Here is a 72089-nt window from a genome sequence, read left to right on the forward strand (position 1 = left end):
ATAGTGGTAGCACAGGTGCAGAGTAAACATTACCGCCAAGAAAAGAGAAGATGTTTTAGACCTGGCTTGGGTTCATATTTGGCTTCAAACCTCATTTGGCTTGAATCCTTATTAGTGATATCATATCTGTTTTTATTTTTGCGGATATGACGTCACCAATACGTTGTATCAATGACGTCATATCCAAAAAAAATAAAAACGGATATGACGCCACTAATACAATGTATTAGTGACGTCATATCTGCAAAAAATAAAAACGGATATGACGTCATCGACGCAATGTGTTAGTGACGTCATATCCGAAAAAAACCGAAAATGACGTCACTGATACAATGTATCAATGACGTCATATCCGGAAAAATAAAATTGGATATGACGTCATTGATACATTGTATCAATGACGTCATATCCGTTTCTAATTTTTGCGGAGTCATTGATACGATGCACTAGTGACGTCATATCCGTTTTTATTTTTGCGGAGTCACTAATACATTGTATCAATGACGTTATATCCGCAAAAAACGGATATGACATCACTGATACAATATAAGGCTTGTCAAGTTTTAAGAACGATTTCCGGCCGAATTAATCTGTCTATGTATAATCCGATTAGATGGGTAGGTTTTAGAATATTGTCGACAATTTTCAAAGACTTGGTAACATATTTAAATAGGTTTATGTGTTTTTTATCGTTATTATACTTAAACGACTCCATTGAAAAATGGTTAAACTTGTTGATGAGATTTCGGTACAAGGGTTTGCGACAGTGTTGATGAATAATTTTCATGAGTTGTGTGCACATGCATTTATCATAAATCTCTCAAACAATCGCTCCGCTCGTGTTTGGTCGTGGGAATACCATTTTTGCCAGAAATGGGTATTAAGTTAGTACGTCTTGAGACTCATCTCACGGATGAGCCTTAAAGCTTATTCGAGCGAGCATTCGTTTTCTCTTAATGAAGGAATAATAGTATACAGTGCACCCTCAGCCTGGTACAGTGCACCCTCAGGATACGATTATAATCCATTCCTGGGTTGGCATCGTATGGTAAAAAAATCGTATGAAGGGAGTATAGAAACCATAGTAATTACATGTATATAATGCAAACAACCTTGTAAAAAACGCCAAATTTTTATATAACTGCTGTACATATTAAAACTTATTATTTTTAATATGTATTTAATGTATAATATTAAATACAAATTTAAATATAAACTATATAAAAATATATATAGTATATAGCGTAGTATATATAGTATATACTATTTATTTGAATATAAAATATTAACAAATATAAATTTAATATATATATGTAAATTTTTAATATTAATCTATTGTATTGATATCCTTGGACCATTGAATGCCTGCATAAAAGGTAACCTACTAGGAGTACGGGTTCTGATACAATTGAATAGTTTCTAAATCTCTTATATATACATATGTATATTATTTTATCTCAATATTTATTTTGAAACTTATCTGTGACATCATAAATTATAGAAATATCAGAGAATTAATTATTAATTATTTTAAAAAATGACGTCACAAACTATATCATTATTTTTATTTGTGATATCACATTGTGGGAAAAATGACAATACATTTCACGGAGTCATTTTCAAGGTTCCAATTTATTCATGACGAGATTAACTCTAACTCTTTTCACAATACCTTATACTGAAATCATGATATACATATGGCAAATAATAAACAACTAACATAACTAAGCTAACGGAATAAAAGTAAAATTAATCAACTGATAGCTTGTGTACAAAATTAAAAACAGTCAACCTGTTAAAGGTTTCATTATATAAATTATGTAAGAAGCTGCAACAATGTGTAGTAGTTGATGCATGGGTGTATCATAGTATTACGGTCACCGTATTCCAATATTTGAGTCTGCTGCATTTGTGATATACATAATTCCGATGTATGGTGTACAATTCCTCCTTAATCGAATGTACAATGTACATATGCTATGTTATATGCTATATTTATTATTATTTGGATTTTAAAATTCTGACATTATCCCAAATATATTTGACATTTAGAAATCCATCTTAGATGGTGTACTACCTTGAAATATACTCTGAATCAGGTATACACTCTCACTTTTTCCTACTCTCTAATTGAATGAACAGTGTGTTAAAAAGCATGTTTGCCACTGAAAGAATTTGCCAATTGCATTTGGGGGGCAATCAAACAATCATGGAGCAGACAGTGTGTATAATCTATGATGGTCTATTTTTGGGAACAACATTCTTAGGCTATTTAAAGATAAGAACTCCAGCTATAGCATTTGGTGTCAACTCAGTAATCAAGCAGTGAAAATTCAGACTATGGTATCTAATGGCCATTTGCTCTAGTAGACCTCAGTTTTGTCATGTTAATAGGCTATCATAGCAGAAATAACCCTACAGCATGTAGTGAGCTGAGACAAAGAATTTGCTTGTTCGGTGCTGTAACACTGAAATACCGAGGCCAGACGGGCTAAACAAAGCTTTTATATACATCATGAGATAAACACTTGCCCAGTTGTAAGATTGTGATAATTGTTTTTCATGCCTCATACTCTTCCGTAAAACATTGAGTGTTAGTTTTTGTGTTATTGTTATGTATGGTTGTGGAGAAATTATGTTATGCATAACTAATCCGAATTCACAGTCTTCAGCTGGTGCACGTGATGTCAGCGCGTAGGGTGGAGCTCGTGACTTACTCCTGGTGTCTAGGTCATGTTTGACAGGAGTGGCAGATTTATATGTGTGCACTCATTTGATTCGTCTCTATTGTTTCTCTGGTGGTTTTCTGATGATGGTGGTTGGTAGCTTTAATTGCTTCGACTTCCCTTTGGTGGTTTCCACAGGCGGTGCTGATGCAGTTTCCATGACTGATTTCTTCCACTTCGGAAGTTTCTAATTTTCTTTTGACATTTTTCAATTACTGGATCTTTTGACATATTTTAGGCGTCTTGCTGCTTGTACGCATTATATGCTTTCCCTGTGGTCTAACTGCATTCCCTGTTGGTATCTTGTTTTCACAGTATCTCCATACAACATTATGATCACCACTTTTTAGAATATATGAGGGAAACTTTGGACTACAGTAAACTGAGTAAAGGGTTTATTATATCTTATCACTTCACAATCTTGTTGAAGTGAAGGATATAATAATATAAATTTGTTGGTGTTCCTTGAAAGTTATTTGGATGTGATTGTTATCATAAGTGTCTATGAATGAATCTACTATATAAACGGCAATCGTTGTCTGTCTGTCCGCGTGTGTATGTGACCGCCTTATAGAGTACCGTACTTCTCGGAATATTAGCCGCTACTAGGTATCTAGGGCGTATTAACGGGAATCTCCGGTTAGTACGCTCCTCTATACATAACCTATTCATCATTTGCCGTTTTCACACAAAATGACGTAATAATTTCAACTCTATGGCTTTTTTTAGCTTCATGACATGTGATGCTTTTTTGTCCTCGACGTATTAGGGCCAATTTGTTTTCGGCAAAACGATATCGACAATAGACTCTCTCAATATTAGAATTTAGTGATTAAATTTTATTAACTCTATGAAATACAATGCCGTTTTTGTGAACCTCTATTTCTGGCTTTTCTTAAGGTTCAATTGCTAAATCACTGTTAAGGTCACTACTTTTTACGCGGACAATTGTACTATCTCGAGCAGGAATAGCATCTAGATTCTCTCACCTTCGATCAGACAAAGACACTACAATGTTTTATTTTTACATAACATATCGTTGTACCAGTATCGTCGTTTTCAGAGTTTTGATGGATAGCTGTTGGTGGAACAGTAACTTTTTTATACACACACTTCTATGCAAGAATTGTTGATATTAATTCAACATATTCACAAATTTTATTTTGTTTTCTCAGTTCGTATTAATTGTATCATTACCGAATCATTTCATATTGTAATCGTAGCAAAACAGACTCAATTTCGCTATTACTTGCTAATTATTTCACTGTTACATCTAAACCCTTTTATAGTCGTTTTATTTTTAAAATTTATTTGACCTGCACGAAACATTTTTCTCATGATATGAAGTTTAAAAGTTGATTGACAAAGTAAGTTTGAAAACCTTTACTACCCGGATAGCACAGCTAGGCTTGGGGCCGTGGCGTAACTCAAGGATGCGCGGGAGACCTTTTTCGCCCCGAGTGCAGCGAGAGTCTCCAGGCGCGGCTTTTCGGATGAATGAGTTGGCGAGTGCGAGGAGATTGAGTAGTAGGCGATTGATCGCGAGGTGATTGATTGCCAGTGCGAGACTATTGGTTGCGAGACGATTGATTGTGAGGCGATTGGTTGCGAGGCGATTGAGTGCGAGGCGAGTGGGAGGTGATTGCAAGGCGAGTGCGAGGAGATTAATTGCGAGGCGAGTGCAAGGCGATTGATTGCGAGGCGGGTGCGGGCCGATTGATTGCGAAGCGATTGATTGCCAGCGCGAGGTGATTGGTTGCGAGACGATTGATTGTGAGGCGATTGAGTGCGAGGCGAGTGGGAGGTGATTTCAAAGCGAGTGCAAGGAGATTAATTGCGAGGCGAGTGCAAGGCGATTGATTGCGAGGCGGGTGCGGGCTGATTGATTGCGAGTGCGAAGCGATTGATTGCGAGGCGAGTGAAAGAGCGCGATTGTCAACTGCAAGGCGGGTAAAGACTGGTCAGCCAAGGCCGGGGTTCGGCGGCAGAAGTGCGCGATCGTCAACTGCAAATATAGACGGGTATGAACGGATGCATGAATCTAGACACATAAATCTAAAATATTTACTAGAATTTACACGCATCTAGCTGTAAAACACATTGCAGATTTCTATTGTTCTCCCCAACATTATTGACATGTATATGTGTATGCATATTCAGGGCAACAATTTCAGTAGACAATTTACATAATAATACATCAGGGCAACAATTTCAGTAGACTGCATATTTGGAGTTGGTGTACAGTATGAAAGACAACTCTCAATAAACCTTATGCTGCACGTGAATCTGTTTCTGTAGGCGGGTAATACAGCTAGTATAATATAATTGGATTACAATCTTGTGTTACGGCGCTATAATTTAAAAGGATAATAGGAACATATACGTATAAGGTAAGATACTCTCTCGTACCTATTAGCATTAATAAACTCCCTCATACCTAGTAGCTGTAGATAACTCACTATTTCTGACTTTTACTGTCTGACTAACCAGAGTCACTCCTCCGGTTAGTTATCAGTAGTAAAAACTCAGTCATCCCATGTTACACATCTTGGTGTACAGTTACGTACACGGGTTGTTTCCTTTAATTACATGTGTATAAGGTGCTGGTTGACCAGCTGACAACCATCTAAGCTTTTTCTTTATTTGTTTGCACCTTAACTACTGTGAATACAATTATATCAAATATCCTTGACGGCATGTCAATGTACGTAGAGGTTATTAGAGATTGCAGCTAGTTTATTGCCAGCAACAGTCAAAGCACAAGCATCACAAACTGTCTCACACAGTCTGGTTTTCTGTTCTCCAGATAATCAACTAGATCCACTAACGTAGCAGCAACTCGGGTCCCAAAAAAGCGAGCGTATACCACTGTAATGTAAAACTCGAGCTCTTGTGGTAGCAGATTGGTGCAGCTAAATTGTAGCTTGTCAAGCCTGGAGTTGCGCCCTTTTGACACTAAGGGCGGATGACTATGTCTATAATACATAGAACTGGTAATGTAATTGATTGAACATCAGAAAAAGTAACATGAAAATTTGGTAACTTAACAAATGATAAACACCGTATCATTGATCAGCCTCATAGGCTGATCAAACAGCCTATTCACGACCACATCTATAAAAAGTTAAATTCAACCTAACTGAGTGCCATATGGGATTCCAAGTAATTGACAAGTCTGAGGAACTTGCTAGAGTGGTAGGTTTTGTAGATAACAGCTGCAACAGTTCTTTACTTTGAGTCCATAACTGAACATGTAGACTGTGTATATCAAGTTATTACTCTTTGTTCATCAACACTTAGCTCAATATTTCGTATGACAAATCACTGTTGAAAATGGTGATGACGAATGAAGCGATTGTTTTAACAGTTAACGATACAATATATTTAGTAACTAACTACTACCTTAGTATACAAGGAATAAATATTGAACACGTAATACACATAGGAATATAGAACATATTACACACGGATATTATCAAATAGATCTCCTGTGCATGTACACTCTATGTATCAACTGTTAAACTCAGGTCCCTATAAAGAGTGACTCATTATCTTGCTATGATTCGACCATGTCTTCCATGTAAAAAGGAGATGACAGACAACTCCAACTAAACTGCTGTCACTTGAACCATTCACTCTAGTTATGCAATCGATATTATGACTTTCCCTCAGCATCTTTTCAGTTGACGCTTTGTGTTTCAGCCGTGTGAGAATTGCTGAAGAGGTTTAATCATGATCCATCCCTTCCACCTGTATTCAACAAGGACAGAAGCTGAATAACCAAAACACTGGCTACACGTTTGACGAAATAAAATGTTTCAGGATTTCCATGTTCACAATAGCATCTCAAGTTTTGGATTTTTCCCACAAGTACAAACAAAGATTAAGTTAACTGAAGACAGCAATGCTAACTAATTAAGGGCATTATTGTACACCTCTTTTAGTTAAAATACTAACATACCAGCCAGCGTCATGATTCTGCTACGCTTAACGTCTCCATCACTAACAGGTGAGCACGACTTCCTTTTTCTCCTAGCAACTATAAAATGAACACAAATTATAATTGAACTAGTATCTACCTCCACATATTAATGAGACAGAGATTACTAGATTTTCTCATGAATTTATAATTATACAGAATAATCTTGCTGAAAGTGCAAAGAATTTTGCTGTTTATACTGGGGTTTTACAGCCCCAGTTCCGGGTAACGCTGGCATCTCCAATCTGTTAGATTTTACTCACCAGTAGAAATATAACTTAAAGTCAACTTTAGACAGCAATGCTATCTAGAGTTGACCCTTGTTTGTTCAGACTAATACAGACCTGGCCATGTCCAGATATCCAAAAGCCAAAACATAAAAACTTCAGTACTGTACAGTACCACATTGTATGTTAAACAGCCTATATATTGTCTCATACATATACTCCTAGGCCACAATATGGTACAATATGCATATAAAGTATACATGAGAGAGTAAAATATGGTTACACCAGCAATATGTTACAACAACTATAATATTAACCCTTTGACAGGTGCAGCAACATTTATGTCGCCTATACTTTGCATTTTCCCATGGGCAAAGTGACATTGATGTTGGAGGGGCAAGCATTTCTTTAAACAGGTTTCCACATACGTAGAAGTAGCAGACCTGTGTCAAACAAGCGTTTAACAATATTTTACTCTGAGTAAAATATATTCAGCTGATAGAATTACTACTTATTTAACTTTAAGCTTTAAGAAAAAACTAATAACTTTGGAGCTATAAAACGGACTACGATACGCCATAGCAATGGCGGCTCCTTATGCTAGTACAGTAGACGCTACTATGATGTAAATCTCATATAACATAAAAATTTATATAAAGATTTTGCTTCGTACCATGTAAAAAATTCTCTATAAGATAAATTGTCAAGTAGGTGCAAGCTCTCAAATTGGATTTGAATAACGAAAACATTGTAGTTAGCTTTAAAAATGTTGCTTTATCTTTCGTTGCCCTTAGCAGAAAACTGACGCGCGTATCTTGTATCTCTGTTGTATATACAGAGTTCCATGACAGTCTAGTTCATTGTGATAGATCGTCAGCTGTTTCGACAAAGCTCAGAGGATATGTAACTGTACAACTTTTCATAAATTCTTGAAAGACAATTGATTGGTGCAGGTATTACATTGTCAACCTATCAATTTGAATGTCATGAATTTGAGCATCGTCGAATGTTATTTTTTATCATAACCCTGAAACCCTGAATACGTGACTATGAACATGTAGACAACGTGGTTGTCATGGTAAAATATATCATTGGTTTACATGATCGCAGTCGTACAGCGTATTTGTTATTAATTTTTCTTTTCAGATTAGCTCTCGCTGTTTAGTAAAAATAAACAAGTTATTGTTGATTGACATCGGAGATGAGTGCTTCCCTCAAGTTAAGTGATAAGAAAAAGGAGAAATGCTGTCAATACAAACCAATAATACTGCAGTTATGATACAGCCAATAAACAAAAGTTAAGTCTAGTTTTTTTCCTTTCCGACAAGAACAAAGAAATGAGTTTGGGAAGATCTTGGAACAGATTAGGCGATTTACATTTATTTTAAAGTTCCTATAACATAAAATCCCTACAACGTAAACAATCCTCAAATGGATTATTTATGTTGCAGGAGTGTCTACTGTATGATGTATCTAAAGAGTATGTTAACACTTGCAAGTCTGGGCCTGAAATAACTCGAAAATATGAACTTCACCTGATCCTATGCCCAGCAAACTCGAATTCATAGGTTCACTGCGTTTTTATGTACTTCCTATTTACGGAAGATTATGAAACTTTGGTGGCTTTGTGTCGTATAGGACTTTAGTAAAATTCTAAAGTATCAAGTTGACAGGACTACCGGGTTCTTGAGATATAGTACAAATACCGATGACACTTCTATCCGAATGAGAAATAAAAAAAATGGCTGCTGACAGAACACTAGTTCTTTCAAGACTTCCGGTTTAATTAGAATAACAAGATTTTGATCACGTTATGCGATATATATATTTTAGCGCAGTTAAAAAAAACTTCCAGTTGATAGGATTATTGCCGTATGTTTCGAACTATCAGCCGCTACTTTTTTCAGACGTTTCAAGTCATGCGGCTTATTTAGAGGTTGCGGCTATTCTGTGGTCTTTTCTTTCACCGCTAGGGTCGCACTTTATGCGGTAAATATTTTCAGTATAATGCAAAAGTTTCAAGTCGTTTAGAATATTAGTTATGGAAACTGACCGACTGAGAAATGATAAATGGCTGCTGTCAGAACATTAATCTCTAATGTAACCCTGACTGAAATACTTTGTATTGAAGATCAAACACAGGCAAGCTAATTAAAAACTAAAACTAAAAAGCCTCTCCTCAGCAACAAGAACTTAATACTAAACAAGTTGTTTTTCTATTCTTAAAAGTAGACAGATTTTATCAGACTCGGTTTACACCTACCATTATGTTTCTTCAGTTACCTCTATAACATCACATCTCTCAACGAGTGTGAAACAAAAATTACTATATTTACATTCGCAGTGGGATTACATTCACAAAGGATTTGTGTTACTGTAAGTACTTTTACAGTCGATTGAAAGTTATTAATTTAGATCTTTGTGACTTCAAATCACTGTGTAGTTATAAATATTATGGCTACCGAGCTTCCCAGACACACGCATCACTGAAACCACGGTAACTACGACGACAACGGAAAGTTTATTTTGTGGATATTGCTGTCATCAAGTCACTATTAATACCATTTTGTGGAGAATGTTTTGCTGATCACTTTTTTTTCGAGTACGTAAAGATCAAACAAACCGTTTTATAAGTTATGATCAAAAATAGTGAACGTAAAACATATCGATGAATTTTTTCGGAATTAATTTGCAAGGAGTGGCGGAACACTAAAAATAAATTTGCTGTCCCCTGAAGGTTTAATAGCAGCAGCAACAACAAACAAAACAACAGTACAACACTCTTCGAAGAGACACAGCCGCATCGGATAATCATTCGTTCCAAGATGTTGTCAGGGCGTTTGAAAGTACGGACAAGTAGTCTGAAGAAGTGGGGATCGACTGTCTATCATGATCATTATATCATAACTCTGTTTGTTAAAATACAAACATACCAGAGAGTGTCAAGATTCTTCTGCGCTTGGCTTCGTCATCACTAACAGGTGAACACGACTTCCTCTTTCTCCCAGCAACTATGAAATGAACAGAAATTATAAGGGAACTATACGTAGTAATGAGACAGAGAGATTACTAGACTCTCTCTCAAGACTCAGTAGTTATACAGAATATATTACAGAGTAAGGTGTGTCATAATACCTAGTACGATTCTATAAGTAGAAGCAATAAGCATATTCAGCTGCTAACTACATGTACAAGATAAAACAACAAATTCTTCCATGTACAAAAGTATCTTTCTACTTCGAAGTAGTCTACATATATAAAAAACGGCTTCAATCTACGATGGCAGATGAACTTTCAAAACAAAGCTATAGAAATAATTACTGTTTCAGGCGAATAATGGTTCCTTGTTTAATGCGGTCTTGAAACTTCGAAGTACTTGTACATATAGAAAAAACAGTTTAAATTTACGAAGGTAGATGGAACTTTGAAAAAACGCCATAGAAATAACTACTGTCTCAGGCTACTTTTAGTGCGCAAAATGAAGCGCGCAAAAGTTTTGCTCGGCCAAAAAATGTTTGGATGCTAATATCGACTAGTTTAGCAGTGCAGAAAAAAATTTCAGGCCAGAAAATATTGTCAAATGTATTGGACAACTAGAACATGTGCGTTCCATCGAAGGCAACAATCAAAACGCAGCTTTCTGAGCAAACAAGGAAATATTTTTGTTTTAAAAACGTCAATTTTTGTTTCTGCATGTAATATAAGTAGGATTCGTTTATGTCACTTGTTCATGAATATGTATTTGTATCATTTAATAGATTTATTATCGTGCGGGCTTATAAATAGACTTAGAAATATGCAGATTTATAGCAGGTTATTTAATGGATCGATGCTCATAACTTCATTTCTATTGCACATTAAAAGCTAGTTTTGGCAGTAAACTGTAGCAAACTTATCGGTGAGTGCAATGAGCCTTTACTCAACAATGTTAAATATAGATATAAAATAAACATATGTCTTCAAATTTAGAATGAAATAAAAATAGAAAATGCCAACAAATTGCGAAGGACACAGGCTATAATATCAACGCAGGTCAATTGCAAGCAATAGATATTAACGGGTAGAGATATTTCTCAGTTTCTCCATGCACATTCATTCAGAGATCTTCGTCAAGTTAGAGGTAAGTTTGCAGATTTATTGCATCCAAAAGGTTTAACATCGCTTGACCGAAGAAAGCGCGCAAAATATAGGCGACATTCGCTTTGCAATTAATAGGGCTTAATTTATCTTCCCAAAATTCCAACTAGCCATTTGAAAAATAGACTGCCAACCTCTATTTAAACGCCGCCTCCAATTGATCCCACTATAGAAGGTTAAAAAATAGAGCGCCATGGCGTTCAATTAGAAGTTTTACAGTAATAGTAAAATACTAAGACTAGAGGAGTATGTGTTGTGCTTAACCAATCACAGAGCGCATGACATTCAACCAATCACAAACAGTGTGCGCTGCGTTTAGACAATTAAAATTAAAATGAACCTTATGTGAAAATAACATTAAACAAATGGTTAGCTGCTCAGAATAAAATAACAACTAACTGAAACCCACAAAACAAAACAATGAAAAACACTGCAACACACACCAGGGGGAATGCGATCCTCAGAGGATGAATGAGTGATGGTGAGACCAGAATCAGAGGAAATCGATGAGCTGTCAGAATGAGGATTATAGAAGGAAAGGATTGAACCACTAGACTCATTGTCAGAAACACGAGGAAAACGTCTTCGTAGTTTCCTACGAGGAAAGACTGGAAGTGTCCTGGTCACGACTCTAAACAAATACACACCTTTTGAGAATATGAACACTGCCTGGATAGTTGTAACTTTGTACGCATGAAACAAAGAGAACTTCGTATTAAATTTTAACTTGTATCTCTCATTAACTGACACATGAAAGGAATGAAACTGAAAGTTTTCCTTTCACGATGAAAGCAACACGTTTGAAAAGTTCTAATGGCATTGTATCTAACAGTAAATTATCTATATAAATATACAAAATGGTGGAGTTGTCTTCCACCAGCCCTCAATTGTGATTGTTAACATTATGATTATATGTAAACCAGCTTTTTCATATATGACAGTTTTTAGTTACAATAATTACAATATTGTATATTAATTCCATAAAAAATTGTTGATACTTATAAATAACTCAAGGTGAAAATTTAGCTGAATCACAGCTCATACTTCATGCATGTCTGTACACTTTTTGGTTTGGTGGAAATATCAGTGAGCTACCATGGCACATCTAACATACCTGGATCTAACCAGCACCGTCAGAGCCAGCCACTGTTTCCTAGACATCTCACTAATGGTCGCATGTACGTGTTGATTGAATTTGTTTCTGGCCTTTCTTTCAACCATCCTATCCAGTACTAGTCTTGTTGTGATGTTCATTAGACGAATAAAGCCCCTATCAGATATCTTAGCCCTCTTACATCTTAAAGCAGCCTGTAACAAAAAAAATACATTAAGAAATAGGAGTTAATCTGACTGCTATGCAAGAGAGAGTCAAATCTGTTCGAAGATTGTTTAGAGAGATCTGGAAGAGAGATATTACACACTATCCCATATGTACAAAACAGAGAACTACAAAAACTATCTTCATGACAGCACATCAGTGAGAGTTAATGGACAAAAATCCAAATTTATTGCAAATTAAGAATTGTATTGGTATATGTAGTTTGGTTGGCATTTCTACTGGTAAAAGTGAGATACACACATTTCTAGTACCGAATGGATGTACTAGTGATAATATTATAACAGATTTGTATCAATTTTCTTACACATAAACCTTTAATTCAGAGAAACTTAGTCATTCAAGAGACGAGAAAGATGGGCCAGCACTCTTGTAACCAGCACTACCAAATCTTGTCTAGTCATTTGGTTTTTCAGTTAACAAGATATTAAAATAACTTGAACTATAGCAACAGCTGTAATCACATATTATTAACATAAAATACAATTAATAACGGAGTAACTATATTATTACAACAGAGGACTATCATTATAAAAACCCCTAATATTCAATTATATGAATCACAGAACAAAGACCTAGAATCCAAAGAGTAACAAGTTACACAGACATACCTTTATGAACCTCTGACTGGCCATCATGTTCGTCACCAACACATCAACTTGGTAGTTAGAGAGGGTAGAGAAGTTCTTAGATCTAACCAAATGTTCATACTCTTGCCCAAAAGTACCCATTCTAATAGCATCTTTCTGTAAGTGTAAAAACCACAAATTAGTTTACATAAAATCCTTACTGTTAAAGGGTTACAGTGAAGTTATAAAACTAGTACAGATCATATTCTATTCTAACAATTTTAAAATATAAATGTATAGCACAGACTAGAGCTGATATCAAGAAACCATCTTGTCAGTTAGTTTGTGATATATTAAGAGTTTTGACAATGCATACTTTATGAGATAATTATAAATTGCGTGATGATGTATATAGACTTAGAAATTGAGTGCAGTGCTTTCACTTTACAAAAAAAACCTTGACCATAGTTTGAAATGTAAAATCGTACAAACGCACTCTCAGACTTGAAAGGAAGTACACTTGATTGTTTCAGTCACACAATTGTGTATGGAATATGTAAGGCTACTGTGTATAAGTGAACATACTATGACTGCTCGAACTTCCAGAGGAATAACAGACTCCATGAGCAGTTGAGACACAGAGTTCATTCTTATAGAACCATCTGCAGCACATGTCTCACTCTTCGAGTACTTCTGTAAAAATAAATTTATATAAATATACATGGAATATTCAGTGCAAATCAATTAGACCAAATTATAGACTATGAAATCTTATCAAGTTTAAACAGCATGATTATGTCTTAAGGTTGTTGCATGTTTTGTTTTTATAACTTTTATCCATCATTTTAGAGATAATTCGTTTCTACATTTAAAAACTTAAACTGTATCAATTCTGTTTGATTGCATAAGGAGAATATCCTAAATTTATTGTTGAATGAGTTATTTAACTTTTTTCGCTAAACCTGAAAGTCTATATACTATTTATTTATCAACACAATGTTATAGTAGTCAAACATTGATACAGCATTAGGTTTTATTAGCATGCTTCTACAAATGGTTTATATAGCGATGAGAATAAATTGAACGATATTGAAGTTAAAGCTTAAAAAATAGCACAGTGCAGATAGATTTTCAACTGTACCTCAATAAGAAACTTGTGACTGACAGTAAATTTGCTTCATTACTAAAAACTTAGGAACAAGTCATCAAATCTGTGTGGTAAAAAGTAGTTGGTTTTTGAAATGTAGGCAACCAGTTTTCTGCCTCAGATTGAAAGTGTTACAAATATGAATAGGCGTTACTAGCATAATCATGTTACTTACTAGAGCTGAGCTACAAGCCGCTCCTCTTAAACTCTGATCACCAAGACTACGAGATTTTCTAGGGACCTGTAAGCAAATTAATTGTGACTACTATGCTACACTTCTAGATGTTTATAAAATGAACACTTATAGAAACCAGTTAGGATCGAGATGACGATTGAACACTAGCCTGGCTAGCAACAAACTGATAGGCAGACAAATAAACCCATTGTCTAAACCATTGAACTTAAAACCCCTGGAATGGCAAGAGGTCACTCGCGAGTACGGAAATCCGGTCGACGCCATTATCAGTTAATGTTCAAGTTAATTTCATTGCGTTCAATGTGAGAAAGAAATCTAATTTCAGATTTAACAGCTATGGAAGGTCACGATTACACCGCTCAATCAAAGGAACAGACTACTGAGATTGCTACTAATAATTTATGTACGAGAGATAAGGGTGTAGGTGCACAGTGCTATTGCTATTCCATGAACTGCAAAAACCGCAAGAATGGACTTTTAAAGGAAAAGGCATGACATTTCACAAGTGAGTCACTTCTACTACTAGTTCTATTACTATTGCTCAAGTCTACGACTACTAATAGTTGTGCTACTACTAGTTAGTACTGCTACTAGTTAGTTCTACTACACTAGTCACTGGGTGAGTGAGAGTCGATCAGTGTCACTACTGAGTGTACGAGTTTGACTGTATTTTGTCGGTGACTAGATAAATTTATAAGCTAGTGAGTGAAATGTTCTTCCTTCAGAACGAAGGTTTTTTATTATTTAAATTTTGATTTTTTTATATTAATATTTTGGAACTACAACCCATTAGGTTATTTCTAAATATTTATATTTGAAGGAAGTGTTTGTCGTGCTTATAATATTATTTATTTTTGTACCTGGATCTAGCCAGCAGTAAAGAGATAAGAGTAATAATACTATTGTTATTACTACTGTTGCTAACTAACTACAGTTTCATTTTAATTTTTAGATTTCCAAACAAAGCAACTGAGAACTCTCGTTATTTACAATGGTATCGCAACCGCAGAAGAGTGAATAAGCCTGATCCTTGAGCACTTATCTGCAACAAACATTTCAATGATCTATGTTTTGACAGCAGGTTAAAACGTTCGACTGAAGCCATTTAAAGGTAATATTTTTCAATGTTGAATGATACTTTTCAATGATTGAATTTAAAACCATATTGTCAAGCACAGTGCTGCAAGGTTGCTCAACTTAAAGTAGCCATACATATTTGAAAGAAATTTAGAAACCTCAAACAGCACCCAAAACAGTGACAGCTGCCACAGCAATTGCCTATGAATATGTCTGCAGCCTAGCAGTTGTGTGATCTGTTCTCTGTGATTCTTCATCTTCGTTTCTGGGATTTAATGTCCAACGCATAAATTATGCTGTCCTTTTTATCAAATGTTAACTGTGTAAATGTTTGTTCATTTCCTAGTTGTTGTAATAAAACTACATAATACTCCTGCAAATCATAAATTCCAAATTGATAGCAATAACTTTCAATTTAAAACACAAAACATCTTTTTGGAACAAAAAAAATCAAAAAAATCGATTTAAATAAAAAAAATCAAATAAAACAATAGAAATCGATCTTTTTGATTTAAAAAAAAATCATCGATTTTTAACAACCCTGCCTACAACACAACAGGGTAAGACATGGTGAATCTTTTCATATCAAATAACGGTAATGTGAATTTTAGTTGCAAGTCAACCATTAAGCTTTATGCCTAAGATGGGTGTGAATGACTTCTAGTGAAAATTGCTACATTTTCATTTTACATAGCGATATGGTAGCATTTTGAGCTGTTTTATTTTCATTTATTTTATTAGTTGTATTGTTGTTTATTAAGGGTACTATGTTTATGTGAATAAGACATTCATTTTTGTTGATTTTATGTAATTGTTATAATTGATGCTTTTGTTTAGGGGGTTGGAATAATAATCCTACTGTTACTCAGTTTAAGGCTACCTTCACAAACTTATCATCAAATGTGGTGCAGAATCAGATGCTAGTAAGACAGGTAATGTTACTGCTCAAAACGAGATTCTCATCATACAGGCTACTCCAGAAGTTGATCAGTTTGTGGAACTCAATGATTTCAGATGTCAAATTTCTGTTATAGGTAACAGTATAGTCTATATAGCTGGCTACATTGTGCAAAAGCTAACTAAAGTGCTGTCGTGACATTGGCCGTCAGTCGCTGGTTACGGACTAAGTCAAATATCCAGTACCGACATCTCTATACTCTACTCAAGCTACAAAACAATGGAGGATTGGTGCTTCCATCAGACGATGTCATCAGGATCCTGCTAGTTGCAGATCAATACTTTCGTATTCATACAAAGCCAGATCCACTCCATTGTGTGGTGTATTTTATCAATAGTGTAAGGTCTAGTGATGTGTTATGCTTTGGGAAACACCTTACGTATATGGCAGATGGCATATCCAACCACTGCGTCATTGTCAAAAACCTTATTGAGTCGTTTTATGATCCCCGACAGCATCATTATGCTAAAATCCTACACTCAAACTGCAAGGTGCATCTTTGTGGCATACAATACTAAAGTAGTACTTTTTAAAGGCCAGTAACAATATAATCACTGTAATATTCATCTGCAGCTGTTGTTGTGCTGTTATTCCTAATCTAATTTAGTTCTAAGAAACTGATGCACCTTGGCTCAATATCCACTTTTATACAAATCTCCTTTTACACAGTTTCTGTAACGTGTATGTATAAGTTTAATCATCTGATTACACTAATTCCTGCATTTCCTTGTTTGCATTATTTTGATTATTCTCTATTACAACGGTTTTTAATTTCCGTTTAGTTGTTGCAGTAGTTCATTTCATCTTTTACAGATACTGTATTATACATATCATGCATTCATAAGCTATTATCACTTAAATCTTGAAAACAGTTTCGGTTTTGGCAGCATACCTCTGTGTTGTTTTTATCGAAATACTTCATGTGCTAAGTTTTTCCATATGCATTTATGCATATGTAATATAAATTTTAATATAATGGAACAGTTGTTATTTGCCTGAATATATCATTTGCTGGGTTTATGCATTTGTAATACAACAGTTTGTACGAGTAACATGGTCCACGGAAATCTATTATACATCTACTTATCATTTGATATATCCTACTCCACATGTTATAAATAGGTTTTCTTCTGTCAGGGCACTCTAAACGTTGTGTTGGAGTAGCTTTCTTTAACACCCAGCTGAAAAATAACTATTCAACATGTATATTTCTGTCATTTTTCACCCTTTGTTTACAAACGGAAACAGCATTCGATTAGCTCTCCAATATGGCGCACACGTTACGTATTATTATCAACGTAAAAGTCACGTGATTGCCATTCCAGGGGTTTTAAGTTCAATGGTCTAAACCTTAGCTACAGATTCAGCCGGCAGTCAAGGCAGTCTCTCAGCACAGCGATCTTATGGCTTGCTTCTTGACTAGTTTGCCAGACAGCAGCTCATCCATCTTCATCATCGTGTGATTATTTACATAAAGTTTCAATGCTTTTTGATAGCGAGGCTCAAATGCGGCCTCATCCAATATTCTGTGACAACAAAAAGATAATATGGTTGTAAACTTTGAGATTAAACCAAGTGTTTGGGCATCAAAAAAGTTTCTTTAAATGAAAGTACCAAACATTCAAAAACAGATAAAAACTCATTTTACACCAATAGCTTATCAAGTGTGCCTAAGGGCAGTAAATTTAATTTTGTTTGGTATTCTTTGTGCATCAAAAGTCTTTCTAATGAATTAAAAGTAGGTAGTAACCACTTAAAGTCACAAGCATTGATAATCAGCCGCACAAACAGAGCAATACTATGTCATCCTTGAAAACAATTCGCTGTGATCAAGCTGGCAAATCCAGTTACTAAGATGTATCGTGCTTAACAGCTACTTGGTAGTAACAGTTACCAAGTCAATGTTACTTGTAAATAAAACATGGCAAAGTAACTTCTGAAAAGTGCAAGGAAAAAAGGAAATAAACTTTGGCAAAAATATCGAGATATGCTGCCAAACATTTAAGATTACAAACATATGAAGAAATACATAACAGAACTTACCAATGGCATGATTAAATTGATCTCTATGAATAAAAGAATGCAGTTATGATAAACTTTTGCTAGCTTTTTAAGAAAACCAAACAAATATACTGGGTGCAAAGGAGAAATTTGTCTCATTAGACAGTCGCTCTGCTCAACAATGGTATTATTCAAGACTGGCTTTACCTCCTTTAAAATAATCGTTCGAAAAAAATCATTTTTCTACTAATCAAAAGGGATGCGTTTCAAATTATACATAAAATTAGAGAAGACAACTCTTACTAAAAATGTCGTGTTGTTGACTGAGGAGACAACTCTCTAAAAACTTCAAATATTTGCAACAAAGTTTTGCATAGATTACTAGTTTTAGCAGTTCGAGACTTAATGCCTGCAAAACTTAATGCAACTTTCTTATTTCTGAGATTTTTATAATATCTTTTCTACAGTTATTAAACACCACAAACTTTGTTGGCCCATTATTCTACCTATTATCACTACTAGTTTTTAGTGAACGTTCATTCGTGAGATCTTTTTCTTTTCTTTCAGGTTTCGCAGAGCGGTTTGTATCTTTCCAGCGGCGTGATTTTGTAACGACGGTTTTAATTTAAACAGCAATATTTGAATTCGTTTTAAAAGTTGTCTGTCCTTTTGAGAAAATTCACTCGGTTTTGCGGAAAAGTGCGGAACATAAGGCCTTGCGGAACGTAGACCTGTCCCCGCTAAGGAACGTAGTTACGCACTCTAACGATTTAAGGCCGATTGTCAGCTGTGAAATTTAACTAGTTTTTGTATTATTTTGATTTTAATATCATAATGAATAAAGGAAAAAAATCAGCTAAAGTAGCAGCCAGAAGATGGTAATTAATATAAATTATTTAGATCAATTCTAATAGTTAAAAATAACTGTTAGTTGATTGCTATAAAACCTAACAGCCGTTCCTGTGAGACATCATTTGATTGTGTGACCAAAGAACAAACATTTGTAAACTCTTTTTGATGGCATTTACTTGCCACATGTTTCTAATGATCATTGTATAACTTTTCATGTGCACTTAGCCAGTCAAGCAAGTGAAAGGCAACTTGTCATTCCAATTTTATCCACCTTTTTAGCTTATATGCCAATATATACATTGTGCTATCATTTATAGAACTGTTAATCAGCGTCAATTTTATAGTTGTTGCAAAATAATATATGCGTTGTAGTCATAGTTATCTTTTCCACATTGCCAAGTCCTATAGATTACTACTATATACATCTATACTAGTCGAATGCCCGACGGTGCACGGGTGTAATAGAATAATTACCTAATGGATTTGAGTAACTTGCCTGGACAGCTAAATCTACTCAAATCTTTACTAAAACAATACTTGCGTTTGGGGCCAGCTTATCAATAGTGACATTATGTGTAACGATCAACAGTGCTAGTGCATTAAGCGTGAGTATCTCAACCAATGTAATGAATATTTTCACTATTATTGATAGCTATGCTTAGTTGCGAGTGTAGTCCTATGGGTAAGTTTGCTGGCTGTTGATGTTGAGGTTCCGAGATCAGATCTTGTGCCGTGTGGATTTTTCATCGCTAGATTTTAATTGTTATAACTGGACACAGGGTTTAACAAACAAAGAGACAAAAAAGCTGAAAGACCAACACCGAGATTTATAGATGAATTGCATATATATCGCGCATATATATCGCGCATATATCTGGAACCAATAGTATAACTGCTGTCATTTTTTTATTTGTACCAGGATTAAAGAAAGCTATGCTTTCGGAAATGCTTCAAGTCACAGAGATGTTCTGGTCAGCTCTGCATATGACCATTATAAAGGTCATTGTTCAGGACTGAGTAAGAGACAGTTTGGCATTGTACTGCATAAAGTATTCCCATTTATTGGTACGATGAAAGGACCAACAGTCGATGGCAAAAGAGTGCAAGTTTACTCTGGCTTGATTAGAAAAGGAAACGATCCTGTCACAACTTTTCCTCACCACATTTTGTTGGACCACAGTTACTCAGCAGTGAAGTTCGCTGTTCAGGATACTCGTGTCATAAATGTAAGGGAAGTGCAAAGCGCTACAAACAATCTAGAGACAAGTGACATCAAGGACTCAGACTGCGATTTGACATCTACTGTCAGTGATTCAGATTGCGACTTAACTTTTACTGATGAGGACTACATACCATTTGACTCATCTACTAACAACAGACCATCTACTCAGACCATAGATATAGACAAAATTATAGGTTGTTTTCCACCAGACCTTAAAAATCATCCCAACTTCGCCCAACTCCTCCAAGATGTTATTGATCATTGTTCTAAATCTTCCAAAACAGCACGCAGATGGAAGATTAAGTAAGTTTTTAAAAAAAATTTTTCTGTATTTAATCATTCTAATAAAAAAATAGTTGATACAGTGACAAGTACTAAAGAATGCTTAACAAAAACTTTATTCTTTTATGTGGATTCCTGCTAAATTAAATACTTATCCTTACGATGTTTCGTGGACATGGAAAGACTTAAACCAATTGTGGATTGCAATCTTGGACATGGAGATCAATGTGTTAGACTTATAAAGGCTCCTAATATGACTACCTACAGATTTACAAATAGTTGCAGTACCAACGCTCAAGTAGCTGGTAATTGACACTCCCAACAGTAAAATTTTTGGTAAGAGATTTTTCACAAATAAATTTTTGTATATCAACTTGTTGAGCTAGGTTTTGGAATACTTTTTATTCATCTGATGTCATGGCTGCTGTATATGGTTTTCAATTTAATGGCACTACTCAATAGGAACAATCTATTGCAAAAGGTCTCTAAGCATGTATAATAGCATTTTTGTCGGATTTTTGCAACTGCAACTAATACTTTTCATACTCAAAAAATGAATTGCTTTTATTCACAGTTTGTTTTCTAATAAAGCGTGCTCACCAATTGAATCTTTGAGTCTGTCTATAGTATATTTCTTGGGAGTTATGTTTGATATCAAAAAAACATTGGCCCACATTCATTTGTATAGAGATCCCTCCACTGTGCAAGAAAGCACTTTGAATAAAACAATAAAACTCTCTCTTTCTTCTTACCATCGCCTATCGCAACACTCGGAGTACCGGTGAGTAAGACCTATTCAATAGATGGTAAAAATATACATGTACAAAGCAATAGGTTAATAATAATTATTATCAATCAAGCTCAAAATTCTTAGAAATATATAACTTCACTATTTTACAGCTGTTTGTGTCACTTTTGTTTATAAAAAATACATGCATATCACTATTAAAATGTTGTAATTTAAATCGTTTACACCAGGAGAAAAATCAATTTAAAAAGAAGTTTATCAATTTCATATATCAAGTGCGCTAGTCCTTGTGTAGTGAAATCATCATCAAATGCTCATTATGTCTCGAGTCTCAAATTTTTACAAGACAATGTCTCGAGTTTCGTCTCAAACTTAAAAAGCCTGTCTTGTTCCACCTCTATTTGATGATGCATGAGAATTACATTATTTTATGAAACTTTGCTATAATATTTTGAAACATAAAGCGAGTTTGAGGCAGCAAGCACTGAAATGTTATAACATTATATATAGATAATAATATTTAAACTTACCACATTAATAATAATATTTTATTACACGTTTGTTTTGATATACTTTTAGCCCAAATATAGACAAATTTTAAATAATTAGGTTGTATGGATGTGCATTCATATAGGTAGATATTGTAGTTTTGACACCTGTAGGGGAGTTACAAATGTAGCTGACAAACTAAGCTTACAAACAATGTAAGCTGTACCAACTTAACCATTAAGCTACATGCAATACAATAGATTTTTTGGGTAAATAGTCATTACATAGGTTAAAATACTTGCGCTGCTTGCTTGGGGTTAATAACTAGCACTGTTGACCCACGATTATTAAGCTGGCCCAAAACGCAGGTATTTTTTAGTAAAGATCTAGCTTCCCAGGTAAGTTGTTCAAATGCATTAGGTAAATATTTTATTACCTGTGCATTGTTGGGCATTCAGCTAGTTGTTATATAATAGCAACTAAAGCATTGTTTTGCTGTAAACACATTCTGAAAATAGGACAAACATCGGAGCTGTTATATCAAATGTGTTCATATTTTATAACATCTAACTTAAACCTAGCATTAACAATGGTTAGCATGTTCACAGTATTGAAATATCCGTACAGTTTTCTACGCATGTACATGTAGTACTACTAATATTTGTAATGTACAGGTGATTTGAAAACATGTAATTCTTGTGCATTGCATTAATAAGAATGTAGAAAATGAGAGTAATCATTCAAAAAGGGCATTTAACTTTGTAAAGAGATACTTTCCAATTATTTAAAGTTTTATGGAAAGCTCTAAGTTCTACCTGACCTTTGTTTACAAGTATAAGTCAGGCTTATCCGCTCCTTCAGATATACATCATGGTTACATCTAACTGGGGTCATTGTGATTATTAAAGGATAATCAGAATGACCCCAGGTAGATGTTATCATAACAGTTATTTCTAGGGCAGATAAACTTGATTTACATTTTATATGTATAACGCATTTATATTTTAAAGCAAGTTTACATTTAAATAAATTAAAGACATTGTTCCATTGAAAACCATGTTGGTGATGAACAATGATAGCACTAATGAGATACTGTGTATGGTTGCTCTATATTGTTCGGAACACACCATTATATTATATTACAGGCAGTATTTTGTCTGTCAGCTGTTGCTTTAGGATTCTCCACTTTAATACATTTTCAAAAACTTGACTGAAAACTGCTCTTACTGGTTCTTCTTTAGACTAACCACTTGCTACTTCTGTTGTATAATCATGTTAGTGGGCCACAGGCTATACTGATGTCACGACAGTTACAGGTAATTATGAGAAGTCAAACAAAGTCAGTGATATAGTAGTGACATATTAGAAGGATTAAAACTTGGTATAAAGGCTAGTGGAGGAGAAGACCAGTCTCTTCTTTGCTACACCTGATATAAGTAGACCATTATTTATACAACAACCCCAAATCTAGTAGCACTTATAATCCATGCCTTGATCTATTATGTACTGTATATACAAATAAAGTGCAAGATCTGCACGTTTTAATGTATGACCTCTTCATGCACTTAGCAAATGTTGAAAATATTTCTCCTTTATTTCTAATGGGGTGATGAATCGTACAAAAAGTGAAAATGTACAGCTCCATATCATTGACATGATTATGAAATAGGTAGATAATTGGTAGTTGAAACTGTAACAGCATAACTTTCACGTTTCTCTATATAAAAAACCATAGTGGTCTAGAATACCTGACCTGTAAACAACAAGTTGCAGTTCAATTTCCGAAAAAAGGCCACCAGTGGTGAAGGAATGGCATTCAACCTTAAATTGCTCTCCGTAAGGAGACCATAAAGCCAAGACCATAAAGACATTTTATAGCAATGCTCTTACAAATGCGCACGGCTTCAGCTTGCGGCAAATTAAGCAGATGCTATGCTCACCTTCGAGGGATTGCTAACACACATTCCGAAGCCATAGTGATGTCAGAGAACATTACCAGTAAACATTTTTAGTGCATATGAAAATATTCTTCACAGCTGCACCGACTAATGGCTTGCTGTGAATACTGAATAGGGAACACACATCGACATAGCAGCATATTTGTTAACAATGCGCTGCCTTCTCTTAGTACTATGTCCTGTGAGCGCATGGACGATAATGGTTCTCCCCACTTCCTATAACCATGGCTTTTCTTGGCAGGTTTTAACAGTGTCTTCCATTATCAGTGCCATTGCTTTCTGTTGGGTGTTTTTATTGAGACACTATCTCTGGCTAGCAGGCCATTGGCTAGCATAGGAGCTCCTCCGCCCTTTGTCAGGTTTTGCTTTGCCAGGTTGCTAGCCACCCTCCTCATCCACGATGAAACGCAGATGGGGGAGATGGTTTAGTCGCTGACGACTTGACCACAAGATGCTAAAAAACTGTTAACCAGTAATTAAATAGAATTGATACTTCACACTAGCCAAAAATCCTGATTTGTTATAGTCACAAGTCAAGACATTCAAAGTCAGTCACATGTGTATAGAGCAGTATACCTGCGTGACTGTGTAACGCTCATTGCTGTAACAATGCTATATTGCTGTCCAAGATGGCGCCACATCTGCTAAGCAGTATAATATGTATAAAACATGCTAATACAAAACTAAAGATTTCAAACAGATTGTAAGTCTAAAAATGGTTTCAGGCAAATAATGCCAAAAGTAGAGCATAAAAAATTAACAAAAGGTGTTAAGAAGGAAATTATCATATTTGAAAATATCGAGTCCAAAAGAGTGAGATCACGTTAAAAACCATTTCCTATGCAGGTACAGAAGTAATCAATGATTTCCCAGTAAGCTGTGTTTAAACAGTCTTAGAATAACACACATTTACAACATCTCCAAATATTTGTAAAATGAGATCAACCCTATTAACATAGCGTACAGATAGCTGAGTGTCTTTAATTTCGATGGTTGGCACAATGCGAGCTAACAATTGACAGCCATTGTTATTCTCCCCTGCCCGGGTATCATCTCCACAACTAAGGGACTTCTGCAACCATAAAACACTACAATCATGCAAACTAACCTTTCTGCGTATAATAAGCACTTAGGAAAAAATGCCTTATCCACATCATGATGACCAATCTGCAGAGTTAATGATCAAAAAAACACAAGGCATATGAAAATTTTCTTTTTAACCTTTATAAAGGTTAACTTTACCATTTTCTGAACTTTACTTGGACTGCATCAAGATTTATCACCCCTGGCTTGAAATTTCCAAGCAATGGGAGATAGTTTGCGAGGTATAAATTTAAATATTTTCTTTTCATCTAGTCTTGAACAAAACTTGGTGTAATAAAAAGTGATTTTATTCACATTATACATTTAATCCTGTAGCCCGAATTACCATAATCTTATACCTACCAGATTAGCTTGGTTTACTGTAGCAGGAATTACAACCGATCTATCGTCTGTGTCACTCAAAGAGAGACAGATTACCATGTCATCAGGATCCTTCCTCTTCAAATCCTTGTAGCTGTAACACATTACTGCATTTGGCTGGTTTGTCTGGTGCATATAAAATAATTTTAGATGATTTCTTTTTTATATTTTACACTAGAAATACTCTGGCCACAAAGAAATATAATCAGATGCACAGGATATTTTCAGATATGTTGATCTACGGCGATGTAAAACAATCAGTTAACACTATGGCGCACAGCAAGGTCTTTACACACATCTAAATTTCTGCCCATTTTAAACATCAGTCTTAGTGTAACTTGATAAATCATACAAGCATGTTTGGCCAGTGAATTGCAAGTTTAAATACCTACTGTTTAACCATGTTAAGCAACCTATGCATACTCCAACATGCCATTGTTTATCACTAAGTTTCCATGATGTGGTTAATCCGTGAGTTGGCATCATCCACAAGATAGAAATGGCAAAAACCGCAAGACAAGCGAGTTTCATTACTTGTAAATTTTTATTCAATGTTTCGTGCTTACGAAAGATGGAAACAGAACTTGGAAATGATGTGTGACAAAATGCTGACTAAGCTATTCCATTTGAAACATTTTCAACATTTCATTCATTCCTATTGCGAAAGCGATAGGAATGAATGCTGCCCAAGCGAGACATAGAATTCCTGATATTTTTAAAGAAAGCACCAATGTTAATCCGAAGCAAGTGAATGTCCATTGATGGTAACTCACGTGTGCACAATTCCAAATCCTCAACATCCACACAATGGAAACATAGCAAATGGCAGCTGGTAAAGGAACTGGCAGCGTGCCAAACTTGCGCATTGAACAATCTTGTAGAACAGACAATTGAAGTGCTCTGCAAGCCACTCTTCACGACATGGCCAAACGTCATGAAGAGTGGCCATCATCTTCATCGACCAAATGTTATAACACATGACAAGATCGATAAAAATATAGCCATGGATCAACATCATTGATACTTTGCATTTTCAGCTTTCGCGGCTCCATTACTTCAGGGGCAAAAATACTCATTAAAAACTTAGACAAAATAAATAAAAATTAGATCATCATCATGATAGCCGTCGTAGCGCTTGGCCATTTTTGGTTACATTTTATGAAGTATCAATGTGCAAAGTGTTATGTTTACAAGTTGAAAAGCTTTAGTAATTGCTTTAAACATGTATTGTGGTCATAGACATGTTCGCTATACAAGCTCAACGTGACAAGTCAGCGTATGCAGCAAATCATGCAAGTGTTAAAAGTACACGTAGAACCAAGGATGAGTCAGCAATCACTACTAGAAGAAAAACAGCAATTGACCTAATTGCAAACTACTTAAAGGTTGACTTACAACAAAATTCACATTACAGTTATTTGGTATCAAAAAGTTCACCATGTCTTACTATGCTGTGTTACAGGTGCAAAATATGTGGAAATGTGAATACAAGCTCTTAAAAGCTCAAAAACGAACAGTTAAACACAGCAATCACAAAAACGCCTTATGTTGGAATCCCTCTCCAAAGCGGCTCAAATGGGAAGTAGTTGAACACGGTGTGCCTCTGTTTACACTTTCATGCAACGTCATTCGTCAAAACATGTTCACAAATATACATAACACATTCAATAAAAGCATGTGTATTGTCCTTACGCATCTATTCTATCATAATTGTAAGCCGTCACTTTGATCACTGATATCTCACAACCTAGCCTAAAAATTAGTTTAATTTTTTAATCTTAGCTCGGAGAAGTGCATATCATCCTCTGATAAACATGATGAGCCTGTTGGTCACCTGTGATGGTCGAAAAATGCTGCAGAAATTGTTCGCGCCATTTGACAGGATGTATGGATCACATGATCAGATTACGACGAGATGATTTGACCAAGGTGAAATGAAACTGTAAAGAGCGAGCATCTATATTTGATAAGGGCTTTCCGGTAGAACCCGAAGTGTTTGTCATAAACTAGTGCTACAAGACAATTTATATTGAACCTTTTATTTCACGTGATAACATCACGTGTCAAAACAATAACCATGTCAAGTTGAGTATGTCATTAAAAATAAAGGTATTTCAACCTACGACGTTTTCGTGATGGCTGCGACTTATTGTTCGTTTTTGAGCTTTCAAGAGCTTGTAATCACATTCCCACATATTTGGCACCTACAACACAACAGAGTAAGACATGGTGAACCTTTTGATACCAAATAACTGTAATGTGAATTTTGTTGCAAGTCAACCTTTAACTAAATAGGAATACCGTACGGCTCCTACAACATAAATAATCCTTTCCTGTAATGTTTACGTTATAGGATTATACGTTTTAAGAACAGTAAAATACATGTAAATTTCCTAATTCATTTCAAGACCTTTTCAAACTCATCCCTCTGGTCGTTCAAAAAAAAATCTAGACTCAACATGTTTAATTTGTGGGCTGTAGCGTAACTGCAACATTATTAGTCTGCATCGACAACTTTTCTCCTTGTTATAATTAATCTCACTGGTTTTATAGACCACTATCACGGTAATTCTACAATAACTTGATAGAAAGCGCACATCTTCGACTTTCATTTACAACGATTGATTTATTTTTTAGACAGGAAAGTGTACTCTGCAAAGTAAAACTAATAATAAATATTTTATACGTCTTCAACAAAGCAAAGCAATATTTTACAAACAAGCTGTACTACCTGTTCGTCGTCTATCTGTATCTAGGGGGTCAAGGTCAGAATAAAAGAGAACTTTCGATGATACTCCAACTCGTGACATTTGAATTGGTAGACCAACACTGTAACATCTGCATCAATCGATCGCCTTTGTATTTATGAACAATGCGCAACTAATCTTTTCTCTGTTTGGTCGACACATCTGGCGATCAATCACAACGAACTAGATTGTTGCAAAAGTTGTATATATATATATAAAGTTGTATAATAGGTATAACTCGATACGCATGTTGTTTTTTCTTTCACAAGTGCGGCGAGATAATTAACATTCAAATCGATTTTGAATGAAAACTCGCCCGACTAGGCACTTTATGTTATATGAAACTTTTTAGGTAGTAGAAAACAAAAACTTCACATCAATTTTTTACGTTATCTGGAATTTACATTATAAGATATATACGTTATATGAGGTATACGTTATAGGAAGTATACGTTATAAGAGGTATACATTATAGGAGGTATACGTTATAGGAAGTATACGTTATAGGAGGTATACATTATATGAGGTATACGTTATAGGAGGTATACGTTATATGAGGTATACGTTATAGGAGGTATACCTTTTAAGCGGTATACGTTATAGGAGGTATACGTTATAGGAAGTTTACGTTATAGGAGGTAAACGTTATATGAGGTATAAGTTATAGGAAGTATATGTTATAAGAGGTATATGTTATAGAAGGTATACGTTATAGGAGATATACATTATAGGAAGTTTACGTTATAGGAGGTATATGTTATAGGAAGTATACGTTATAGGAGGTATACGTTATATGAGGTATACGTTATAGGAGGTATACCTTTTAAGCGGTATACGTTATAGGAGGTATACGTTATAGGAAGTTTACGTTATAGGAGGTAAACGTTATATGAGGTATAAGTTATAGGAAGTATATGTTATAAGAGGTATATGTTATAGAAGGTATAAGTTATAAGAGGTATACGTTATAGGAGGTATATGTTATAGGAGGTATATGTTATAGGAGGTATAAGTTATAAGAGGTATAAGGTGTAAGAGGTATACGTTATAGGAGGTACATGTATAAGTTATAAGAACTATACGTTATACGAGGTATACGTTATAGGAGGTATAAGTTACAGGAGGCATCAGTTATAAGAGGTATCCGTTTTACGAGGTATATGTTATATGAGGTATACGCTATATGAGGTATATGTTATAAGAGGTATAGGTTATAGGAGGTATAAGTTATAGGAGATAAACATGATAGGGGTGTCTACTGTATATGACACAAAGTACTTGTGAGACCCGTCATCATGCCTCTTAAAGACCCTCAACTTTTAATTTTCTGGAATTTCCGTTATAGGAGATAAACATGATAGGGGTGTCTGCTGTATATGACACAAAGTACTTGTGAGACCCGTCATCATGTCTCTTAAACACCCTCAACCCTCACAATAGTCTAACGAATCTAAGAAAAAAAGGATAATGCTTATGATTAATGAAAGAGTAACTTTATTAGATATGATAAAGGCAGGTAAAATTAGTTTTTATTTTGAGGATTTTCATTTTTCCAAGAAAGGGAGGGGTGCCAGTGGCCCCGATTGACCGTACAAAATGAGGGCTCACTGTATATTGTGAAATGGCATAGACTGACTAACAAATAATAAAACTTATTCTTTACAAAGATCTCTTGAAAAATTGATAAAATTTTACTCATGAACTTTAGCTATATTTGACTTAGTTTAGAGAACAATTCAATTATTTAACCCACTATATAGTGAAATCAGGACACAGCTATAGTTTTTCATCATGACAATCTCTACCTACCAACACCCGACACTGAGCTGCTTGCACTGAAATGCTGGCAAAATATCACAGGAAGTCCTACAGAGGAAGGGGGTGTGTCTATGAGCTCCAGATGACTGGATGCTGTGTATCTCTGTTATGGAGAAGTAAGGTAAACCCGCAACCAGAAGCCTTGTGTCCAGATGATGAACCTCTGCAAGTAAACATATGAGCTAGGAGATTACAACTTCAACTGTTTTAAATCTCACCAACTTCACCACTGATTCTCACCAAATCCGTTAAATTTTTACAACAAATAATAACACCTAATGAACAATAAAATTACAATTTTGTCAAATCCTGTTGACTAGAGCTGGCTGTTTTTTGTTGGATTAAGACATTACCTCTTAAAATATTATATTTGGAATATTTGCAGCAGTTAAAAACTTTTAACTTACACGCACATACAAATTCATGACTATATTTTATCAATAGTTTAAAAAGTTTAAAAATTAAAATTATTTCGTACTACTACTGAAGAACATTTAAAAATAGCAAAATATTTTAACTTTTATTGAAAAGAGAAAGTTTTTTAAAATTATGCTTACAGAGGTGTACAACACCAGAGAACAAGTATAAGGCCTCTTCCTCAACTCTTTTACTACAAAAACCATTACAGCGTCTTGCCTATATTGCACTTTTGGACAGAAAGCAAATTTAAAAAACTTTAAGAAAACACCATGTGCAACTGCGTAGAAAAATGTATTGCTTTTTCGTCACAATAACTTCAAGTTGAGATATCTGATGATACCCTAAGCAAAAAACTGACATTGTTAGTTTCCTTTCAACTCAGAATTCAAGGCATAATATAAATCACTAGCTTTTCATTTTACAATAATAAGCTAGGAAGTAACGAGGCCTGCTCTTTGGTCATACTGAAACATTGTCTGTTTCTACGGCTAATTTTACAAAATTGAAAAAATGATGCATAAGTTGTGACGACTTTTGCATAGAATCTTATGCTAGTTTAAAGAACTCTGGTTTGGAGCTGTAGAATAAAAAAGTGCAAATGTTTTTAAAAAAAAACAATTAAACCAAAAGTTTCGCAGTAAAAAAATTACCTTCCTTAAAATACTGAACAAGAATTACGTACGTACAAATAAATGACTGTGATACAGTTAATCCAGCTTTTTGTATAAAAACTATTTTTACAAGAAAAAATTTATTTGTTGAAGCTTTCTTAGGGCTATTCCACTGGTTTTGTGGTAATTCTACAAGTGGACAATAAGATCAGCATGCAAGTTGCATGTACATCACCTTCAGGTATGATTGCTAAGTCTTTAGCGTTCGGTGAGAAGAGATAGATGATATCATTCTCACGGAGTAAACAATGCTTCAGCCGATCTTGATGCTTCAACCGATCTCTAAAGTGTTTTTTATCACAACCATTCTGATAAGTTACTGTGGCACCTGTCACCATGTTCCTTCCTGAGGGTGATTCCCCTGCTAATACTTGTTTACTGTTTGATTTCACCATTTGGTTTTTAATTATTGTTTGTGCGAATGTTGGTGTCACCTGATAGGCAGTTGCTATTGCCTCATGAGTACCTGCTACTTGTGCCAATGTTGTAGACACTTGCTCTAGATCTCGTGCACACGCTCCTTGTGTTAATTTTGACGTGATTTGATGGCCACTGATAAATGGTTCTTTGGCACTCACTGCTTGTGTCGATGATATTGTGTCCTGAACAGGCGTTGTGATCTTACAATCACCTGCTTCTTGCGTCAGTGCTGATGCCATTTGTCGAATATTTGTTGGTGCATCTACTACTGGAGTTAATGTTAGCTGTTTAACACTTTCAATTGGTTTATGAGTGCCTGCTGACCGGGTCACCCTTGTTGCTACCTGGTGAGCATTTTTTGTTTCTTCATGATCACCTGCTGCGTGTGTCAACGCTGATGTAATCTGTGGAACACTTGTAGTCGGTTCATGATCACCTGCTGCGTGTGTCAATGCTGATGTCATCCGTGGAACACTTGTAGTCGGTTCATGATCACCTGATGCTTGTGTCAGTGTTAGTGCCACCTGCTGAACACTTGTAATTGATCCATGAACACCTGTTGCTGGTCTTAAAGTTGATGTGACATGCTGAGCACTTGTTGCCCCATGAGCAGTCATTGTTGGCACCACCTGTCAAAAAGTGCATTATTTTATTAACATATGAGAGATGCTTTCATCAAACCCAGCAAAATCTATATACTAACTCGAGTAACTAATACTTTAATTTATTTTTAAATATTTTAACAAAAATTGTTTAAATGCAGCTAAGATCCTACTCATGGTCGCCAAACCACATGACTCATTCTTACGCGCGACATTAAATTCTCATAAATATTTAACTCTATACCTGACACAGCTTATTGAACATTTTAAACTTGAAACACTACAGTTAATACATGAAAGTGAAAGTTAAGAAACTGGCAAAAGGTAAAAAAATGACGTAACAAATATAAAAATATATAAGATTAGTTTTAAGTTAACCAAGTAAGATATACCGCACATCTCTATCACCACTTCTCTCCCCAAAACTGCATCTCTATGCCTACACTACCATTCGCGTGTTTCGGGGGTAAAGTAACGACAAAAACATTTTTATTAATTATATATTCCACTTAGTTTTTACACAGTTAATTTAGTTTTTGAACAAGTTAATGTAACGCACTTAAATGCTGCGCGTAATTATCTGCATCATTTATTAAGGAGCTATGATTGATTCTTAATGATGCGATTATCAGAAAGATGTTTCAAGATTAAAATCGACAAAACCTGCTCACAGTTAAAACGATCAAATTCAAGCGAAAGTGCGATTATGGCGTCTATAGTTGAACTTCGGCAAAGAGACCAACAGAATACCGATGCGAAACGATGCAACTTAAATGCAATAGCCGATGCCAATTACGTTAGAGACAGACAGTCTCTCAACTAGTCACGCCATTTCGGCATATATTTTTCATCTGAGCGTTTTGACAGCAATTAAGTTTTGTAGATTTTAATCTTAAAACATTCTGGCAGTCAGATCACCTCAAACATCACAAACAATCACAAATGATAGGAAAATATTGATACTTTTTGATAAAGTCTACAAAAATCTCTGATCATGTTCATCTTTAAGCTGTAAAAGAAGTGAAACCACTTAGAGTGCATTCTCATAAAAGCTGATACATGACAGTTTTGACATATAAAGCACATCTTGGAATAAATAATTTTTATACATAAAAATATTTACTTGGTTACATACCTGACCACGTTGACCATTGCTGTCATTTGCTGTAAGATCAGTAACATCATTCTGTTTACAGATATGAGACGTATCCCGCTTATCCTCTGTGTTACTTGCCTTACTGGTTGCCTCAGGATCATCTGGATCTATTGTAATGCTCCACTCTCTCAGCTTCCGTACCTATGATACGCAGGCTTCCTCTTACCCTCAAGTGTAGAAACTTCTTGAAAACCGTTTTGCTTAAAAAATAGATTTTCTTTTAAGATTTTGAGTGATAAGTTACAGTTCAAAGTCAAAAAGCCGCACCCTGCGGCTTGCTGACACTATGCCGTTCGTTTGCTTGTTGCATGGCAACCACTAACAGTAGCTAAATATTTTTTTAGTTGTTTTTCACAAAACTCTCTACAAAATGCAACATACTTGAAATTTTATATCGGCAAATTAAGTAATTTCATTATTTTCCAAAATAGGCAATCAAAAATGAAGGCTAAATTGCCAGAGCCAAGTATCCGGTTTAATTTAGCTTATTGCTATGAAATGAGTAACACAATCATCGTGAATTCTGTTATGTAAAATCCTGAGGAGTTTCTGATTCTGTTGCAACCAATCAAAAACGTTTTAGCATAGTTTATGATCGACCGATCTGACTGGTAAGTTACCCTTATCCAACTATTGTTTTTCACAGGCGCTTTTGGTTTCGGAAGTTTCTCAGTAAGTATTTTGTCTACAAACAACTTTTTCAATTAGCTTAGAAATAGACCAAATAAACACCTTTACTTTGTCCAAACTTACATAAAACCTTTCCACTCTAAGCTTCCAAGAATACAACAGAGCATTGATCACACAGCTTCTACAATCCTACTCATAACTCCTCGTGGTGCTTGATGAAAACATGTCCTCTGTAGTGCAAAATAGTAAAACTAATACGATGACCAGGTTTCAGTATTCACTATGATGTACATGGCTAACATGAGGTCACAAAACATGTGTAATATTATTGTTTGTTCTTATAGCCAATAATCTTCTGCCATTTTCTTACCCATTATTATGGAATAGAAAAATTTACTAAAGCTAGCTAGTTTATATATCATTAGAAAGGAGATTTTGTGTTGAATTTCAGTTTTCAGTTTAAAAAAATACCAATTACTTCTGAAGTTATGAAATATTATATATGGCTATGTCGACATTTGAATTTTTTTGAAAATTAATTCCGACTTTGAAGAGTTAAGATTTTATGCTACTAGCCATATGTGTATAGCCATTCAACCGTTAAACACCAAAAATGTACGAACGATATATAGAACACTTGCAATGTCAGCCTCACTGTTTTGCCAGCAAGGATGTGGTTGAGAAGACGAATCCCAGTGCATAATTGAGCTTTCTCTGTCAAAGAGAAGCCATGATCCACCATAAAACATCTGAACTTTGCCAAGTATAGATCCATTAAATTTATCAAGCTAAAACAAATAAATGAAGCTAGAAATTTACAGATTATCAAGTAAATAAAATGAATTAATAAGTAACAGGTTATCCAAACTCTAACAGTGAGCCACTGCTGGTCCTATCCCAATAGAGCTACAATTTCTTGAATTGACGACTAAGTGAATGTCATAGGAAACTAACAGGAAACACTGTTAACAGTCATTTATTGTTTTAGTATAGCAACTACCACGCTGTTTTATTTCTACTAAAATGATGATCGGTACAAAGACCTGATGTCCATCAAGATGTTGAGAGAGAAATTCATGACTCGTTGACAACCATATCACAAACAATTACCCATTATTGTTTTTTATTAATTCTAATCAACATCAGAATATGGGTAGACAACTCTGTATCCGTTAGCAATGTTTCATCTGTTCGTTAGCTTTATGTGAATGCAGGTTCAAGTTAATAGTGTAAAGCAGTTCAGCAAAGAAATCAAAGTTATTCTAAGAAGGCCCAAACTAAGATTGATTCATTTTGTACTAACTATGGGTAAATCTGAGGAAGAATGTCTGACTGTTAATCAGTCCTCTTTGCAATATCTAATAACCAAGCAATTTGGTACAGGTGATAGTATTGAGTTAAACAAGAGTTAAAGCAATAACAGGTAGTCAAACAAGGTATCTATTCGTCCAGTAACATCGCATGTTACTGTTGATTTGTCCAATAGAAACGCTAGCTGGTGTTGATTTGTCCAATATGGAAGCCAAGTATTTAAAACCAAACTAAATGAACCTCAGAAAATAATGAACATTATAAAAGCAAGTTCTAGATAGAGCCGCGTACTATCGGCATTGGCTAGACGAGAGTAATCATTGGTTGGCATTGGCTGGACTAGAGTAATCATTGGTTGGCATTGGCTGGACTAGAGTAATCATTGGTTGGCATTGGCTGGACTAGAGTAATCATTGGTTGGCATTGGTTGGACTAGAGTAATCATTGGCTAGACTAGAGTAATACAATGATGATACATGTACAAATAAAACTTTACGATATAACTTCATAAGAAGCCTATTTACCTATGACCTCACCTATTCATAGTATGAGAGTTTATACCTCATTATCCTGATGAATTGATGACCTGGGCGTGTAGAAGATAATAAGAAGGCTACTGTGAATAGTGAAATGGCGGTTCTGCTAAAATTGTTCTTCAATATTTGTATTTTAAATATTTGTTCAAATAGCGTTATGCTTATAAAAAAACTAAAAAAATGCATATGGTATGTACAATTTTGTATTTTAAATTATACCCCAACAAACCTGATAAGTGGGTGAAGGCACAATATACCAGGTCATCTAAACATCTGATGGATATCTACTGACCTTTACACGATTCAAGCGGAGAATTTGGCCTACTTTACAAGCAGGAAGTTCCTTTGCCTGATCAGCAAATATAGAAATAGTGAACCGGGATTTGGTATTGTGGAGCGACTCATTATGCAGACTAACCGTTGTGTAGTAGCCTGTAACATGAAAAAAAGTGAATGGCGAGTGCCAGTCATAGACAACAGATTAAATTAGGAGAAATCACTACATGTTCATGAAATAATCCAACTGAACAGCTCTTAGTTCATCAAAAAAGGTTCCGGTAGGTTTAGAGACAAGCTGAAGTAAATGAGAACCAAATACTCAAAAGAGGGACTGACATCTTTGGCTCTGGAGGGGACATAAAACGCCAGGTACAAAAAATCCTGGTGATCCCGCAGAAACAGGTACTGTATCTTGGCCAGTGTAAGGCCAACGCAGTCAGGGGAGTCAGCTTAGTGTTTGCCGGCTTTTCAGCGGCACAAACTCAACTGGCCTGATGCATCACTAACTAAACTGTATTGGCAACCGTGCTCTGCATTGCATAAGTGTTGCTAGGCAACCTAGTGGTTCCTCTCTCCCTCCCTCTCCCTTCTTTTTTTCTCTCAAGCCAATCCACCATTCATTCACATAGATCTGCTTTTCACTCGCCTCAGTCTAGTTTGCTAGATCCCCGACACCTACTAACATACTTGGCTATATATAAAAACTAGCTTTGCATAAACACTAGAAAATTTATTTGTATTTAACATATAACAAAATTTGCCAATCTAACTTTCAAACTACATATTATGAGAAAAGTGTTTCGTGTAATTGAAATAAATTAGGAGGGAAAATAAAAACAACTGTAAAGGTTTTCAAACTTTGTCAAACAATTTTTAAACTTCATATCATGAGGAAAATGTTTCATGCAAGTCGAATAAATTTTCAAAAATAAAACGATTATAAAATTTTTTAGATGTAAATGTGAAATAATTAGCAAGTAGTAGCTAAATTAAGTTGGTTTTGTTACAATTACAATAAAAGATGATTCGTTAATGATACAATTAATACGAACTGAGAAAACAAAATAAAAATCCTGAATATGTAGAATTAATAATAACAATTTTTGCATAAAAGTGTGTGTGTATAAAAAGCTTACTGTTCCACTAAAAGCTATCCATCAAAACTTCGAATACGACGATGCTGGTACCTTTCGACATCGGTACAAATGTAAAAATGAGATATAGGAGTGTCTTTGTCTAATTGATTAGTGAGAGAATGTAGAGGCTCTTTCCACAGAGACGATATAATTGTTCGCGTGAAAAAAATTGGCCTTGACTCCAGATATAGTAATTGAACCTTACGAAAAAATATTTCTTAACAGGGGCATCGTAACTCGTGGCCGCATTGATAAAATAATCAGCATGTGCTATAATGTAGCTATAACCGGAATGACAGATCCACAGGCAGACATACTTTGAGACATACATATATATTGAGAGTTATTATTTTGGTGTTCTATTTTTCAGTGGAACTTTTTTATCACAAAATTGCAATATTCATTCAACTGGGCTTTATGATAACAAATTAGCAATTTGTTACAATCAAAATCGTAAAAAAGTATTGTTACAATCAGAATACACCATAGACATCTACATCCAATCTTCTCACTTTTTGAACTCACGCATCAGTACATTGTAAACGACAACTTATGATTAAGCAATATAAAGATTTGACTTTTTTTGTTGTACTTTGTTAAAATGAACGGTAAGACAACTCCTAATATACCCAAGGTTTGTTGCTTGTAAAGAACAGTGGTCTGGGATGCATTCAGCCAGGGTTTATTAATGTTCTACCTAAAATTTATAAAACAACTTTTAGCAAATGATTGATGGGTAGGGTATTGTGATGTTTTGACACATGACGTTGTTTATGTATGTTTTTATTGATCTAATTGATTAGAACCTTCTGGAACATCACTGGCATGAAAATATTGTAATCAGAACACATCTGTTTTTCTGTTTCTGTTTAGTTTGATAAATAGAGAAATAAGTCGAGCCGTGTAGTTTGTACAGACTGACCAAAATTATACTCCAGTAACTATGTACTCTTCAGTGATGAACTTTTCTATTGTCTATAATACTGTGAAGGTTATTTTTTTCCTCCACAAAAGCAAATGGCTTGTAAACAAAAGCCGATAAACTTGCACAGAGAAAAAATTATTGCCAGGACAACCCAGAAGTAATAGTGTCTCCAGACATTTTTAGTTACAAACGATTACAAATATTAGCTACATACTTGTTCCTCGAGATGCCATATAAATAGGAGTGGCATATTTTACTACTCCATAGATGTGTACTTGTGAGAAACCACATGAAGGTATATTCTCCAGAGAGGTGTATGTATACTGCAAAATAATTTGTAGGTTGTCAAAATGCAGTTATGTCTACAATAACAGTATACAAAGTGAGACTGAGAAATTGCAATGATGAATATAACATGAGATGAATATAACAAATATAGAACTGTATCAATTAATAACAGATAACAATACAAATGATATCACCTCATATCTTGCTCTTTTCATCGTCAGTCTTTCTATAACCTGCATATAAAAGAAAGAACTCCTTCAAGATAAAATTTTTTATAAACACTTTTATAAACATTTTTATTTCATACTAGCGGAATGCCCGGGTATTAAAAATCAGCTTATAAATAGTGAGAGGTAATGTAGTTGCCTGCCATTTACCATTAGCCTGGCACATTGCCAATGGCTAATTTGAGTAAGCTTACTAATAAGAGCCGTGAGAGCAAGCATAAAATCAGATTGCGCTATAACAGAGCGTGGTAGCGTATTTTCACTCACATAGCCACATATATCGCCCAATGAATTCATCAATCTCGCGCAGCTTAACTGCTAAGGTTAATTGCCTGGCAAACGGGTAGTTCCGAGATCAAATCTTCTGCTATGTGGATTCTTCATTCCTAGATTTTAATGGCTATAGCTAGATAAACCGAACTATACACAGACACAAATTTCGAGATTTCCTTGATCTGATGACCTTCATGAGCGAGTTCCACAGCCTTATCCCTCAAATTTCTGGGTATAACAATCCTCTTACCTCTCAGTACAACACCCTGAACCTCACTAAGCTCAATAGACACACTTTTGAATGAGGAAGGACAACTCCCAAAATCATTGCTATAAATGGCCTGTTTCAAGAGCTTGATTTCCTCACACTGATTAGACTGGTCAACTATTTCCTCCTATGTCATAGCTTTCGGAACAGAGTCACGAGCTGTGTATTCCATATAACTCTCACTTGTAACATTGCTAATAAATGGAGAATCACCAACCCAATTCACCATCCTAGACAATGGATCTGCTGTTTGATTTGCCACTCTGATACACCACGTTGAACCTAAATGACTGCAACCTCAATGCCTATCACTCTATCCTAGGCACTGGCTTAGAACGAGGATTGTTGAGAATAAACTGCAAAGCCTTGTGATCAGTTATCAGCTCAAACTCTGTGCCTAACAAATATAGCTTAAAATGTTCACACGCCCACACCAATGAGAGTGCCTCACGCTCAGTTTGGCTGTAACGCTTCTCGATATCAGAAAGTGATCTATGACCATAAGCAATCACCTGGTTAACCCCTTGCTGTGTCTGTACAAGCACTGCCTCTAAAGCAAATAGAGATGCATCAGCAATTAATTTCGTCTTAGCATTAGCATCATAATGCGTAAGTGTTTTTGCATTGCTCATCAAGTGTTTGATCTTATCAAACGCTTTCCTTTGCTCACTTGCCCACCGAAACACAACATTCTTATGCATCAATCTCCGTATAGGCTCTGACACAGTTGCAAGGTCAGGGAGAAAGCGGCCCACAAAGTTCACCAGACCCATGAAACTTCTACACTCAGTTGCATTCTGTGGGGCTTTGAAATTAACTACCGCTTCTACTTTCTGAGGATCTGCCGATATACCTTTATCTGAGACAATAAAACCTAGAAACTTGACCTTGCTACAACGGAATTGGCATTTCTTCGCGTTCAAGGTTATACCAACATCTCTGAGTCGCTCAAGCAAAGCCTTCAACCTTATATCATATTCCTTTACTGAACTAGCTTGTAAGAAGATATCATCAGCCATGTTTTGTACACCCTCTAGATTTGACAAAACCTGCTGGATGATATACTGAAAACATTTCGGGCTAGCATTGACTCCCATTGTCAAACGCTTGTAACGATACAGGCCAAATGGAGTGGAGAAAGTGGTAATATCCCTGGATTCTTTCTACAATTCTACCTGATTAAATCCTTGATTCATATCTAAGCAAGAGAAAACCTTCCCTCTCTCTAAATTAGCAAGCATTTCCTTAATTGTGGGAATGGGGTGGCGTTCACGCGTAATTGCTTTAATTGCCCTTCGCATGTCAACCGTTACCCTAATGTCATCATTGTCTTTAAGCACACACCAGGAGACTGCTCCACCGGGACGGGACACCCACAACCTGCTCTATGACATCCTCACCCACCATAGCATCTAATTTCCTACGTAACCCCTCTCTGACTCCAAAGGGAGTTCTCCTAAGAGGTTGAGCTATTGGCTCTACTGTAGGGTCTATGTGGAATTTGACCTGATATCCTACCAGCTTACCCAAACCTTGGAAAACTGTCGGAAAACTTTTAATTATGTCATCAGAATTGCCAGGCAAAATGTTACACAAAACATTATCACTATATGACACTAAAGACAGACTAACAGCTGTTTCATGTGATAACAAGCATTTAGCCAAACCATTGTAAACATAGAAAATAGTACGTTCCGTTTTATGACCACATTGTACATTAGCACTGAATGACCCACACAAATCTAATTTTCTCTTGCTGCCATAGCCAAAAAGATTGTCATCATCATTGACAGCTTGCAGTGAGATGCTATGCGTGGACTTCAGCTTATTATAAGTGTCAACACCAATAATATTGCTGCAGGCTCCAGTATCAAGAATGAATGGAATTCTCTCACCCATAATGTTGATGTAGCATCTAGGCATCTTACTTCTAATATACTGAATGGCATACATGTCGCTATCGCTTGACTCAGGGTTGTTTACTGCGGACACGGTAGTAGACCTTTTAGGTTTTCCATTACAGAATTTAGATCCCGCAAAGTGTCCTTTTTTGTGGCATGTGTTACAGTTACGGTGCAGGGCTGGACAATCTGTACTGCTGCTAAGATGTTTCTCGCTCATACACCGGAAACATGCTTTCTTCTTAACAGTAGAACTAGGAGTAGACGATTTCTTACCATGCCTCTTTTGCTTCCTTACAGCTGAGACATGGACTGCGGGTGGGGTGGTGACACTCATCGAGTCTAATTTCTCTTCAATCTCCACTTGTCAAGCTATGGCTACCACTTCGAAAAGGTCGGCTTGTCTGTCAGCTGGCATTGCTGAAATCCTGTACCGAACTGTCGTACTATTGACACCTATCCGGAACTGTTCTAGCAGATTTTCTTCCAAATTAGCCTGAAACTCACACGTTCGAGCTTGAGATCGTAGTTTCAGCACAAACTCTGAAACTGACTCTGATGGACTTCTTTTCACCTTTCTGAATTTCGCCCGCTCCATCATCTTGTTCATTGTTGCTCCATAATGCCTTCGCAGCAGCTCAATTAAATCCTCTGCGTCCACTTCTTTTGGCTTCCTTGGTGCAGTTAGGCAGGCCAGCGTTTCATATTGCTCTTTTGACAGTCCCATGATGAGCACGTTTTTTCTTGTCCGGTTTGGTTCCGTGAAACGCATAATAACTGTCCAATTTTTCCAAATACGTCTCCACCTTCCCACCAAACACCGGAACCGCTGACGCTGTAGTTGCACCTGTTGCTGCCATTTTTACCAGTCTAGCGTAGAAACTTTTTCCTGCGTCGCCAATTTAATGTATTCATTTATACGTTGATTATCATTAGAAGTGCACAGGGAGCTTCTTGACTGTTTGCTGTGCTAGACTAATTTATTTCACTGAAAGATTTTGTCACAAACAAGTCAGCGATGAATCAAATGACACACAATAAGACAAACAATATTATAGATTGCCACACTGAAAGCATAACAAAGAAACATTTTTGCATTAGCTTGTAAAAACTGTTGATTCATATAATGTGTTGCCTCAGCTGACATACAGGTGTGATGATTATGAATAATCAAAGAATACAAACATTGGTACATTACACTGATGTCATGTTATCCTCAAAGTTACCTGAGATATTTAACCAAATCAACCTTGTCACAGATACCGATGGCACGCACACACAAGATATGGTGGAAGACAAGGGAGAAAGATCGACACCTCAAAGATCTTTGTGATAAAGAATCAGCAGCAGCTGTAGGTTAATTCTTCCATGTGACACATAATCTATATATATATTTCTCAATGTTGGTCATCCGTTGTTGTATATGTCCATATATAGCTATTAAAATCTTGGAATAAGGAATATGCAAAGCAGAAAATTTGATAGCAATGCTGTGCTACCAATGCCGGGTCGCACAGCTAGCAGACTATAATCTTCATTTTAACATGCACTATGAATCTTTTACATACTCTTATGAATATTTTAGCAAAGGATAGACTTTTTATAAAAATGGGAGGTAGTACATAGACAGCCATCAGTTTGAACTTTAAAGATTACTTTATTAAACAGTGGTGTAGAAAATCAGGTCATTATAAAAAACCAAAAAGTTAATGGTGCAAGCTATTGATATATGTTTGGAAATTATATACATGTATTATAAAGATCATATTAATACACTTGTATAAATATACCAAAAAACAAAAGATCTTACACATTTATTAAAATGCATAGAGTTAATATTGTATGTATTAATTTTCAGACTAAAATTAGAACAGTATAAATTAATTGAAGAGATATTTACTAATGAGGTTCCCAATATACAAATGCGGAGCCAGTGATAGTACAATTCATCAACCAGGGTAGGTTAGTGACTTGAGAATGCATCGCTTTATGCTGGCTAAAAAGTTAGTACTTCTATGTCATCATACATCAGGGAGTAAGGAGTTACAGGCTCTTGCCATCTGATAATCAACTTGCCGATAGTCGCAAACAGTCAAGAAAAAAAGTGAAAAAGAAAGTAGTGACTGCCTAAATGCGCAAGCCGGCTTCTGGGTGTATAGAGTTAATAAACTGGCAGGATTTAAAAATATATAAAAAGATTAGCACCAGAATATTTGGGCACTTAATTATAGACTTATCTCAGCAGCGTCTGAAAAATAACTATCTCGTTTAGGTGAATATTTGGTACAAGCTTTAATAAAATACAAAACAAAATACAAACAGGGAGTGAAGCCAGACTAGAAGACACACATACAATAATAGACAAGCAGCAAAATGCCCAAAACATCAAAAGATCCAAAGATTAAAAAAACATCAAAAATCAAATTAGAAACTTAAAAGCTGGGAGAAATCAATAATAGAAAATAAGTCAATCGCCCTGCCAGAGAACCACCAAAAAACATTGGAGATGAATCAGATGATTACACGTAGGGGCCTACGTGTATAGATCTAACATCCTTTGTCAGAAACGACCTAGATACTCGAAGCCAATCATGAGCTCCACCCTACTTGTCTACATCATGTTCAACTAGCTGGAGACTTGCACAAACAAGATATCTTCACACACCATGTAAAGCATGGAACCTTATGACTCAACCTACTGCCATAGGCTAGCCTTCCTACATGCTAGACAACTATAAAAGAGAACAGCTCATTGACTCAGCCTCTCTTTCCCAAGGGCCTGCAAAGCTCTCACTCCTCTGCCTGTGAAGTCACTATCTTTCGCGAGGGCCTGCTTAGGCACTCTCTCCTCTGTCTCTCTCTCTCTCTCTCACTCTTTCTCCTGTCTGCAAAGTCTTTTTTTCCCACCGCCTTTTGAAATTCTCTGCCTATTGACTGTCATGGCTCTCGTTTGACTGTTAAGACTTACAGCCGTATGGGAACGACGAAAGAACAACCGTTCGAGTAAGGGTATAACTTTTATTGGCCATCTTAACCTTTTGTCATCCCACGACCAAACAGAGCGAAGCGATTGGTTGGGAGATTTATGATAAATGCACATGTGCACACAACTCCCGAAAATTATTCATCAACAATGAGACGAACCCTGGTATCAAAATTTCATCAACCAATTTAACCATCGTTTTGTAGAGTCGTTAAAGTATAATAACGATACAAAACACATACAAACCTATTTAAATATGTTACCAAGTCTTTGTAAACCGTCATTATTATCTTAAAACTTACCCATCTGATCGGATTATACACAAATAGACAGATTTATTTGGACGAAAATCGTTAATAAAACTTGCTAAGCTTCACTTTTATAAAAGTTGAGACCGGAAATTAAAACGCCAAGCGACAAAGAATAGAACGATTTAATAGTGCGCATTTCACGAAAAAATAGCGTGCACTTTTCACCAGTCTGTAGCATTGTCGAATTGCTGAAGGTTTCGGTGATTAACGTAGGAGTACTGAAATCGTTTCATTTTTGCCGATTTCAAATTAACTGACATTTTAGACACATTTGAGTACTTTGGTATTCTAACTGATGTCCAACGCAGTGTAAGTAAAGGAAATGACGATGATATTTTTTTTAACGATTTTTATGAGATTACGATATTTAATTATAAGTTTGGATATTCTTCCTGATATTGTTAGCTATGACGTTTTGAAATGTAAACAAAATTGAGCATTGGTTTTCTATTATTACTGTATTACTATTACTAAGTTTGGATATTCTTTTTGATACTTCTTGATATTGTTAGCTAATTGATATTGTTAGATACGTTTTTAAATGTAAACAAAATTGTTCATTGGTTTTCTATTATTACTGTATTACTATATTATTATTATTATATATTATACTTATTACTACCTTGTTTTGCATTATTCGTCAGCATGTGAATGTCGATGGTCATACGATACTCTGTTCATGTATTAAAACATGTCTTGTTGTTGTTGTTTTTTCATTCAGGTTATGTATGTAAAATAAACATTTTTAATACATGCATGCTGTGGTAAGTTATGTTTCAAGTTATGAAAAACAGCATCATTTAGGGGCATTCATGCTAAAAACTTTCCTGAGGGAATACCACCGGACCGCACTTTACCGAGAGGGCGCAGCACCCTTCTCGGACTCACCCGCTCGTGGCGAGCAGGGCCGTTGGCCCTGGACACCACCATCCTAGCATGACAGAGAGTACCCCAAGAATCTCTCTCCACTTCAGACACTGGTTATGCATAACATAACTTCTACATATCCACCAATAACAATACAGTATAAAATTCTGCAGGGAATTGCGCAGCAACAATGCCTAGTGGCCTTCCCCATCAGCCTGTTTTTTGCTGTGACTGTTTTGATTGCGGTTGTGTCAGCAATGAAGAGATGTTCATAGGTTAATTACTTTATGATAAATGCAACTTGTCTTTTGTTTTGTAACCCAGTAAATTAGTTCTTAGCATACAGCTACGCTAGCAACATCAAAAAATGTAGCTTTTATTTCTTGTTATTATGCTACATACATATAGCCAACAAATCACTGATATAGAAATATTACCATATACAGACCAAAGAAAGAGGTAAATAATTGCAAAGATATGTCAAGGATACGTTAGAGATTTCCGCACCAAAGTAAGTAAGCATACTCTTGATGAAACTACCCACACTGACATACATAACCGTAGCCATTATGCCTTATCCATCACTATTAGTAGTAGCTTTGTACCATTTATTGCTATAATAAACAACAACAAAAAAGAAAGGAAATAAAATAAGAGAAACAACAACAAAAGGGTAAACAATCTATTAATACCCACATTATAGTAATAATTTTAGAACTACATGTAAGACTGTGACAACCATCTTTAGCATGGTAAGTATGTGGCAACATAAGACAATATTCAGTGCTTTAATTCAATGTAGATACAACTTCAGGAGTTAATTTGCCTGTGTCAGGTGGTCAAATTAAAAGGGGAGCGTAGGGAATTGAGCAGCATCAATGCCTAGTGGCCTTCCCCATCAGCCTGTTTTTTGCTGTGACTGTTTTGATTGCGGTTGTGTCAGCAATGAAGGGATGTTCATGAGTTAATTACTTTATGATAAATGCAACTTGTCTTTTTTTTGTAACCCAGTAAATCAGTTCTTAGCATACAGCTACGCTAGCAACATCAGAAAATGTAGCTTTGATTTCTTGTTATTATGCTACATACATATAGCCAACAGATCAATGATATAGAAATATTACAGAATAAACTGAAACACTAACTACTCTCTGGAAAACCACAATATGGTATGATTTGTGCTATTCATCCACTTTATAATGCCTATTGTTTAATTTTGAATTTGAGCTTGAATTTATTGCACTGCATGCGGTCACTTTCTATTTTATACTCAGTGCACATATTATTTCATATTGCCTTTAATTATAGTGTCACGGTTGGTTGGAACAATAAACAGTTATATAAGACTACTCATCCATCCAATCAGCCTACACTGTCAAAATTCTGAGGGATAGTTACAGTGACACTTATTTGGAGAAGACGAGACAGTGTACCATCAACATTTATTTGGAGAAGACGGCGTACCAGTACCGTATATTCAACATAACTCCAAACAAGCTACATACACTCCATGCAAGTAAACTCTACACCAGTGGCAGCGGCTGACCTAGAAAGTTAGTACAACACAAGATTGATACGTTGGCAGATGTCCAACCTCACACTACCTTTGAGGAGTCTAACAGATCACAACCACTACTCAACAAGAGAAACGCAGACCAAATAAGTCTCCGAGGCTCTATGTTGTGAGTGTTTAATTGTGATAACCATTGACACTGAATCTGATATTAGTGACGTTTACATCTGAAACACACTCAATTAATCTAATAACTGCTAATATTTTTTGCTACCGCTGCGCTACTGGCTATGGAGTCCCAATTTCTAAACAAGCATTCACATTCAAAGACTGTTGATATTTTAACATCTGTGATTGATAAAATTGGTTATTTCCTATTTTATTTCATCTCAGAGAATTGATGTAAACATCTTAGCCATTACTGACCACAACCGTACTCAGTTGATCAAAACAAAGGGCCTGGTGTTATAAAATAGCCATAAGCTTACTGTATTAGAATGTGTCATACTTTTTAATTTTGTCTTGTCTATTGTCCTATTTTATAGCTACATGTATTAATGCGAAGGAGATATTTAAATATTTTAATTATATGTGTGCACAAATATAGCTATCTGAAGCCTTTAAATTATGTCATACAATTAGAGATAAAGCTGAGGCTTTCGTGTATCTTGTACAACACCCAAGTTAGTTTTAACCAAGGGGTCGGCTGACCAAGTTTTTATCTGGCTGTGTGCAACAATCAGTTTTATAACATCATGAGATTATAGCAGCAACATTTTTAACGGCTTTGGCTGACAGTGACGACCGTTAAAGCATCACTGTCAGATTTTATCACACACACCAGAAGCCGAATTTATATCTATATCAATACTTTTATGCCGGAAGGATTCCGCTTCCCTCACTATTTTAAGATTTTATGTTCTCTTAACTATCATGTATTTAGCTCATGTCTTGTGTTTTATATGTAGTTTAATTTATCGTTGTTCATTTTTTTACATGTGTACATTGTTTTATGTCTCACGTTTCTTATAAGTTCATTTACTGTTTAGGTCACAAACTTCTTCCGGTCAGTAATAAATGTACACAATCAAAGAACCTCGGAAGTAACTGTTGACAAACCCACAGAATTCTATTCCGGCACACTTACTTCTAAAATTGGAGGGGTGGCTGGTATTTGACTTGTTTGTGTATTCCTTATGGTTAACTCTGGGGCTTGATCACCTGAGGCTACATACAGGTTTCTGAAGTTAACACAGCAATCAAAATATTTCCTTTCAAAGAACATTGCTGACTGCTGCCAAACATTTTTAGTGAAAATAAATTATGAAAGATATTTTTGAGACTACAAAAGGTAGGTGCTCAAAACGAGTACAGAATTTAGAAAATACTAAAGCTCTGAATGAAAACAGAGTCTATAAGCCATTCTATTAAGCATTACAGATCAGAGCTGACCAATATCATTACTACTCCTAGAAATGGTAGACTAGGACAGATCTATGTTGAACTAAGTCGAATGCTCTCAAACCTAAACGAAATCTATGAGCAGGTAAGGAAAACAACTCCAGATATTGATAGGGCTATAGTGAGAGATGTAGATGCTATATCTGAAAAAATTAGAGCATTGCAAAGCCATGTTTTTGATAGACAAACCAAAAGACCAGCAAATTTGGAAGAAACCTTTTCAGCCACACTGTTGACAGATATTGGCCATGCTGCTATTACTGGTGCGACAGATGAACCTGCTGCACAGGTAACTAATAAAAACCTTGCTGGTGCATCTGTTCACTCAAGCAGAACACCCCGCAGTGTTACATCACGCAAGTCATCAACTTCTCGTGGCACCAGTAAATCATCTACCAGCTCCGCCCTTCGATTTCAAGCATCTATGGCCAGAGCCAACATGGAGGCAAAGAGAACACAACTTCAAGCCTTGCAGGAAGAAAAACATCAACAAGATGAAATAGAAAATTTAAACCAAAAAATGCAGGCAAGAATAGCAGAAATGAACCACGAAGTTCAGAGAAAAAGGAAGGAAATGGAGATGACAAAACTTCGAGCTGAAATAGCTGCTGATGAGCGACGACAACAAGTGCTGGAACAAGCCGTAGCAGAAGAAGATTTACCGCCAGTCCTAAAACCACCGACAGTAGTCCAAAGGTACATTACATAAAATGCTAACACCACGCAGTTACCAGCTCCATCTTTTGAACAACTGCAAGAGAGACCATTTACAGAACTGCAAAGATCACAACTATCAACAAACAGACAAGGTAAGACACAATCTATACACAAAAACACCCATGAAACCAATCAAGCGTTAAATAGACCAGTTATCACAACCACTCCCATCAATCTTGATCAGTATTCACCACACTGAACACCAAGCTCCAACTAGCACACCACAACCGCCCAAATCACATCAAGAGCCAAATGTATCTGATACTCCCGTAGAAATGTTCCGCAACACATCGTCTCGGGTTTCAGATGAAGCAAGTTTGGCCAACGGCATGTTGGAAGCCATAAACCAATCAAAGCTGCCACCTCCTCAGCCATTTACTTTCGACGGTGACCTACAATACACCGATTGAAAAACCTCATTCATCGAACTTGTAGACAAAAGGCCTGGTGGAGCAGCAGAAAAACTCACGCTGCTAAAGGGCTAATTGTGCCTCAACATACAAAAACAGATCAGCAGGTACTGCACCCTAGAAACCACAGATGCTTATCGAAAAGCCTTGAACATGCTCGCTGAGCAGTTTGGAGATCCCTTTCTCATTGGAGCTGCATTTGGACAAAAGCTGGAAAACTGGCCAAGGATACCAAACCAAGACGGAGCAGTTCTGCGTAATTATGTTGCATTTCTCAAGCAATGCGTTGCCTCGATGGAAAAGATACCCACACTCCAAGATCTCAACACTGTTAAAAGATATAAAAAAATCATCGAAAGGCTGCCAAATTATCTTGAAAAGAAATGGATCCGGGAGTCGACCAAATACCATGAAAACCATGGTAAGTTTCCTAAACTTCAAGACCTTTGTGACTTTCTCAGACTTGTCGTCAAAGCTGCATGCAATCCTTTGAACAACCTGAAACACTATGATAAACCCCAAACAAACAGTAAAACCTCGCTTGAAACCAAAAGGCCTGCTTTACCTAAAATATCCCATGCCTACAACATCACTGCTAGCAACAGTCGACCATCACTCCCAACGCAGCCTTGTCAAAATAGACAGACAAACCCAAAACCAATGTATTGTCGTTACTGCAAAAAGGAAAACCACAAAACAAAGAACTGCATTCATGTAAGAAAACTATCTGTAGCAAAAATAGAAAAGTTCCTCACAGACAATAATCTTTGTTTTAAATGCGAAAGAGGCAGACACAGCTCAAAACAATGCAGAAGCAATCTTGCGTGCAAAGTAAAAGGCTGTAAACAAGCTCATGCTACAATCAACCACCAAAGGCATACCAACAAACAGAAAACAAACCAGAACAATGCGCTCAAAAACAAAACATCTGCAAATGCAATCACACCTGACAATCACTCTACTGCAAACCAGCAAGTTAAACAAACAACAAATGCAATTCTGACTGAACAGGAAACTACGTACCAACAGCAACAAAGCGTTGAACCAAAGAATCAATCTATTCAACTCCAACCAACTGTAGAACCACGGAGAATGCCAGCCATTCCAGGAGCACTGCCAAACACAAATCCAATCGATACATCTAAAGGTGTGTCTGGACAGTATCCGCAGCATAGAATCAAATCTCAGCTTGATGGTTATGCCAGTCTATGCATCATACAATGGTGAGGAAAAACTCACTTATGCCTTAGTAGACTATGTCTGACAGCTCATACATAAGTGAAGGACTGTTCAGATCGCTAAATATCCCACGGAGTGCTGTCAAACCGAAGCAGCTTACGCTTACAACCATGAACCACATATCTACAGATACTCGGCTAGCCATACTAGGACTCAAGCTGAGAGGATATGGTGAAAGCTATGTGGTTAAGTTGCCAACAATGATAACCACTCCAGAAAAGATGGAAATCAACAAAAGCTACATCCCAACTGCACAACGAATATCAAGCTGGCCACACTTGAGAGATGTTGCAAAGAAGCTACCACCAGAACTCAATCTCAACGTTGATATCCTATTAGGAGGAGACTGCAATGCTGTACATTTTTCACTCAATAGTAGCATCTTCGCCAGAGCAGCCACATGCTGGACGCACTGTTCTAGGTTGGACAGTCATGGGTAGCCATCACGAAAATAGCGACAAATAGGTATACAGTTACAAAATGTTAGCCAAGAAAGTAAACAGTGGTGCCGCTAACTCAGGATGCTCCATGCTTTTTGAATGCAATGTGGAACCAGAGCCACAGCTACCCACACTTGAATCTATAGTCAGGATATTGGAATCCGATTTCACAGCCACAAGAGAAGAACTAGGACTTTCTATCGAAGATCGCCGTTTCATCGCAAAACTTGAAAACAAAATCAATAAGATGAGAGAGGTTACATTAGCATGCCACTACCAATTCGCACCAGACCAACAGGAATGGGATGGAAAACCAAACAAATGGCAACTCATCGACTAAACTTACTACAAAAGAAATTCAGCCAAAACTCTGAGTACGCAAGACAATACAGAGACTTTATGGAGACTGTTATCTCAAATGGAGATGCAGAGATCGTGGACTCTACCAACAGATGAATCATGGTATCGTCTCCATTTTGCAGTGTTTCGCCCTAAAAAACCACGGAAAATCAGGGTAGTGTTCGACTGCAGCGCTAAGAGTGACGGTAAATCGCTCAACGACTACGTGCTACAAGGCCCGGATCAAATGAACAACATGCTAGGAATACTCATGCGCTTTAGGACAGGGTCAATTGCAGTTACTTGTGACATAGAGCGCATGTTTCATCAATTCAAAGTGGCAAACCGAGACAGAAACTATCTACGATTCTTATGGTTCGACAGTGGCTACAAAACAGTACAGACGTACCGGATGAATGTGCACATTTTTGGAGCGACTTCTTGCCCTGGATGCGCAACATTCGGTCTCAGATATCTTGCTAATACTACAATGGAAGAATTCTCATCAGTTGATTTTATAACTAACAACTTCTACGTAGATGATGGTCTGATATCCACAGATTCTCTGACAAATGCCACACAGCTCATTCAAGGTGCCATCAACAAATGCAAGAAAGGAAACATCCGACTCCAAAAGTTTATTTCAAACAGTGGAAAGTTTTTGAATACCTTACCCGAAACCGAAGTAGGTCAGGGGACAGATTCACAGCTACTGAAACAGAATGAGTACACACACAGGACACTTGGCCTTCAGTGGAACACAGCGACAGATTCATTTCAGTATCAGCTGAATCTCAGCATCAAAGAGCTAACAAGAAGAAATGTGCTTTCCATACTTGCCTCAGTGTTCGACCCACTTGGCCTCATTGTGTCAAGGGAGAAATTTTAAGTAATAATTTAATTTATTGTATTTATTTAAAGTTTATTATAATAATGAATATAAAAAGTAAGCTAATAATAATAATTTGATATTTAAATAATAATATGAAATGTATCGTTTTTGTGAGTTTCCTTTGAGTGAAATACTACAATGGTTCTATGGTTCTATGTGTAATGGTTAGCCTCTGGACCTTGAGTTCAATTTCTCCCAAGACAAATTTTGACCGCAGACAAAGTGGCACTTCTGCCCCAGAAAATCAGACCGTTGCTATAAAGCAAAATTGAAATACCAACTCAATCAATGGAGATGGGCACTACTATAGTTATCCTTGCAATTTGTTTTGACAGTAAGGCGTTGCTGTATCAATGAGCCCAAGTATCAAGTATTATTGAGATTATGAGGCCTACTATCTCTTGTAGGCAACTCTCTGCAGGTAATTATCTTATAATTGACAATAACAGCCAGTGGTTTGTTTCTAAGTGTCTGCGAACTCTATTTTTCTCCAAAGGTCAAAATAACAATTATTCTGTCAAGGCTTACTAGCTCAAGCAAAAATAACAATATGCTTAGCCCTATTTGTTATGGCCTTACTAGGTTAAATGAGTACGTATCTGTTAGGCGTGTAGTAGTAGCTCTTACTGTAAACAGGGGCGGCTGAGTTAACTTTCTTCTCTCAGGGCTTTATGGCTTCCTGGCTTGCCACCTCTTTTTAGGTGAATCGTGTTTGTTGAGTCTATCCTCGGCGAGCTGGTTGCTGCTGGCTCCTTGGCTATCTTGGGCTTATGTTAATCCTCCTATCTTGGCTCTTCCTTGCGGCGCCCCTTTATCGTCTGGCTCGCTGCCAGCTTCTCCTGCTCTTCCCTTGATTTTGCCCCTCTTTTATACTTGTCCTTGAGCCATTGTCGAATGTCATTGGTTGGTTGTGTTTTACTTGCGGTCTTTGCGTAAGCTTTTGTTTAATTTATATTTCAGATTCCTTGCGGTGAGCTAAAATTCCTTACTATGGTTGGGATTCCATGACGACAAGCGAATGAGAAGTGAAAAATATTCTAAGTCCGGTAACAAATTGTACAAAACTGGCCATAACTCAAAAACTAACAATGGCAGCATTATAAAATTAATTTTACAGTAATCCTCGTTCTAAGACGCTATTAGCTAGCTAATTTATATAAAGCAAGAGAAACTATTATAATATTATGCCATTCTTTGTACAACCATTTCGTCGATATTTTCTCATAAAATACAATATCTGAGTTAATGAATAATTATGCTATATTTTTCTACTGCTCTACAATACAACATTTTCTAGACTATAATGATGTTATAAGCTATAACTAAATATACTAAATAAAGTGTTGTAAATGATTCTTTCACTGATGGCTGGTTGCTGATCTGGTGCACGCCAGCTGCTTCTTCGCTCCAACAAGTCATTAATGTGGCTGGCTCCTGTAATATTGGCGATATACCTCCATTTTTGCCTGATACTCTGTAGAGTTGTTTGCTTCGCTGAATATCCATTAATAATTGTTGTAACTAGTTAGTCTCTTTCATATTAGGTGGTGTTGATCAATAATAATCGTGATTTAGTAACAATTTTATGCTGTTTTTCATTCATTAAGCTTTTCATTATAATGGTCAGACAACTCCCAATCGAAATGATGTCCCATATATTCACATTGCATCAGCTGTGATAGTTGGACAACTCTCATGCTTGATATTTCCAGCAGCATAGCAATTGCCATATATTTCATGTCTGCTTATTGATGCATCACAGTGCTTGCTGCAATGTTTTGCAGCAGTTGTGGTATTAGGTGATCCCACAATTTATTATTTCTTTTGACTTTTGGTCATCTATTGCTTCAAACCCTGACAATTGTACCTGTCATTATCAAAGGCAAGCAATTGCTACAGCAGTGTTGCAAAATGAACCTAGGGTGGGATGATAAACTACCAAGAGAGCTACATTCCCAATAGATGTCATGGTCTCAGTCTCTACACAACATAGACATGCTGGAATTTTAACGGTGCTATAGGTCTTCTGAATTTGGAACAGTGACTAAAGCAGAGCTTCATGCATTTTCTGATGCAAGCACACAAGGATATGGAGCATGTGTCTACCTGAGGTTGTGTGACGAGAAGGAAACTATAAATGTCAGCCTTGTTCTAGACAAGGCCAGAGTCACACCTAGTAATGCAACCACCATTACAAGACTCGAACTCCAAGCCGCTGTTTTGTCAGCAGTACTTTCCGACTTTGTTGAAAAACAGCTCCACAACATACAGATAACAGACACAGACTATTACACCGACTCATCCGAAATAGTTCTCGGATACTTGCGGAATGAAGTCAAGCGATTCCATGTCTTTGTCAGTAACAGAGTACAGAAAATCAGAACTATGAAAAAGCCAGCTGATTGGTATTATGTACCCTCAGCATTAAACTCAGCTAACCATGCATCAAGAGGGCTTTCAGCAGAACAGCTGAGCTCAAGCATATGGACCAATGGACCACCATTCCCCAACATGCAGCCGATACAGCTACCTAAGCAACCAGATCACATGACTCTAGCTGATCTGGATACAGCGACGAGTGAAGTGAAGAAAACTGCCACCACATGTTCTACATTGACAACATCCACGCTTCTGGTAAAATTGCAGTACTTCTCAAACTGGACAAAGATGGTTAAATTCATTGTTCTCCTGGAAAACTGTACAAGGCGCAAGCTAAAAAACACCATTCTTGACCAAGTTACCGGCAGAAAAAAGGCAGAGACATCCATAATTAAACTTCTGCAAAAGAATTGCTTCCATCAGGAGCTATCTCTCCTCAGACAAGGCAAACCTCTACAAAAGAGCAGTGTGCTTTACAAGCCGAACCCTATATTATACTCTGATGGACTTCTCCGTGTGGGAGGAAGATTGCAGCACAGCGACTATTTAGATTACAAGGAAAAGCACCCTGTTGTTATTCCAAAGGCTTCTCATGTCACAGATCTGCTGATCCGACATTATCATCACAAATCTGCTCACCAAGGATGCAGAGGAACACTTGGACAACTACGACTAAATGGATTCTGGATTGTTGGCGCACATTCAGCAGTATCTACAGTGATACACAAATGTGTGATCTGCAAGAAACTAAGAGCTAAACCCGAAAACCCGCAAATGGCCCCACTTTCATCGAAGAGGACGGAAGCAACGCCTCCATTTTCATATGTAGGCTGTGACATTTTTGGCCCGTATGTCATCAAAGAAAAGAGGAAAGAACTGAAGAAATATGGCACAATTTTTGTCTGCATGGCATCAAAGGCTATACACATAAAAGTTGTGGATGACATGACAACCGATGCATTCCTTAATGCATTAAGGTGTCTTATCGCCATACGTGGGCCAATCAGACAGCTGCACACAGACAACGGCTCTAACTTTATTGGAGCCGCCAATGAGCTTCGCAAGGAAATGCAAACCAATGGAGATATCACCAAGTTCAGTAATGAACATAACATCGAGTTTGTGACCAATGTGCCATACTCCAGTCATATGGGAGGAATATGGGAGAGGCAAATTCGGACTATCCAAGCGATTTTAAATGGCCTGCTCAAAACACACTCATGCCGCCTAGACACATCAACATTGAGAACATTAATGTACGAAGTAATGGCAATCATCAACTGCTAGCCTCTTACACTAACAGATGAGGAAGATATACCACTACATCCAAACATGCTCTTAACCATGAAGTCTCATGTAGTTTTGCCACCTCCAGGTGAATTTGACGATACAGATGTATATGCCCGCAAAAGATGGCGTCAAGTGCAGGGGTCTCACAGATGCCTTCTGGCAAAGGTGGAAAAAAGAGCATATACAAAGACTACAGAGCCGACAGAAATGGATAGAGAAGAGAACTCCACCTCAGGTAAGTGATATAGTCTTACTTAAGGACGACGCCAAACACAGGAATGACTGGCAAATGGGAGGAATCACACAACTTCTCCCAAGCAAGGACGAACAAGTTAGAAGGGTGAAACTTGTGTTAGCCACTGATAAACTCCACAAAAATTGTAAGCCTGTTGATCAGCAATCTACTTTTGAAAGACCAGTTCATAAATTGATTACCATATACAGACCAAAGAAAGAGGTAAGTAATTGCAAAGATATGTCAAGGATACGTTAGAGATCTCCGCACCAAAGTAAGTAAGCATACTCTTGATGAAACTACCCACACTGACATACATAACCGTAGCCATTATGCCTTATCCACCACTATTAGTAGTAGCTTTGTACCATTTATTGCTATAATAAACAACAACAAAAAAGAAAGGAAATAAAATAAGAGAAACAACAACAAAAGGGTAAACAATCTATTAATACCCACATTATAGTAATAATTTTAGAACTAAGATCGTGACAACCATATTTAGCATGGTAAGTATGTGGCAACATAAGACAATATTCAGTGCTTTAATTCAATGTAGATACAACTTCAGGAGTTAATTTGCCTGTGTCAGGTGGTCAAATTAAAAGGGAGAGCGTAGGGAATTGAGCAGCATCAATGCCTAGTGGCTTTCCCCATCAGCCTGTTTTTTGCTGTGACTGTTTTGATTGCGGTTGTGTCAGCAATGAAGGGATGTTCATAAGTTAATTACTTTATGATAAATGCAACTTGTCTTTTGTTTTGTAACCCAGTAAATCAGTTCTTAGCATACAGCTACACTAGCAACATCAGAAAATGTAGCTTTGATTTCTTGTTATCATGCTACATACATATAGCCAACATATCAATGATATAGAAATATTACAGAATAAACTGAAACACTAACTACTCTCTGGAAGACCACAATAAGGTATGATTTGTGCTATTCATCCACTTTATAATGCCTATAGTTTTATTTTGAATTTGAGCTTGAATTCATTGCACTGCATGCTGCCACTTTCTATGTTATGCTCAGTGCACATATTATTTCATATTGCCTTTAATTATAGTGTCACGGTTGGTTGGAACAATAAACAGTTATATAAGACTACTCATCAATCCAATCAGTCTACACTCTACACTGTCACTGTCAAAATTCAGAGGGATAGTTGCAATATTATACCTAAAAGAATTATCTAATCAAATTAATACTGATGTAAGCAAATAAATAAATGCCGAAAAAATAAGACCTATGTTTCGATTAAAGCTGCCCTCATATTTACTATGTGGACTGAGAAGGTTCACCTCACTGGCTTGAGGTTCACTCCTCAACATGAGGAGGTTCTTACTTTAGTGTAGGTAAGTGTGCATATGGCATATGTCTCGTAGCCTTTCAACTGAAATATTCATTAGTAAAAGAATGCATTGAAACACTTAAAAACATGGTAATACATATCTAATTAAAAAGCATGCAAAGTTTTGCTGCAACAAACATCACACTCCGTCTAAACGCTTTTTAACTAATCGGCAAATCAATGTGTGGCCTTTTTGTCCGGAACTGTCGCCTTTCTGTCTGCCGTGTTGGCTATCTGTCTAAAATTGTCGTCTTTCGAAGCTAAGGTGTCGCCTAAGCAATTGTCGCCTTAGTGACTGTCGCTTAATCGTCCATAAACCGTTTGTGGATACTAGACCGCTTTAGGTAATTATGAAGACAGTAGTGGGACGGTTGAACTTTGCCGAATTATTTGCAAGCGAGAAACTTATGTAAGCGATTCCGTTAATACTCTTTAACAATGTTTGCTCAAATTAGTCATTTTTAGCCTTCCAATTGCTTGTCGAATACATCAAGTTAAGCTTTTTGGAAAACCATGAAAGGTGCAGGATATCAGCTTGGTGATCGTGTTTTGGTAAACGATTACATTGGAACAATTCGTTACAAAGGCGCTGTAGCAAACTCAAAAGGTTACTTTATTGTACAAAAACATATTTTGATGTCTAATTCATTTTTAATTTTGTGTAATGTTTGTTTAATTATTTTCGACCATGATTTGGAATTAAATAATCGAATATTTACAATTCGTTTTAATTAATAGATGAGGATTATTGTGAATGTCTTAGTTTTGCTTATTTTATGTTCACATACTCTAGAATGGTATTGTAATTTTTCCTGTATGTTTTGTGGCCTATAGGAATATATTACGGCGTTGAATGGGATGTTGCCAGTCGAGGTAAACATAATGGAACACATCAAGGAGTGACATATTTTACTACTAGGTGAGCTTGTTTATAGTTGTATGCCTTTTGTAGCACTTAGTAGTGTACTGCGAAGTTGAACATCAAGTTTGATGCCCAGGGTGTTCACTCTTCTCTATTCATCCCCAAGGGATATATACATTAATAAAAAAATGTCCCTTATCACTTTATCACCACAGATTAATTGCTTCCTATTCTGCTCATGAATACCCCTTTCCGCTGCGTGGAACTCAATGAGACAGGTTTGTTCCCTATCCACTGCACCAAACTAAAAAACATACCCTTTTTTATGAAAACATTCTTGAGTATCTGGCTATCAAAAAAGACCCTCTAAAACGTGCTTTTTTTTGTCGACCCCTTGGGGATGAATGGAACAGAGTGAACCCCTTGGGGTTTGAGGATAGTTACTCAACTAAATGACTACCAGCTTTATTTGTAGCGTTTATAGGACCTTCAACGTATTAATATATTTTTAGGTTTTTTTTATACATTTTAAAAACTTTCATTTTTTTGTTATTTTTTTCCAGCGATGGCCAAGATTCTGCCTCATTTATCAAAGAGAAGATGATAGCTGAGCAGATGACATGTTCAGAAGCGATTAAGGACAAGTATGGTAAAATAGAGGATGGTAGTACAGGAATTGATGAAGCTCAGGCTTGTTTGACACAAGCTAGTAAATCAAGAATCATCAACATTGAAGTAGTCGGGATGCAGAAAATTGGTGACTTGTTGAGGTTGGTCAGCTAAGCTGGAATTCCTGAATTTTGCTTTTATTCCATTTTAACTATTTTTATGTTGTAATGTAGTTTTGAGCCATTGATTTGCAAATTGTGCCTATGGAGGCAAATTGCATAAATGACACACCTTAATATATTTTTGAAACAATTTAGCTGAAAATCGCTTGATGTGGTATGAACGATAGTAGGCCTCACAATGGTGATTTTTGTATATTGTTAGCCAAATTAAACAGCTAACACTATATTAGTTTACAGAACATTAGGTGACAGCTTAAGTTTTTGGATAAACTGTAGACCGAACTATGTGTTGCATTATGTCATGAACATCTATGTATGGGTCACAGTTTGTTCAAGAAGTCTAACCTTTATAGGCATTCGATAATATTTGATATATATATTTGTAACACCATGTGTCAGTATATAAAAGGTAATTTTACTGGAAAATTTTAACATTTCCTGTTGATTTAATCGTCTATAACATAAATAGTGCTTCAGTTAATGCTTAAAGACGCCGAACAGTAAGTTGCTCTTTTCATTGCAATAAAATTATTTTCATAGTCGATTCGATCAACTAAGGATGGTGAATGTAGCGAGGATGGGTATTTGGGGAGAGCCCGACTCGGATGCTCTTGGGGAGCTTATACCGCTAGCGGATGAGCTGAATCTATCTAACAACTTGCTCAAAACCTGGAAAGATGTTGGAGACATCATCAAACCCCTTCCGTTGTTAACGTGCCTTCATTTGAGGTATAGTGGCTAACAGGACAAATATAAGTCATGTTTTTGCCTATTACAAAAAAATAATAATATCAATAATAATACTTGCTATTTTAAGTTGCATTCTTCATATAAATTTATGGTGCTATTATGTCTGCTACTCCTTTTGCCCTATCAGAACAGATTATCAGGTTTTTGTTCGGTCATACTTACAATTATTCCTCCTTTGTTGCATCAGCTCTGGAGATGTTTCTCTAGTTGCTAATGTATTTCGAAAACAACTAGTTGATTTCGCAGTTATATTAAAATACCATAGACAATTGTTTTCTAGAATATACAAACCGATTTTAAGTTGTTTTATTGTTTCTATTTAAACCAACCATTACTAACCTGTTGAATAGACAACGAGGGTTCTTACCACTCTGATGTGCTTTGCGGAGTTGTCATTTTTTAGCTATTGGTTTGAAACTGGATTTGTTTTCTCATGTATTATTGTTTACCCAACTTTAGCTACGCCCATACACACAATGGTGTGGATTTGTTTTTTATTAAGGAACTTTCAACTGGCATATTCTCGTTTTTACCTCTGGTTGTCAGCTAAGAAACTACATCATTTCGATTGATACAAAACTATTTGCATCAGCGAGGCATCTCAAAAGGTTCTTACTCAGATGAGATCTTACTTAATATTAGTAAAAAGTTTTTCTTCATTGCATATACATAAAGCTTTTAGTCTACAAAAGAAAATATTCGTTTGAACATGAAGCGCAGAGGTTTGCAAATGTTCTAAAGTTCAAGATGTTAGCTATGAAAATTTTTGCATTTTTTGGAGGTGAATGGTTATACGTATTATTTTTGTATTATATTTTATGCATAGTTGTAATTTATAAAACAATTCAAGTTTTGCAAAGCTTTGGTTATTGGCTGATAGTCAAATACTATCATTTGGTCTGTTCATTTAACGCTAAAGGTTCTGACTGCTGCTATATTCAGTCCAACCTTAAAGTTCGAATGTCTCAGAGCAATTCGGAGTTTGAAAAGTAATTTTCGGCTTTTTCACTGTCAATGCCCTAAGCAAATGTTTGAAAATTGAACACACAAACATCTGAGGAAACAAGATTAGATTAAGATCTGCTACAGATACAGCAATTCATTCCATAGCCTGGCCTTCTCTGATAATAGAGTATGTATGAAAAAGTCAGTGTACCTTGTAGTACACTACTCTGTATACTAGCTGTATACTACTCTCTTAGTATACAGTTTATTGTGCAAAATAAAGTAAAAATTGTTTAAACACTGTGCTTTTTGTATTGTTAAGCGATTAAAATTACTTATTGTATTTGTAATAAGAAAAATCATTTTGGAGTTCAACCAATTTACATTGTAAACAGCCTATTGGAATCCATTGTTACCAAAATCCGATGCCGAACTGTACAATGCCCAGTTGTATTTTGCGTATTTAGTGGTAACAGACTAGTGTACAGAGACCTTGAGCGTGTGGAACGTACTGGTTTTGATCGGCTCAAAAGACTCAAACTGATGGACATGAACTTGATTTGGGAGGAGGTAAGTCAGTTGATAATTATGTCGTCATGTCCAAGGTCAAATATGTGTGACGACGCTATGTATTATCATTCCTCTCTAATAAGCTTAGTGCTGCAATGAGTGTATTTATCATTTTTGTTACCTTCAACAAGGTTTCTCACGAAAAATTTATATTAGGTAAGAAACAGTGTTTTACCTGCCAAGAATCATTTTAGTTTCAAAGTACAGGAATTTCTTGTTAATGTTTTCATTTTCAAGATTGGTATAATCTGTAACTTAACTTACCATATGGTAATCTATGTTATTTACTGGCTAATATCTTTTTGACAGCATTGTAGGAAATTATTCAATTATTTTGTTTATTTCTGCAGGTGGTTGCGTGTTCTCATCTATGGATACAAATATCTGAGCTACACTTGTGCAAAAACAGAATAGAGAAGATTACAACATCACCAAATTTTCAGTCATTGAAACTTCTGGATTTAGCAGAAAATTCCCTGCGCAGTTGGGCTAATGTAAAGCCGTTCGCCCAACTGCCAAAGTGAGTCTAAGATTCTTTGATTGTTTGCAGTTTCCACCCTGTTTGTTCTTAAGTTTGCTTTTACTTAATGCACTAGTCACACGTATGGCTTATACGGTAATCGCATCTACTTATGAACTTTGTTACTTGTGACCACATCTACTTATGAATTCTTTTGATTTATGACCACTTCTACTCACGAATTTTGTGACTTGGGATCACTTCTACTTATGAACTTTGTGACTTGTGATCACTTCTACTTATAAACTTTGTGACTTGGGATCCCTTTTACTTACAAACTTTGTGACTTGTCACGTAAAATTAGACTAACTACTTGTCTTGATGTATGAAGTGGTTTCCGGCAAACGGAATCCAAAATTTTGTCAATTATTAGTTTTGCAAAAAACTTAGTAGAAATTAAAAATGCTTTGTAAAAAATAAAAATATTTAAAAGTTAAGTTAATTTAAACTGTCTATTGTAAATTAAAATAAGTTTTGTAGCATATTTCTATTACCACTTTACAATTTACACATTATTGAACAATTGTCTCAAAGGTAATGTCAGAAGAAAAACATTTTTCCATTTTATTATTTTATTAATTTAGCTTTGATTTTCAATTGGTATTTTTTATTGAGTTTCATGTTTTGTTTTACTGTTTCGTGTGATTATATCAAGTATATATCATTGGTTTTGGGTTCTGTTATAAATTACAACAAACTTACAGTGCATGGTTATTAAGAACATCTGCTTCAATTTACAGCAGTTGTGACACGAAGCTAATATTGGAATGGATTACCGCATTATTCGTTATGTAGACGATTGATTGTAGTAAGTTAAAAATAGCAATAATAAGTATAAGTCAACCAGAAACAGCAATTATTCTTATTTCTTACTGATGAATATGAATAAATATGATATGAATAATTGTGTTTGAGAGAATCGAGACTCAAACGTAAAAGTTCTTGTAAGAGAGCGAAAACGAATGCCAGAATAAAGCTTTCAGCTCAATTAGGGTCATTACGTTATTGTAGCCTGTGTACTTCTTGTTTGACAAGCATTGTACAACCTTATAGTTTTATAGGATACTTGTCTCTGCTACTACAGGTTAAAAGAGCTACTAGTGTATGACTGTGATCTGTCAGATATCAGTGTGGAACCTGGTGACTTCCCATCTCTTAGAGCCTTAGATCTGGCAATTAATTGCATCAGTGAGGTGGGTATACGGTTTCATCAAGTAGACCTTTGGTGTTCATAGGTATACTGGCTCCCATCTTTTAGAGGCTTAAATCTGGCAATTAATTGCATCAGTGAGGTCGGTATACGGTTTTATCAGGTAGACCTTTGGTGTTAATAGGTATAGTTGCTAAACTGAGTTCAGCCAATCCTCGAATAGGCTGCTGTTTGCAGCTACAATGGTGGGAATATTGCTGACTCTTACCAAGTGTGCTAGAACAACATTTGTTAAACAAGTTTGGGTATGGGCTTAAAATATGCTTGATGAATTTCAATAAACTGTCTTATTGTTATAGAGTTGTCTGCTCTTATTGTAATTTCAGTTGAACTGCAAAATGAGACAATTCTCAATTTTATACTTTTCACACATTAAAAAATTATTTACGGAATTGCTTTATAAATTTGCTCGAAAAGCTTTTGTTAAGCATTTGGTAAGCAGATCACGAATATGTCACAAACAATTGTTCATTACTACATGTATTTTCACAACACGAAGTTAGGAATCATCTCTTCCTTTGTTTTTTGACATGTAGCCAGTAGTTGAGTTGTTTTTAGATTATTTGTACATCGGGTATATCTCTCTATTGTAGAAACATTATAGAAATTTCTTTTATTAAAAAGCCTTGTTGGCAATTAAAAAATGCATGCCTTTTCATACGTCATTAATAACCATTGCCTGAGATTTGTGCAAATTGAAAGTTTGAAAAACTTTGCACAAGCTTGCACAAATTGAAAATTTGTGCAAGTTGAAATGTTTTTTGGTTAAGACACCTGGTTGTTCGCTATACAATAGGCATGTTTGATGAATGCTAATAGTGTATTGTTGGGTTCATCCATGAGTTATCTTCTCATCGATAGGGTAATTAATGTTTTGATGGTGTATCATAGAAAGTGTCAAAAATAACTTTAACATATTTAGAATGTTCCATGTCTTATCACAGAGTTCTACTGTTGTACTACAATTTGTTATAACAACATGCACACGCAGGAGCCTTTTTTGATAATCACCAAAATGTTCATATTGTGCACATTTGATCTGCTCATGTTGAGGGTTTGTTAATAACATGTTTATCGTTAGCTCACTATTTCTATTGACAGTGGAGACACATCAGTGAATTGAACAAACTTCCCTCTCTTACTGAACTCATGTTCAAGAGCAATCCAGTGCTGGAAGGAGAGGATGTGGAAACTAATCGACAGCTGGTCATAGCTAAGATACCACACCTCAAAAAGTACAATCGAACTGATGTAAGTTTAATTTAATTTGTTTTGCAGAAGTGAAACCAACTATTTAATTGGTAGTGTTATTAATTTTTACCGACTGGTGTTTTTATTTTAGTTTCGTTTTGCGCATCTTTACTATTGTTGTATTTTTCAGTAATTGTAGCAATTTGTGTTGCATTTGTTATCTTGTAGGTCTTAGCTCAGTCTTGTTGGCTTAATATTTAATTTTTTGTGACTCACCGCAGTTTAGTTAAACCACTTTTTAAACATTGATGTTGGCTGTCTGTGCCTATACATTAATATACAGGTTATTATTTTAGTTACTAGGCTAAAGGGTGGCTATATAAGCCTGTTTTGTATTGATTCAAGCATCTAAGTCAGGGGTTCCCAACCAGGGAGGAATTATTTTGAATATACAAGGGGGAACATAGAGGTGTCTGATTTGATAAATTTTTAATTTATGTCCTGTAGTGCCGTGTGAGTTTGGGTTTTATCATTTAACATTTGGGTTTTATCTATAACACTAGTTGCTAATAATGAGCTACTAGTCAGAACCCAAACATATGTGAACACATCCATCCAGATGTTGATTGGATAGTAAGTTAAGCTAATCATAAACCAATTCACCGCCATGCTGAAGGTCATGTATTGTGTGTTGTATGCCTGCTGTATAAAAATTTATATTATGTTGTTATATGTTTAGATATGTACAATAAAATGGGATTATAATTTGTATCGATTGTTTTTAGTCATGTGAGTTAAAAGTGCGGGGACGGAGAATCAAATTTCTGAAAAGGCATAAGGGGGAACTGAATGAAAAAGGTTGGGAACCACTGATCTAAGTGACCTGTTTTTTAGTTCCAAGTTCACCACTAGATCCAGCGTGATGCATGACTGTGTTTGTGTGGAATCCTTTGCCTCACTCCTGGCCAGCTAGTTAATTTTGCTAGCAATGAGCAAGTATTTTTGTTGTAGACTGCTACTGGACCATCAAGCGTGCCATAACAATAGTTCTTTTCGTGTCTGAAGGCGAAGAAATTATGATTATAAAGAAATTTCCTTAAATGTCTGCCAGCATTGGCCAATGTATAATCAGTGAAAGCATTTTTGGCCAATAACAAATTAAAATAAAATGGGAGAAAATATGGTCAATGTTGACCATTCATAAGTAGTAGTAATGTGTGGTTTATACCTAAATACCAAATGCTTGCGGTTTTTCATTATTGGATTGGCAGTTTGGTTGAGTCTGTTAAGATATGATTACTTGGTTTGGATTGGTTGAGTCTGTTGTTAAGATATGGTTCTTGGTTTGGATTGGTTGAGTCTGTTGTTAAGATATGATTACTTGGTTTGGATTGGTTGAGTCTGTTGTTAAGATATGATTACTTGGTTTGGATTGGTTGAGTCTGTTGTTAAGATATGATTACTTGGTTTGGATTGGTTGAGTCTGTTGTTAAGTTGTTGTTGTTGTTGGTTCTTGGTTTGGATGAAAACTAAAAGAAACATTTGCTTTAGGCAGACATTGTATTGCCTTTCATCTTAGACCTTTGTTTTTCAGTTAATTTTCGGGTTGGATCCAGGTTTAATCTAGCGATACCAACTTGTCTTATTGAGAGTCAGTGAAGATTTGTTGAGTAAACTACTGGTATGTCTATGTTTAGTAAACTACTGGTATGTCTATGTTTAGTAAACTACTGGTATGTCTATGTTTAGTAAACTACTGGTATGTCTATGTTTAGTAAACTACTGGTATGTCTATGTTTAGTAAACTACTGGTATGTCTATGTTTAGTAAACTACTGGTATGTCTATGTTTAGTAAACTACTGGTATGTCTATGTTTAGTAAACTACTGGTATGTCTATGTTTAGTAAACTACTGGTATGTCTATGTTTAGTAAACTACTGGTATGTCTATGTTCAGATTGATGCTAAAGAGAGGCAAGGGGCAGAGATTGACTATTCGAAGAGGTTTGGGGAGGAGTGGATGCTCTGTGGAGCTAGTCTAGAGGTGACCGAGAGCAACAGACAATTTTATGCTGAGCACCCCACGTATCTCCCTATTATCACAAGTGAGTTTAGCAAGGTGCTTTAAAGCATATCTTGGAAAAAAGATGAGTTATTTGTAGAATTTTTTTTCAAAGAAACAAGCTAATTTTTTATTGGTCAAACACGTGTCTTGAGGTTTGTACTGTCTAGTAGTTTTTTTAATCTTACAAAAACCTTTGAGATTATACTGACTCCCATACTTTCACCATAACATAGATAGGTACCGCAGAACCTGTATTTCAACGCCACAGGGTTGAAAAATAGAACGCCATGAGGTTCAAATAGAGGTTTTACGTTCTTTGCTTTTGCCAATTTCCCAGGTTTGTTATATTTGGTTTGATAGTCAGTATAAAACATTGCTCATCAGAAATTAGAATTGCACTAGTACTGTTTTGAAATGATTTATTAACATTCCTCAACGATTTAGACACTTTTGCGGTTCATCCGCGTCGATATACCAGGATATAACTTATGATGTTCCACACCATTTTGACTAACCATTCTGCATCCCAATATGGCTGTAGCCAACTAATGCTTCGGTATAAACATTGCCAATTCCTATAGAGTGGGGAGCACCAGAGAAGACAGAAGTGAAACAGTCAAAACCAAAGTCCGCTATTAAAGAGTCTCTTATAGGTAAGTATGAATCTTTCCATTTCATACTTACCTTACTAAATCTTTAAAGCACCAAGATGTGCTCTCATTTAATAATTAGGAGTTGCTCTCTCTTGTAAGCATTTTAATATTTGTTCTCCAAGCATCTAATTGTGATGAGTTTACAAGCATTTTATACGTTTTTCGAGATTGAACAGGTTTGAGTGTTTTAGCATCTGTCGAAGAGTGTCAGATACATCATTTGTCTCAGGTTGTTTGTTCATCAGCTAATAAAACAAAGAAATAAACCTAGATCTTTCCGAATTTAAAAGATTTAAAAGAATATTTGGTATTGTCTGCATATAGACAGCATGTTTATTGTAGAGCTGCACTTGTCTAGTTGTTTAGAGTGCCTGTTCTGTGAACAAGAGGTCGGCCAGAATCCTAAAAAGGTCAATTGTGTCCTATCCTTGAGTCCGCCCCCTAATTCAATAATTCAGATTAGCGTACTGTGATTAACCCTAAAGTGGTCTGTTGAAAAACTTATCTATTAAGCCTGATTCAGAGGAATGCTTAGTGAACATTCCGAGGTTTTTTGCATTGTGATTTGTGATTTATTCTCATTAACAAAAGTAATTAAAAAATTAAAAAAGCTGGAAGAGTGATGAAGCCCATATTACTCAACAGCGTAGCTCGTCGTGGCGTTGGGCTTGTCGTCATCGTGTAATCTACGTCAATTTTTATGGGTAATTACGTTTTATTCACTTATTAAAAAATGTAATTTAAGTTTTTTCTTGAAACTGGACACTTTTTCTATGCTTTTTATAGTATTAGGTAGTTCGTTCTACACAGTATTGAGGTTGAACACAATATTATGAATACTTTCAACCTATATGTGTACATGCTTACATCTACTTCGAATATATAGAGGTTCCTGATCCCAAGCCACTTGGCAATTTCTCGTGTTTTAACACATTGCACAACATATGCAATCAAACCTCACATGCAAGGCTAATCTGATTTGATGATTGCTTTGTAAGCCAAAAAGGTTGTATGTTGGATCAAATATTTCTATAAAACTACATTGTATTTCTTTTAATTTGTTCTAAGCTAAAATAAACTTAATAATGGTTATTTTATATAGCATTAAAACAAATGTATAAATGTATTTTGTGTAAGAAGCTATGTAAAGGAAGTAAATAATAAAGTAATAATCAATATGCGTTATGTTTTGAAGAACCCATTGTTACGTGATTCTATTTTTAAGTGAACCTTCTCTCCTTTGAGTCTCTGTTGCATACGTATAGACTATTTACACTGTACTGTATTGCTTCATCCTTTCTTTTTTCTATATTCTATTGGCTTTTGCAATAATAAACGTAAACTTTTAACAACTACATTAAATTTTACCATTTTCTTTTTTATTTAGCCTCTGTGTGTGCCCGAGCATGTGAACTAATGTTAGGCTACCTGGAGGTAGCTCACATACAGTACGCTGTGGCTACTGTATGTGAGCTAATGTTGAGTACATTGCGATAGATATTACATATTTTTACTTATTGTTTTTGTTTCCTTTTTGGCATTTTTCTTTTCCTTTAGCCTTTGTACCGTAGGTATTTTATTTATGGCAGCTATTAGCCTAACTACCGATGCCGTTTGTGCAGAAATACAATGTCGTGGCTAGTGCACATGCGTAATGTCTATACACTCATGGGTTAAGAAATATGTTTTCTTTCCATTTTCATTTAGTTTTTTCAAGCCAGTTTTTGACATGGCATGGTAACTCCAAATCGTCGTTATGTGAGGACTACCTGTGTTTAATCTGAAAATGTCTGCCCGTGTTATTCTACTATTAGTTTTATGGTCTGAGAATTGTATAACTATACAGTATAGTATATTCTTATATTCTTTTATCCCGGTGTAAATAGTTGCATTTTTCTAGAGTGGTATATTAGTGTGGAGTGACTTCATCACAAACAGAAAAGGTCATACGACAGTGTCGGTGTGAAATGTTTTTCTAGTTTATTGTTGGAAAAGATATAATGCTTTATACTTGATTCTATGGTATGTTTGTGGCAGAATTAGCAGTTTGTGGCAGCATTTTGTGGCAGAATTTTGTGAATAGTTTAATCATTCGATTGGATTTTTTTTTGTAGAGTTGACTTTCATAGACTTAGTCACTGAGAGCGGTAAGGAGGTATCAAAATACATCCCATATACCATGAATGTAGTCAAGTGTAGAAACCTGGCTATGAAACTCTTGGGCATCAAGGGGATTCCTTCAGTAATAACCTACAGATCTCATCAGGTAAATATCTGTCTCTTGATTCAGCATGTTTGCCTGTTATGCAGATCATATACCTTTTGTAGTAGATGCTGGAATAACGGTTCATACTTACCTTGCCGACTAGCTAGTAATCTCTAGGGAAAACTCTAGAGCAGTTTATTTTAGATGACCTGGTATCATAATCAACTGGTAGCTACATGGAAAGAGCTTTGAAAATTAGTAAAAACTTTTGCGGGAGTTGTCTGTTCACCATGGTAGCTGGGTTTTTGTTATTCTAGTTAAATTTTAGCTACACTGAATTATTCAGTATGTTAAATTTTTTCACATTGAGCGCCACATCCTTTTCAATGATTGGCCGAGTTATCCATGATGATTTCCAACGTCATGTCCGTAGCTCTTTTGCTAACATTACTGTTACTGCATTAATTTTCAAGCCCTTTCCATTGAAAACTTCGTAATATGGCAGCTAGTTAAGACAGCTATGCTAAAGATGAACTAAGAAAAATGGTATATTTAAGCCATATCTGATATTTTAAGAATGTTGCCATAAAACAGGACTGTTAGGCACATTAAACAACAGAAATACCCAGGATGCATGGAGTGTTTGCGGTGCAGCCAGAGTGAAACACTGAGTCGTAAAAGCACAATTCCCACAGTGGTGTTTACAACTTATAAACTATAGAGCATCCAGGTCTTACCACTGTCTAGTTTTCTGTGTTTCTATTTTCTGTTACCTACTTGTAATTGTTGTGGTTTGTAGTATCTATCCACCTTTTGATATATTTCAGACTTCAAAATAATTCATTTAAATTTGTAGGCAGTAAATTAATTGTTGTATTTTGTTTTCCTTCATTTTCCATTTTCAAAATTGCCATGTTATGGAGAAAAGCGTGTGTTAAATGTCATTCATATTAATCTTTGATAGAATTGACAAGATTTTTTTTATGAAATTACGTATAAGAAGTTGGCAGTTACACTTTAAATAATAATATAAACCTCAAGTTCGTTGGGTTGACAACAATTTTATAAAATAGATTTAGGTAAACCTATATAAAATAGGTTTAAAAAATACTACAAAGTAAAACTCTATAGAAGTTGATTACTTCAATATTGCCAGGTAATGTTTTTCTGCTGTTTAAAACGAGCTGAAGAGCGTAAATGATTGTAAATTGGGCATTAAAAGGGCCTATGTATAGATGTTATATAAAAATCTCAATGTTTTTCGTCTGTGTGTCCAGCTATAATGATAACGCTAGGGAAGAAAAACTGCTTCGCATTGGAATTGAACCCGGAAACCCTAGCTTTGGAGACAGGCGTGCTATCCACTACACCACACAGCATGCTTACATTACTATGGAATAATGATGCTTATCTAAACGCGCTAATAATCCAGCACGCTTGAAAATCATGATTGCTTGAGAAATCTCTATGTGTAACGTAACGATTATTAAGCTGGTTCAGACACGGCTCTTATTATAGTAAAGATTATCACTTATAGCACGTGGTTTTTTGTTTATAGAATGGTGAAGAATATGACTTTGATTATGACCTGCGGCAGCTAACCTTCTACAATGTACAGCACGGAGATGAGATACTGTTACGACAGATTCCTTGATGCGCTGCTTTGGATAACTCGCACTCAGGTGGAACTTTTACAGGTATTCCCTGTTGTATGACGCCTGAGATGTACATTAATAAGTGACCGTACACCATCACTGTTGATGTCTGTAACAAGAACTCACAAGAATCCCTTCGTAATTTGTACCTTGTGTTAGGCTGATTGTGACTGTTCAGAGGAACAGCGATAAATGAATGAATTCTATGGACATTAAACCTTGATATGCTGTGATTTATTAGTTATATGTTATTTTCGTATCAAATATTTATTATTTTTCCAGTAAAATATAGCTTCAAAAAGTCGTAAACGTAATGGGCCTTATAGCATGAGGTCACAGGCTTGATTGTTAATCATTATTTATGGCATGGTCACTCGTTTCTAGGTAACTCACAGAGTTTCATTTTTAGTTTCATTTCAGAGCTTTATTTATAGCTATAAAATAAAATCAAACAAATTCATAGAACTTGTCTCATTTAGAATAGCTACTCCGCTTTGCTTTTGGTTAGTAACTATATATATAGTTTCATAGCTACTTGGTACACATACATGTAGCTTTTTGTAGAAAAAGATTAACAATATTTTGGATTTGAACCCGAATCACTGTGCACAACTGATTGAAACACTTAGCATAAAGTACAGCATGGAATTTGCTGATCAAGTTTCTATTGCGGCAGCGTATGTTAATCACACCATCCCTTGCTCAACGGTGTTTGATTTACCAACATAAACATCATTGGTTTGATGCCAAGTGCCAACGTTCACATGTTTTCACATTTATTTGAGTAAAACTTATGAACTCTCGATTTGACTTGCAAGTCACAGCTCTCTGACAGTGATCACGTATGCAAATATCACAAGGACAGTCATTTAGAGTTGAGAGGTATTTATTGAGACCATGTGATTTATAGCCGTTCCTACGGACACACCACCTCAATGTTTTGGCATTCCATTTTATGCGACTATTTAGCAGTAATTTCACTGTCAAGTACATGTTATATTCGCTAGTGGTAAGCATTTAGGAATATTGAAGGAGTGCATCCTGTATGGTGCAAGGTTATTATAGGAGTGGTCAAAATTACTCATAATCTTGATGTAATCTGGTGTAGGGATTAGAAACATCTAATAAGGCATTCCTCACTATAACATTACTTTTTCTAAACCCATAATTACTTTATAGACAGAAGTTATTTTCTCTCTGTAAAATGCTTTTATTGCCGGTCCTATCTGCACGAGTCATTAAAAGTTAGACTTACAAGAAGCATGTG

The 72089-nt window shown here is 35.9% G+C and overlaps 7 protein-coding genes, 1 long non-coding RNA gene and 1 pseudogene across 9 annotated transcripts; 5 read left to right on the plus strand and 4 right to left on the minus strand.

The window, feature by feature from the left end:
• Positions 1–8151: 8151 nt before the first annotated feature.
• On the minus strand, positions 8152–14418 carry LOC137400683 (uncharacterized). Its single transcript, XM_068087014.1, has 7 exons — positions 14297–14418; positions 13560–13667; positions 13017–13151; positions 12184–12377; positions 11513–11700; positions 9866–9943; positions 8152–8177 (listed from the first exon to the last, which is right to left on the minus strand). The coding sequence occupies exons 2-7, from the start codon at positions 13620–13622 to the stop codon at positions 8152–8154; spliced, it is 684 nt and encodes a 227-aa protein (XP_067943115.1). The 5' UTR covers positions 13623–13667; positions 14297–14418.
• Positions 14419–14676: 258 nt separating this feature from the next.
• Positions 14677–17201, plus strand: LOC137400065 (uncharacterized). Its single transcript, XR_010979209.1, has 3 exons — positions 14677–14822; positions 15270–15428; positions 16232–17201. It is a non-coding gene; the product is annotated as an uncharacterized lncRNA (long non-coding RNA).
• A 1926-nt stretch (positions 17202–19127) lies between these two features.
• LOC137400153 (uncharacterized) lies at positions 19128–21311 on the plus strand. The gene is made up of 2 exons (XM_068086470.1): positions 19128–19231; positions 20125–21311. Exons 1-2 carry the CDS (start codon positions 19188–19190, stop codon positions 20732–20734), a joined length of 654 nt encoding a protein of 217 aa, XP_067942571.1. The 5' UTR covers positions 19128–19187; the 3' UTR covers positions 20735–21311.
• A 3186-nt stretch (positions 21312–24497) lies between these two features.
• On the minus strand, positions 24498–34029 carry LOC137400684 (mucin-22-like). The gene is made up of 6 exons (XM_068087015.1): positions 34009–34029; positions 33182–33343; positions 31195–32073; positions 29925–30115; positions 25351–25462; positions 24498–24976 (listed from the first exon to the last, which is right to left on the minus strand). Exons 1-6 carry the CDS (start codon positions 34027–34029, stop codon positions 24788–24790), a joined length of 1554 nt encoding a protein of 517 aa, XP_067943116.1. The 3' UTR covers positions 24498–24787.
• On the minus strand, positions 33699–38535 carry LOC137400325 (protection of telomeres protein 1-like). The gene is made up of 4 exons (XM_068086656.1): positions 38502–38535; positions 38234–38342; positions 35972–36111; positions 33699–34620 (listed from the first exon to the last, which is right to left on the minus strand). Exons 1-4 carry the CDS (start codon positions 38520–38522, stop codon positions 34426–34428), a joined length of 465 nt encoding a protein of 154 aa, XP_067942757.1. The 5' UTR covers positions 38523–38535; the 3' UTR covers positions 33699–34425.
• A 1366-nt stretch (positions 38536–39901) lies between these two features.
• Positions 39902–41836, minus strand: LOC137400685 (uncharacterized; annotated as a pseudogene).
• Positions 41837–51335: 9499 nt separating this feature from the next.
• Positions 51336–52145, plus strand: LOC137400686 (uncharacterized). The gene has a single exon (XM_068087017.1). It carries the CDS (start codon positions 51336–51338, stop codon positions 52143–52145), a length of 810 nt encoding a protein of 269 aa, XP_067943118.1.
• A 1914-nt stretch (positions 52146–54059) lies between these two features.
• Positions 54060–55814, plus strand: LOC137400687 (uncharacterized). Its single transcript, XM_068087018.1, has 2 exons — positions 54060–54070; positions 54170–55814. Exons 1-2 carry the CDS (start codon positions 54060–54062, stop codon positions 55812–55814), a joined length of 1656 nt encoding a protein of 551 aa, XP_067943119.1.
• Positions 55815–57793: 1979 nt separating this feature from the next.
• On the plus strand, positions 57794–71258 carry LOC137399951 (tubulin-specific chaperone E-like). 2 transcript variants are annotated; one of them, XM_068086223.1, is made up of 12 exons: positions 57794–57813; positions 58239–58323; positions 58830–59036; positions 59598–59786; positions 61220–61322; positions 61673–61842; positions 62927–63035; positions 64154–64303; positions 66201–66348; positions 66890–66961; positions 69076–69227; positions 70726–71258. In XM_068086223.1, the coding sequence occupies exons 3-12, from the start codon at positions 58867–58869 to the stop codon at positions 70819–70821; spliced, it is 1359 nt and encodes a 452-aa protein (XP_067942324.1). In that variant the 5' UTR covers positions 57794–57813; positions 58239–58323; positions 58830–58866; the 3' UTR covers positions 70822–71258. The 2 variants fall into 2 exon arrangements, with proteins under 2 accessions (XP_067942324.1, XP_067942323.1); XM_068086222.1 differs by lacking the exon at positions 57794–57813 and adding an exon at positions 57853–58011.
• The last annotated feature ends 831 nt before the right edge of the window (positions 71259–72089 follow it).

This window comes from Watersipora subatra, chromosome 7 (assembly GCF_963576615.1).
Source record: "Watersipora subatra chromosome 7, tzWatSuba1.1, whole genome shotgun sequence".
Taxonomy (NCBI): Eukaryota; Metazoa; Bryozoa; class Gymnolaemata; order Cheilostomatida; family Watersiporidae; genus Watersipora; species Watersipora subatra.

What these genes read in the sequence shown, in the direction of transcription:
- LOC137400683 (XM_068087014.1), bottom strand. Translation starts at nt 13,622, where the DNA reads ATGAACTCTGTGTCTCAACTGCTCATGGAGTCTGTTATTCCTCTGGAA. An exon ending in ACGGTGCTGGTTAGATCCAG is followed by an intron (nt 11,701 to 12,183) that starts GTATGTTAGATG and finishes GTATTTGTTTAG; the next exon opens with AGTCGTGACCAGGACACTTC. An exon ending in AAGAATCTTGACACTCTCTG is followed by an intron (nt 8,178 to 9,865) that starts GTATGTTTGTAT and finishes TTGTATTGACAG; the next exon opens with CATTTCTCCTTTTTCTTATC.
- LOC137400684 (XM_068087015.1), bottom strand. Translation starts at nt 34,029, where the DNA reads ATGAGTAGGATTGTAGAAGCT. An exon ending in TGAGTAGGATTGTAGAAGCT is followed by an intron (nt 33,344 to 34,008) that starts GTGTGATCAATG and finishes TGCGTATCATAG; the next exon opens with GTACGGAAGCTGAGAGAGTG. An exon ending in CAATCATACCTGAAGGTGAT is followed by an intron (nt 30,116 to 31,194) that starts GTACATGCAACT and finishes GTAATCTCCTAG; the next exon opens with CTCATATGTTTACTTGCAGA.
- LOC137400325 (XM_068086656.1), bottom strand. Translation starts at nt 38,522, where the DNA reads ATGAAAAGAGCAAGATATGAG. An exon ending in TGAAAAGAGCAAGATATGAG is followed by an intron (nt 38,343 to 38,501) that starts GTGATATCATTT and finishes ATTATTTTGCAG; the next exon opens with TATACATACACCTCTCTGGA. An exon ending in TCCGCTTGAATCGTGTAAAG is followed by an intron (nt 34,621 to 35,971) that starts GTCAGTAGATAT and finishes TATTTGTTTTAG; the next exon opens with CTTGATAAATTTAATGGATC.
- LOC137400153 (XM_068086470.1), top strand. Translation starts at nt 19,188, where the DNA reads ATGAATAAAGGAAAAAAATCAGCTAAAGTAGCAGCCAGAAGATG. An exon ending in AAAGTAGCAGCCAGAAGATG is followed by an intron (nt 19,232 to 20,124) that starts GTAATTAATATA and finishes TATTTGTACCAG; the next exon opens with GATTAAAGAAAGCTATGCTT.
- LOC137400686 (XM_068087017.1), top strand. Translation starts at nt 51,336, where the DNA reads ATGGAGATGCAGAGATCGTGGACTCTACCAACAGATGAATCATGGTAT.
- LOC137399951 (XM_068086222.1), top strand. Translation starts at nt 57,918, where the DNA reads ATGAAAGGTGCAGGATATCAGCTTGGTGATCGTGTTTTGGTAAACGAT. An exon ending in TTAACGTGCCTTCATTTGAG is followed by an intron (nt 59,787 to 61,219) that starts GTATAGTGGCTA and finishes TTGCGTATTTAG; the next exon opens with TGGTAACAGACTAGTGTACA. An exon ending in TAACCTACAGATCTCATCAG is followed by an intron (nt 69,228 to 70,725) that starts GTAAATATCTGT and finishes TTTTGTTTATAG; the next exon opens with AATGGTGAAGAATATGACTT.